Source organism: Physeter macrocephalus, unplaced genomic scaffold, assembly GCF_002837175.3.
Source record: "Physeter macrocephalus isolate SW-GA unplaced genomic scaffold, ASM283717v5 random_256, whole genome shotgun sequence".
Classification (NCBI taxonomy): Eukaryota; Metazoa; Chordata; class Mammalia; order Artiodactyla; family Physeteridae; genus Physeter; species Physeter macrocephalus.
Genome location: NW_021145542.1, coordinates 2,725 through 71,980, shown reverse-complemented (window position 1 = coordinate 71,980; position 69,256 = coordinate 2,725). Strand labels below are relative to the sequence as shown.

General features: G+C 53.2%; 2 protein-coding genes and 1 long non-coding RNA gene across 7 annotated transcripts in view; 2 read left to right on the top strand and 1 right to left on the bottom strand.

Annotated features, from left to right (window-relative positions):
- Positions 1-4,249, top strand: part of LOC114484985 (thyroid adenoma-associated protein-like) — a 5,909-nt gene extending 1,660 nt beyond the window's left edge. Inside the window, exons 2-3 of the mRNA XM_055082747.1 lie at positions 1,960-2,162; positions 3,239-4,249. Of these exons, the coding sequence (XP_054938722.1) occupies positions 1,960-2,162; positions 3,239-3,634 (599 nt within the window). The 3' untranslated portion in view covers positions 3,635-4,249. The remainder of the gene's footprint in view (positions 1-1,959; positions 2,163-3,238) is intronic.
- A 3,444-nt stretch (positions 4,250-7,693) lies between these two features.
- Positions 7,694-10,338, top strand: ZFP36L2 (ZFP36 ring finger protein like 2). The gene is made up of 2 exons (XM_024118683.3): positions 7,694-8,101; positions 8,635-10,338. Exons 1-2 carry the CDS (start codon positions 8,051-8,053, stop codon positions 10,063-10,065), a joined length of 1,482 nt encoding a protein of 493 aa, XP_023974451.1. The 5' UTR covers positions 7,694-8,050; the 3' UTR covers positions 10,066-10,338.
- A 15,179-nt stretch (positions 10,339-25,517) lies between these two features.
- On the bottom strand, positions 25,518-61,116 carry LOC114484984 (uncharacterized). 5 transcript variants are annotated; one of them, XR_008616639.1, is made up of 4 exons: positions 60,853-61,116; positions 58,389-58,487; positions 26,913-26,990; positions 25,518-25,782 (listed from the first exon to the last, which is right to left on the bottom strand). It is a non-coding gene; the product is annotated as an uncharacterized lncRNA (long non-coding RNA). The 5 variants fall into 5 exon arrangements; XR_008616640.1 differs by lacking the exon at positions 26,913-26,990; XR_003678411.2 differs by lacking the exons at positions 25,518-25,782; positions 26,913-26,990 and adding an exon at positions 29,644-30,010.
- Positions 61,117-69,256: the final 8,140 nt, after the last annotated feature.

The following is a 69,256-nucleotide window of genomic DNA, read 5'->3' as shown; positions in this document are numbered from 1 at the left end:
GTATCTGTGCCTGGATTCCTCCTCTGTGAAGTAGGGATGGTAATACCCAACCCAAAGGATGCTGAAGGACTGGAGAGAAAGGACTTGCTTAGGGACTGGCACCTAATAGGTCCGCTAAGCCTGGTTCAACGCCCTGGGGAACTCAGCTTTCCATTCCAGACTGAGGCTTCTCCCTGTGTGCTGAGCAAGTCTCTTTGGGGGCCAAATGGTCACGGACAGGTTTGTGGGCTGGAGTGGAGATGTGGATTTGAGAAAGATGAGGTCTCAGTAGAAGTGTGTCATTGAAAGACAAGCATTGGTGTGTGGATGCATCCATAGAGATTTATTGTCTGTGTGGTGGGATTTCAGTCCTACGTTTCAGGCCTCCTCCAGGTTGGGGGTGGGAGACACGGGGTTGTTAGCAGAAATGTCAACGCCCTGAGCCTCCCTTCAAACCCATATTTAGGACTGTCTAAGGGAAAATGGTGAAGTAAGCAATGGTTTCCCCAAGGCACCCACTTCCTCTTTCTGCACCCCATTCGACTCTTTTAGCACCCTTCCTCCAGCCAGCTAAGAAAATGAGTCTCTGAAAAATGATTTCACGCTAACACAGAGGGCAGCAGAATATGAGCTAATTCCAGCCCCCCACCTGTCATTGTATGGCCTGTGAACTACAAACGGTTTTTACATTTTTAAATGGTTGGAAAAGATCAAAAGAAGAATATTATTCTGTGAAATAAAAATTACATGAAAGTCAAATTTTATTGTAACATAAAGTTTTATTGGAACCTAGCCACAACCATTTGTTTACATACTGTCTATGGCTGCTTTCAGTCAGAGACCGTAAGACTCCCAGTCTAAAATATTTACCTTCTGGCCCTTTAAGAAAAAGTTTGCTGATGCCCTGCTCTAAGATGTTAGAGAGTTAATGTGTTATGTGCTCAGTGGGATTTGGTTCAGAGGAAGGGACAAAGCAAAGGAGTTCAGGCATTGTCGGCAGGCCTGCAGAGGAGACACTGGGTGGGAAGCTTTCGTGATATCCTTCCAGTTAGAAGGGCTGAGGGGAGATAGATGTCTAGTCTTCTAGGTGGGGCTGCTTCTGTCCACACTGGGATAGGGGGCATAGAAATGGTGGGATTCAGGCCTATGACTCATTCTAGCTGCACAGACAGCAGGATTCAGGAGTGGATTAATAACTCTTAGTGAGCGTATCCCAGTATCCCACCAGCTTCCCTGCCAGGCTAGTGGCAGTTTTTTTTTTTTTTTTTTTGGCTGCGTTGGGTCTTAGTTGCTGTGTGCGGGCTTTCTCTAGTTGCAGCGAGCGGTGGCTACTCTTTGTTGCGGTGTGCGGGCTTCTCATTGCGGTGGCTTCTCTTGTTGCGGAGCACGGGCTCTAGGTGGGCGGGCTTCAGTAGCGGCAGCATGCGGGCTTGGTAGTTGTGGCACGCAGGCCCTAGGGTGCACAGCCTTCAGTAGTTGTGGCGCATGGGCTCAGTAGTTGTGGCTCACAGGCTCTAGAGCACAGGCTCAGTAGTTGTGGTACACGGGCTTAGTTGCTCCATGGCATGTGGGACCTTCCCGGACCAGATATCAAGCCCGTGTCCCCTGCATTGGTAAGGCAGATTCTTTTTTTTTTTAATTAACTAATTTATTTATTTATTTATTTATTTATGGCTGTGGTGGCTTCTCTTTGTTGCTCAGCACGAGCTCTAGGCACGTGGGCTTCAGCAGTTGTAGCACGCGGGCTCAGTAATTGTGGCTCGCGGGCTCTAGAGCACCAGCTCAGTAGTCGTTGCACACGGACTTAGTTGCTCCGTGGCATGCGGGATCTTCCTGGATCAGGGCTCGAACCCGTGCCCGCTGCATTGGCAGGCGGATTCTTAACCACTGTGCCACCAGGGAAGTCCCTGGCAGTGATTTTACCTGAAGCCTTTAACGTTCCTGGAGTCCTGCACAGCCTCCCCAGTTGGCCCTGAGCAGCACATTCATGGCTCACCTCTCTCATTTCCACAGAATTTGCCTTCTGCCGGGTGGACGCCTCCATCGCACTGGATCTGGCCCTGGCTGTGCTGTGTGACCTGCTCCAGCAGTGGGACCAGCTGGCCCCTGGACTCCCAGTCCTGCTAGGATGGCTGTTGGGGGAGGGTGATGACCTCATGGCCTGTGTGGAGAGCGTGCATCAGGTAATCCTGGGGTGTCAGGGCAGTGGAGGTAGGTGGGAGTGATCCTACACCCACCGGATGCAGCACTTACGGGCTTACATGGGCTTGATGTGCCTGCTGAAAGTGTGCTTCTGGATGCTCAGATTACAGAGCAGTAAGCAATTAGGGAGTCTCCAAATGGCCCCAGCAGCCTGCGGGTGCTGCTAGGGCAGCTCTCGTGCTGGCTTGTGGAGTTCCAACAGTAAGCCTTCCAATCAGTTTGGGGAGGGGACTTTGAAAGAGGCCCCTTGGAAGTTGAGAGTTTAATTATGGAGAATGCTTATTTGTCAACATTGGAGTGACCAGGGGCTCCCCATGGTTAGGTCTGAAGGTGAAACACTTCCAGAGAATCAGGGTCCTTCCAGGCTCTCTGCTGCTTGAAGAAAACTATGAGCCCCTCCAGGTGGGGGTCAGTCAACAGATAGGGAAACTGAGGACCCAGATAAGCAGTAAAAGCATCTTGACAACTGAAATTCCTCTCTGCCAGTGTCTGACTCAGCTGGCCTTCTTGGCATCCCCAGCAGGCCACGAGTTCAAAAAGCAGCCTGTTTATGGGAAATTAGGAGACAAGATAAAGTGTCTGTGATAAAATGACCTTGAAAAATCCCCAGCATTATAGAAATTTGGTTTCATACTGAGAGACTAGCGTCTCATGTTTGTCAATTCTTCGCTCTCTGCTGCTCAGATCTCCCTTCGTCCCTCCTCTCTGATTTCTAGATGCACCTTCAGGTCTAGGGCCCCCTCCGGTGTTGAGGTCCCCTTTTCAGCACCAAGCCCCCAAAATATCTTGGCTGAGAACCACAAACACATCTTTATCAAAGGTCATGTTAAGTCTGGGGGAAAAAAATTTCTCTCCAGTGGAGAAATACGAGTGAAGATAGAAGGTGACCTTCAAGGCTGCAAGTGCTGTGTGTACAGGGGTGTTGACAGGCGAGAGTGAGCCCTCTGTCAGGTGGGGAGGGGACACACTGCTTCTGCATCTGCCAGGACTCTGCTCTGGACTGGGGCCAGTCAGCATCCCCTGTAAGGTTGACTTTCGGCTTTTTCATCGGACTTAGGTGGAAGAAGACTACCTGTTTGAAAAAACAGAAGTCAACTTTTGGGCTGAGACCCTGATCTTCATGAAATACCTCTACAAGCACCTCTTCCGCCTCCTCTCCAAGTCCAGCTGGCGTCCCCTCAGCCCCGAGAGGCTCTGTCATCTTCAGAGGACAGCGTCAGAGCAATGCCACCTCCTTTCCCAGCTCTTCAGAGAGCTGCCACCAACTGCTGAGTTTTTGAAGACGGTGGAGTTCACGAGACTGCGCATTCGGGAGGAAAGGGCTTTGGCTTGCCTGAGGCTACTGGCGTTTCTGGAAGGAAAGGAAGGGGAAGACACCCTAGTTCTCAGGGCTTTGGACTCTCCTGCAGCAGTGAATCAGTTAACTCTTCCAAGAACAGAAACGGCTTGTTGAAGAAAGAAGACTTGTGGGGTTGGGGGTAGGGTGGATTGTTCCCCCAGTCAGTCCGCAGGAAAATGTTGAACAGAAACTTAAGCGTCTTCTCCCCTTCACAACTCCCCCACTTCTGTGAGTCTAGTCTTCTGTCCTACAGAGGACTTTTTCTTCAGTTCAGTCATTCAAGGCAGCCTCGTTTATTGCAGCTACTGTAGGACGTGAGGCTACCACGTTGAATATTGACTCTGTTCCCAGGTGCAGGCCACCTGCAGGCCTGAATTAGCCTTTTTCATCCCCCAGGACCTCCAGTGTCCAACCAGAGCCGGCCTACATTTTTCTCCGAATTGACTACACAGAGTTGGATTTTAACACATTATTCCCCCCCCTCCTTTTCTGGCTAGTTGTAGGAGCTGGATTAGTTGGCAAACAGCCCACTTGGTCAGAATTCCAAATTTTATTCGATTTTAGCAAAGGCAGAAATATGTTCCAAATGTTGGATCCTGGGAGAATTAAGGATCGACTTCATACAAATAATTTTGTTTTTAATGTCTGCATGTTTAAGCTTTCAGTGACCTACACATGCCATCCTGATTATTAAAAGAGCTATTAAGAGCTCCTACCCCCTTCTCCCCACCATAAAAAGTATCTGTGCTATTGTTAGGAAAACAGATTCACCACCCAGTGAAATCATAGACTCTTGGCTGTTAGAAGGAACCCGGGGAAAGGAGAGTCAGAATAAATGACTTATTTGATGCCTACACTGTTTACTGTCATTTTCTTGGTGGCAGTAACAAGAAGATTCTTATTTAATATGCCAGAAAACTTTTATCCATTTCAGTGATTTAACCTGGAAACCTTAAGGGTTTTCTGCTTTTCTAAGTCCAGCCCTCCCCTCTTCCTCAGACACCCAGCAGGTGTCGCTCTTGCATACGTTTTGCTGCTAGTTTTGCTTTTCACTGGCTTACCAGTTTTAATTTATAATTTCAGAGTAAGTGTTACCCAGACAGTTATCTTGAAATTCATAGCTTGGATGGGTCATAGCCTCATCCACATTCATTTTTCATCCCAGTTATCTGAAAAAACCATTTCAGTAATCCTATGTACACTTGGCCCAGCTTTTTAGGGTGTGTAAATACTTCTCAGGTGAGCAATCAGAATTATTTTATTGATGTTTGAGGGTCTGGAGGGGCAGTTTAGAGGGGAGAGGGTTTGATATGATCATTTCCTACTACAGAAAGACTTATATTTCAAATGTAATTTGTTTCTCTTTGAAAGAAAACCACCTAACACTAAAATATAGAGCCTACTAGAAGAATAGAGAAAGGTCTGTGTAGGAAGAAGCGAGGAAAGAAGTTAACTTAGTGTCCAAAGTTTTGCCCTAAAGAGACAGGAAATTCCCTGGTGGTTTTGCACTACTCAGCTCAAAATGTGTTTTCTGTGATCCTGAATTAATAACCTGGTTAGGCATCTGTGTAGCCCACACTTGATGGAAAGTTGCCAACTGAACATTTCTTTTTGTTCTGAGAGGACGTGGCTGGTGAGAAGTCTGGGAATTGTTGGCACAATGTGGTGATAACCATGGTAGAATAATTATGAAACCGGCTCCAGCAAAGCCCGGCTCACTGGAAAAGGCCAGTACTCCTTTTTTCTCCATTTAAAATGAAATAAAAGCAGTTACATAATAATATTTTCTACCAGCAGGTACTCTGTACCAAAGCATGTACCATAGCATGTTTACATGTTAGCTCCAAAGTCCTTCTACCAAGCCTGCAAAGTGGGTGTTCTCATAGCTGTTGAGAATTACCCCAGATTTTGATCTTGGCTGGTTGTAGCCAGCCTGAGAGCACAGGAGATACAGATGTTTCCACAGGTTTTCGTATCTGAAATCTTGTCACTGACCTCCAATAGCAGTGGTGAGGGAAACTGCTGTTTCACGCTTTCCTGATGCATTCCCACGGGAAACTCAGAATACCCCACTGTCAGGGCCAGCCTCAGAGTCTTGTGCTGTGGTTCATTTCAACAAAGAACAAGACAGCATCAGGGTTCCTGGGTATTCTAGACTGTAAGTGTCAGCCATGGTTGCCCAGCTATGTCTAGGGGCCAGTGTAGGCCGGGTGGCAAGAGTGAAGCGGTCACTTCTGAGGTCACTGCCCTTGGCTCCAAGCTCGAGGGTCCAAGATTTGGTGACCCCCTCAGCTCTGCATTCACAATTCTGTAGACCGCCACCCATCTGGCCATACTCCAGAGGCCTTGCTTTCTCCATTTTTATGCTTTGTCAATTTGTTTTAATAAATAAGATGGAGTATACTTATCTTTTAAAAACCTTAACAGGTAACTCATTTGCACCTTGACAAAGGTGAGAGATGAGTAAAGCAGGAATTATCTTAGTTTTACAAAGAAACCCAGGTGCCAAAGTGATTTTGTGATTTGCCTGAAATCACATGGCTTATAAGGGACAGAGCCTGAACTCCAGCCCTATGTTTCTGATCCTGAAGTCCTTGCAGCCCTATGCTGATTCTAGCTCCCTGGGTGGGTCAGGAGTCCAGCAATGGGCTCTGCGTGCAAGCTGAACTCTAAAGAGCAGGTTTCCTGAGTGACAGGCCTGGCTCATTCCCTCCCAGGGTAACTGAGAGGGAATGAGCGCCGCCGAATGGAAGTAAGCACAAGGAAACAGCCAGAAACAAGATCAACTGGGCAAGGGGCCGTGGGTCTCGGGAGCTTCTTTCCCTGGCGGGTACTGGACCTTCCAACTTAGGCCCAATTACAGCCTAGGCTGCCAGGTGTGCGAAATCATGGGCCCCGCTCCAGCTTTTTTGGCAGCATATCCGTAGACGCGGAGTGAGAAGTGTCCTGGACCGGACTCCAGATCTGCCCCAGTGGGGCTGACAGTGGCCTTAGCTGCACTGGGCGCTAGGGGGGGGTGTCTGCCCCGTACCCGGAGGGCGCCGTTGGCAAAGAGCATTTCCCAACGCGGGCTTTTGGGGTGTGGGGCCGGCAAGAGAAGGAAACCGGGGCGAGCCCACCAGGCGCATCCTCGGTGCCTAGCCCAGCGTGGCTGCGGGTCGGCCTCAGCCGAAGCCCGCAGCCCACAACGAGTTAAGGCGGGGCGCGGCGCCCTCAACGGCCCGGGAGTTAAGGGGCTAGGAGGGCGCGCCAGGCCAAGGCTGGGGCGGGAGGCTCGGCTGGCAGCTGTACCACAACCCCCAGGAGGGCTGGGGAAAGCCGGACAGACCAGCAGACGGAAGAGGCGTTGGGAAGTGCCTCCATGCCTGCGCGGCTCTCCTGGCCTTTCCTCCCGTCCTCCCAGCCGGCTCCCCCGCCCGGGACGCCCCGCGCCACTCCGCGCCTTTGGCCCTGGCTCAAGGTCTTGTGATGTGATTAGCAAAGCCAGCGCCTTGTCCTCAGACACTCAGCCCTGCCCGGCAGGGCTCGGCGCTCAAGCCCTGTTTACTGCAGGCTGGGCGGGAAGAGGGGCGGAGGAACCGGCCCAGGCTCCTCCGGGCGAGACTGCCCTGGCAGCCGCCCGCGTGGCCGCTCCAGCCCCCACCCCCACCACGTCTCCACGTGCAGTCGGGATGGAGCCACTACCGGTCGGACTCGGGCCCAGAGTCCCCGCCCCCCGGCCGGAGCACCCTTAGCATAAACAGCCGGGCCGCGCGGACGGTTGCAATATTCTTGCATTTTGCAATTCCCGCGCCCAGTATAAAACCGAGGGTGGGAGATAAAAGCTCCGCAATTTCGCCTAGCAGGACCGGGCGGGGAAAGACACGTCCAAGGCTGTAGAAACCCGGCCACGTTAAACGTGCAGGGGATTTCCAACAGTACAGCCCCAGAGGAGGGGAGCCGTACCTTCCCGCCGCCACCCAGCAGCACCCATCTGGGCCGAGCTCTCCACGCCGCCCCGGGCGCCCCAGCGGCCAGCCCCGCCCCGAGGCCTCTCCGCCCCCTCCCCCAGAGGAAAAAAATTGGCGGCGGCCAATGGGAGGCCAGGAAGGCGCCTGACGTCCGCAAGCCGGCGGGCGGCGTTGCCTGGAGACCCCGGCGGGGTCAGCCTTCTGTCCCCTCCCCGCGGCAGGCCCGCCCAGCCGCTGCCGCGCTTCGGGGCTCTATATAGGGCGCGCGCTCTCGGGCGGCTGAGTTCCAGCAGTCCGCGAGCTGCCGTCGGCTCCGCGCGGGGGGGGCGGGCCGGGCACCCCGGGGCGCGGAGGAGCGCTCTAGCTTCACTCTCCTCTCCCCCCACTCTGCACTCCCGGGCACCCTCAAACCAGTTCAAGCTGCTGCCCCCGCTCCCTCTTTTCTCGCCCCCCAGCAAACTTTCGGTCCCTCCCCCGCCCCTCGCCCGTTATTCGTCGTGGCTCAAGCCCGGCCGCGCCGCCCCGAGGGCTCCTCCGGACCTCCCAGCTTGCAGCTCCGACCATTACAGGATCCAGAAACATGTCGACCACGCTTCTGTCCGCCTTCTACGATATCGACTTCTTGTGCAAGGTACGCGGAGGAGCAGGGAGGGAGGAGGACGGGCAAGCAGGAAGCCCTTCGAGTTTTCAGGCTTGGCCTTCTGTCCTCGGCTTTGGGGGTCCTCTTCCCGCCTTGACTTTTTGGGCTCTGAAAAAATGTCGGAGTTTGCAGTGTGTGCTCGAACCTTGTGGACAGGGAGAAGGAGTGGGGAGGAAGGCCAGGAGGGAGTCGCTGTAGCTGTTTAGTTTCTCCGCAGCCGACCACAGCCACGCTTGCCCGGGGCTTCCCGGACGGGGTTTGCGCCGCCCAGGCCGGCGGCCCACGGCTGAGGATCACATGTCGCAACCCAGCGCGGCCTGGGGTGGAGAGTCCGGCTCCTCCCAACGCGAACTTGATTCTTGTGCGCGTGTAAGGGTGGAGGTTGGGGGCCGAGTCGAGATCCGAAAAAAAAGAAAAAGAATTGGAGGGCTGGAAGTGGTTCTTTTGCAACTCACCCCAACGCATCCCTCCCCTCTTCCTTTTCCCACTTTTCATCCCTTCCCCGCTACCCTCCTTTTTGGCAGACGGAGAAGTCCCTTGCCAACCTCAATCTCAACAACATGCTAGACAAGAAGGCGGTGGGGACACCCGTGGCCGCCGCCCCCAGCTCGGGCTTCACGCCGGGCTTCCTCCGACGGCACTCAGCCAGCAACCTGCACGCGCTCGCCCACCCCGCGCCTAGCCCCGGCAGCTGCTCGCCCAAGTTCCCGGGCGCAGCTAACGGCAGCAGCTGCGGCAGCGCGGCGGCGGGCGGGCCGGCCTCCTACGGCACCCTCAAGGAGCCGTCGGGGGGCGGCGGCACGGCCCTGCTGAACAAGGAGAACAAATTCCGGGACCGCTCGTTCAGCGAGAACGGCGAGCGCAGCCAGCACCTCCTGCACCTGCAGCAGCAGCAGAAGGGGGGCGGCGGCTCCCAGATCAACTCAACGCGCTACAAAACTGAGCTGTGCCGGCCCTTCGAGGAGAGCGGCACGTGCAAGTACGGCGAGAAGTGCCAGTTCGCGCATGGCTTCCACGAGCTGCGCAGCCTGACGCGGCACCCCAAGTACAAGACTGAGCTGTGCCGCACCTTCCACACCATCGGCTTTTGTCCCTATGGGCCGCGCTGCCACTTCATCCACAACGCCGATGAGCGGCGGCCCGCGCCGTCGGGGGGCGCCTCCGGGGACCTGCGCACCTTCAGCGCCCGCGACGCGCTGCACCTGGGCTTCCCGCGAGAGCCGCGGCCCAAGCTGCACCACAGCCTCAGCTTCTCGGGCTTCCCCTCGGGCCACCACCAGCCCCCGGGGGGCCTGGAGTCGCCCCTGCTGCTCGACAGCCCCACGTCGCGCACGCCGCCGCCACCCTCCTGCTCCTCGGCTTCGTCTTGCTCCTCGTCCGCTTCGTCCTGCTCCTCGGCCTCGGCTGCCTCCACGCCCTCGGGCGCCCCGACGTGCTGTGCCTCTGCGGCGGCAGCGGCCGCGGCCGCGCTGCTGTACGGTACCGGGGGCGCCGAGGACCTGCTCGCGCCGGGCGCGCCGTGCGCCACCTGCTCGTCGGCCTCGTGCGCCAACAACGCCTTCGCCTTCGGCCCGGAGCTGAGCAGCCTCATCACACCTCTCGCCATCCAGACCCACAACTTCGCCGCCGTGGCCGCCGCCGCCTACTATCGCAGCCAGCAGCAGCAGCAGCAGGGCCTAGTGCCCCCCGCGCAGCCCCCGGCGCCGCCCAGCGCGCCCCTCCCTGCCAGCGCCGCCGCGCCGCCCTCGCCGCCCTTCAGCTTCCAGCTTCCACGCCGCCTGTCCGAGTCGCCCGTGTTCGACGCGCCCCCTAGTCCCCCGGACTCACTGTCTGACCGTGACAGCTACTTGAGCGGCTCCCTGAGCTCGGGCAGCCTCAGCGGCTCTGAGTCCCCCAGCCTCGACCCCGGCCGCCGCCTGCCCATCTTCAGCCGCCTCTCCATCTCCGACGACTGAGGCAAGAGGGCGCTAGTGAGGAGGAGGAAGGGAAGGCCGTTCTGGGGGTGTTGGAGGGTGCCCCTGCAGTCTTGCCCCTGCCAGGGGCAGGGAGGCTCGGGAGTGTGGGGGGCTGACCTCGGCCACAAGCAGACTGCAGGCCGCACCGAGCACTTGGACTCGAACTTGTGTGCCGGGAGGGGCCCCCACCCCTCCCCTTTCGGTTTCCTCTTATTTTGTTTTGTTTTTTATTATTATTTTTATTATTGTTACGAAGTTTCATTCTTGTTGAGCGAAAAAAAGCCAACGGACTTTTTGTATTGAACAAAATATTCACAACAGAGCAGTTGTGATGCGAATAGAACAAAAACCAAACACAAACTTTTTTAGGTCTCCGATGAGTTTGGGACTTTAGGAAAAATCAACCCGGCACCAGCAGCTACCAACCACCATTCCATATCTTCACTTGCAAAGCATTAGTTACAGTCCAGATGCGGGGACTCTTATCTTGAGAGAGATTCCTAATTGTCTCAGACCAGTGTAAACAAACAAGCCAACCAACACCTTGCTAAACCTATAAGCTTTTAAATCCAATATTCTGCCAAGAATATGCCTTGATAGTAGACCTCAGCTCCGTAGGTGTTTTGTGTTTTTTAACAAAGTTATATATGTCTGGGAAAAAAAAAAAAAACCCTTGCATTCCAAAGTTTCATACTGGTTCCTGGTTTCATTGCCACCACTTAGTGGATGTTTAAGTTAGAACCGTTTTGTCTGCTCTTTCTGGAAGCCTTGGGCAGAGCTTAGTTTGTAATTGTTGGGGAATAACTGCTGAATTTTTAGCTGTTTTGAGTTGATTCGCACCACTGCACCACAACTCAATATGAAAAAAACTATTTAACTTATTTATTATCTTGTGAAAAGTATACATTGAAAATTTTGTTCATACTGTATTTATCAAGTATGATGAAAAGCAATAGATATATATTCTTTTATTATGTTAAATTATGATTGCCATTATTAATCGGCAAAATGTGGAGTGTATGTTCTTTTCACAGTAATATATGCCTTTTGTAACTTCACTTGGTTATTTTATTGTAAATGAGTAAAAAAAATCTTAATTTAAGAGATTGTATGTAATATTTATTTCATTAATTTCTTTCCTTGTTTACGTAAATTTTGAAAGATTGCATGGTTTCTTTACGGAAATCTTATCTTGATGCTGTGGAAGTAGTTTGAGGAATATCTTATGAGTTTTTCTTAGAATGTATAATGGTTGTAGCCCATCCAACTTTAAAAGAAAAAAAGTGACCACATACTTTGCAATCAGGCTTACATGTGGCATGCTTTTCTCATTCCATCTTTATAAATCAGCAGAAAATGTTTTTTGTTTGCTTATTCCACCAGTTCTACTGTGACATACTCTGCATATAAAGACATGTAGCAATAATGGGGGGGGAGGGTAATCTCACAGTGCCTTTGGAAGGGCCAGAACTTGCCTTAAATCTTCCTCAACCAAATAAGTATTTTGTCTATTAGTGCTTGAGAGAATTTGAATGTAGGATGGGTTCAACTGCACAAAAGGAAAAGATTTTTACCACTTTTTTTTATATAGCTATAAAGTGAAGAGGCCACCTCTTAGTGCTAAAATGGTATGTAGTACATGAATATGCCTTGTTTAATTACAGAAAATTCCAAAACTTGTACTATTTTTTTTTTTCCGTGTGGAAAGGCAGGAATGCTTTCCTGGACAGCGGATGAATGAGCAGTAGATGTAGTTTGTTTGTACGTAGGTACAGTTGGAGCACTATGTATGTATGTATTCTGGACTACTTTGACAGAAGTAGGTATTTGAATGTAACAAGGTTAAGTCAACTTGAGTTGTAATATATTTGGGGAATCAGTTCACTACAAATTGTGACTGTAAACATTGTACTGTAAATGTTTTGTAGTTTTCCCCCAATAAAACTTTTGGGAAAAAAAGGTATTAATGTGTAAGATAGCTTCCTTTTTTTAAATGGGAGTATCTAGGTTTCTAGCTTCCCACCACTGTCAGGCATTACCCAGGTCTTAGAGGGATTGGGGGCTAGGGTTTAGAGAGCTGGCAGAGCCAGAGTTCAGAAGAGCCTGTCCCCCTATATATTTTATATACAAGTTATTTTAGCTGAAAGAAAGTAATTTGGACCGTCAAGGGCATTAGTTAGCTGTTCTCTTTGGTAATAAGATGCACCCCCATGTTGGCTGACTGGCTGGTGGCTGGGCCTGGCTGGGAGGCCTGAGGCGTGTGGCCTGCCTGTGAGTCACCAAGCGGATCACGTGTCTGCAGTGGCAGCTGAAGGTCTGATTTTTTTTTTTTTTTTTTTTTCCACTGGGACGCACAGGGAACCAAACTGCTTAGGTGAGGAGGGTCTTGGCCAGCCCTTGGCTGAACTGAGGATGGGGGCTTTAGGCCCAGCCTTTCCTGGGCGGGAGAACCAGGGTTTGGCCTGGACTTTGGAAAGCCTGGTCGTGTCCTTGTCCACAGAGGACAGAAAGAGAAGGAAGATGAAACAGGTTAAACTTATATCTGGGTAATGTTTATGTGGACGGCTTCCTCTAGGAGTGAGCACACACGTTATTTATGCAAAAGGATTAGTGTCTGTGCTTGAGACAACTGTAAGCGGCCAGAAAGCAAATCCAACCCAGGTCTGGAAAAAAGGAAGGGAAAAAAAAAAGCATCAGTCTGTCTGCGGATTCTCACACAATTGAACAAAACCTTAGTATGGTTCTTTCCTACAATCACTTTAGAAGTTAAAAATGTGGTTCATAAATCAATTCCTGTTTTTCCTTCTCTATCCCGCCCCCGCCAACATACACAGAGTTCAGACTTTTTTTTTTCCAAAGTAAGTAAGATTTAGCAAAAGTTTTGTTTCCTCATCTTGCCTGTGTTCGCCGGGGTCTCCCGGGTCTCACAGCTGAGCCTGGTGGGGAGGGCGCCGTCGGTGGAGCGCGCCAGGCCCCGGGCAGCTGTTTCAAGTTAACGATGATTGCGCTGGTGTTAACCGGAGCGTTTTGGTGCTGGGCGCGCGCTGCCAAAGGGGATGGGAAACAGTTTCAAAGTTCTCCCAGATGCCGGCCCCTGGCTGGGGAGGGGCGGGTGGGCGGCCTCAGCAGCGGGGGAGGGGAAGCCTGGGGCCAAGGAGGGCTCGACGGGTGAAGACCCTGCAGGCTCCTAGACCTCTTCACCGTAAAGAATGTGCAATGGCGAGGAAAAGTCTAAAATGTGGTGCTATATAGGCCAAACTGCATTTCAAAAGCCTTGTTTCCACTTCATTCCAAGACATTTTTCTAAACAAGTGCCTTTGATCAACTGGAATGTTAGACTTCTTTTTGGGGTAAGCCACATTCATTTTTAAAAATTGGTTTGTCTGAAAGCCCAACTGCTAAGAGCTGATGTTTTTGTATTTTAGACCCAGTGGAGCGTGGAAAGCTGGGGGGAATCATTCAGAAATTTTCTCTTGCTGCAGATCAATGGAGGGTATGTGGGTCATTGTCTTTCTGCAGCGGCTGGAATTAACAGCAAACAAAACGCTCTACAATTGCTTGATCACCCTTAGAAAAGTTTTCTTGCAAATTAAGGGAACTAGAAGTAAAAACTGCAAGTAAGAACAAGCCAGGATTCCTATCATGGGCTGGGGAGCGGAACTAAAACTGACTCCTGAATTATACTCAAGATAAAATTCTTTTGGAGTTAGTTGTGCAAATGAGCCCAGAATGTGATGGTGTTTAGAATGTCTTAATAGTGGCATTTCCACTAGCTATTTGAAAACTAAGGTATTTTTTAAGCAACCCAATTAGTGTGCACCACCTTCTAAATTATTTCAGAGAAGGGATGCATGCATGTAGATATTTCCCACCTCTCACTCTGTCTGAATCTACTGCTGAGTGTATGGGGTTGCGGAGGGGGTGTGGACACACAAAAACTATTGAGAAGGCCAAAGCTCTGCACCCGCCCTTGGGAATAGATGGAGGATTGCGAGCCCTGCAGTGGCTCAGGAACCCCGATGATAGGACCAGGACTGGAGGGCCCAATGTGGGAAAGACAAACAGGCATATAGCTCTTGGCTGCAGGTCTGGCCCAGCACTGGGATGCTCAGTAGTGAAGTCTGCCTGGGAGGGTCTCAGAAACCCCCAGGCTAGATGTATGCAGAGAGGAGGCCCACAAGAGAGCATCTGAACCTGGAAGGTAACCAACTCAAGGCATTTGCTCTCCTTCAGTTGTGCTCGTGGTGACAAGAGTGAGGGCAGATGTGACTCTGGCCACATCTTGAAAGCGGAAGTTGGGTCTCTGCACCTTCCCTAGCCTTTGAGTTAATGGGAGACAATGCGGCCCCTGGTAAGCAGCCAGGCTTACCTTCTCCCATCAGGGCCCATAATCACTCTCCATTGTTGTTACCTCATTTAACCGTGTTTGTTTTTTCTTGTTCACTCTCTGGGGGATGTGCAGACTTGCCGCCATCCAGGGCACTTCCAGTTTGTGCTGCTAGCAAGGCCAAGGAGGGAGGGAGGGAAGGAGGGAGGAGGGTCAGGGAGGAGCCAGGGCCTGGCGGCCGGACAGGCCTGCTGGGCGAGCCCTGTGGGAAGGGGGGGCCCCGGGGAACAGGAAGCCACAGCACCTCCAGGCCCACCCCTGCCTAGGCGGGTTCTCCCAACCTCTCCTGACAGTTTTTGCTAGACCTGCAAAGTGTATGAGTGTGGGTGTGTGTCTAAGGGTGTATATGTATGGGGGGAGGTCTGTGTGTGGGGGCGGTACCCGCATGGAGGGTGGATATCTGGGTCCTTGTCTATCTGTGTGGGTGTGCACACGTGCGCGGTATTGCTCCGTGGCAGGGGTCTGTGTCTGTGTGTGGGGTTGCTGTAGGGGAATACTGGTGTGTGTGGCTGCATCTGTGGGGTGTTGATATGTGAGGGGTGTACATGTCTGTAGGGTATGAGAGTCGGTGAGTGGGTATGGAAATCTGTGAGTGTGGGTTTGGGGGTGTGTGTGTATGAGTGTGGTTATGGGTTTCGGTGTGTCTGTTGCTGTGTATGTATGTGTGAGTGTGGGTTTGAAGGCATCTTTCAGTCTGTGTGTGTGTGTATAGGTATGTGAGGGTGTGTATCTGGGTGCGGGTGTGGGTTTGGGTGTGTCTGTTGCTCTGTGTGTGGTTATAGGTATGTGTGTATATGGATCTGTGTGTGTGTGTGAGTGTGTGAGTGTGGGTTTCGGTGTGTCTGTTGCTCTGTGTGTGTGTGTGTGTAGGTGTGGTTGTGGGTTTGGGTGTGTCTGTTGCTCTGTGTGTGGTTATAGGTATGTGTGTATATGGATCTGTGTATGTGTGTGTGTGTCAGTGTGGGTACGGGTTTGAGTGTGTCTGTTGCCCTGTGTGCGTGTGTGTCCGAGTGTGGGTGTGGGTGTGGGTGCGCCTGTTGCTGTGTGTGTGTGGGTAGGTGTGGGAGGAAAGGATCTGTGGGTGTGGCTGTATGTTTGGGTCTGGACGTGATGGGGGTGTGTCTCTGTCGGGGTGGAGTGTTAACAACGCCTTTGGAGGAAAAGCGGTCCTTTTTAGCACCTTTGGAGGAAAAGCGGTCCTTTTTAGCAGGCCTCTTTCAGGTTAAAAACTGTTTTCAAAACCCGGAAATGGAGGCCAGGCTGTCAGCCGCTTCCTGCAGGGCAGTGGGCAGAACAGGGCTGAGCGGGGGGTGGGGGGGGGTGGCAGACAGGCCTTCAGCCTGCAGGGACCCCAGACCCACTTTATTTGCTGGTCACACCTGCCAAGGACAGGCCTCCTGGGCCTGAGTGCAGAGACATATTTAGAAACAATTAATTCTCTGGTTGAAGGGGGAGGGGCCCTTTTATTTTCATCTGTTGCAGAAATAGCTCTTGTCAGATAGCAGTTCTTATGCCCTCTGGGGTGAGAGGCAGCTCTGAAATAGAAGGAAAGATATTAAGGATTTTAGACAGACAAGAAAACTCCTGAGCCCGCTGAAACCGAGTTTAAAATATTTCTCTAAAAATAAGCTTTGTTTTCCTTGTGGATTCCTCTGGCAATTGGGCCCTCGTGTCAGGGTGTTTAGCCGGCCTGGGAAGCCAGGCGGAATTTTTTAAAAAGCGAGTGTTTCCCAGCTGTGGCCTTGGAAAGTTCTCTATTTTCCATTTATTAAACTCCTAGTTTCCGGCTAATTAAAATTATTTTCAAATACAACTCCGTGGTCCCGCAATATTTGATGAGACACAGAATTCTCAGTGACCCCTCTGTAGGAGGCCGGGCCAGGCTGTGGGGTGGCCTATGACCCCTCTGCTGGGCCTGGTGCCGATTACACAGAGGGGAGACACTTTGAAATGCAGGCCCGAGGCCTTGTTTTACCAAGTTCCACCACCGCCGCCCCACCCTGGGAGTGGCTGGAATGAGAGGCCACTTGCAGGACAGTCTCTGAGCCCTGCACCACTGGAGAAGGGGCTGTGAGTCCTTGGCGACCTGCTGTTTGTTCCCCTGCATCACTGAGTGGAGAAGGGGTGCACTTCAGGGGACAGGAACTTGGCTGAGGTGCGTGGCAGGTGATCCTGGTTGTCTCTCCCTGGCCTGGCTACTGTTGAAGCTTCAGGGCCGGGCTCTCTCGAGCACCTACGGGAGGTCCAGACTCCCAAGGTGATGCGTTGTGAAGATGGAAATCCGAGGTGCCGCAGGGCAGGAGGCAAATACTGCTGAGGGCCAGGGCTGGTGTGATTCAGATGTGCTGGCAGGCTCCCTTCCACTGCCCTGTGATTCTGTCCAGACGTCCAAGGGGTGGGATGCTGGGATGCTGCCCGGCACCTTTCATTCATCCCACAGATAGTTCTTGATTGTCCAGTACATGCCAGCAGTGCAGGAACAAAGGTGAGTTGACGGATGTCATCCCTGCCTTCACGGAGTGTACATATTTTCAAGGTTCATTCATGTTGTAGCGTGAAGCAGCCTTCATTCTTTTGCATGACAGGATAGTATTCCATGGTATGGATGTACCACATTTTGTTTTCATTCATCAGTTGTTAGACGGTGGAGTTGTTTCCACCTTTTGGCTGTGGTTGAATCATGCAGCTGTGAACATCGATATACAAGTTTTTGTGTGAACATATGTTTTCAATTCTTTTGGTTTTATACCTGGAAGTAGAATTGCCAGATCATATGGTAACTCCCATTTAACTTTTTGAGGAACTGCTATACTATCTTCCAAAGTGATACGTTGGTTTTTGTAACTGTTTTATTAATGTCTGTTTCCCCTACATAATGACACATGCTCCACGGGATGGCCACATAAAAACACTTGTACACTTGTTCACAATAGCCAAGACCGGAACACTGTTACTATCCCCATTTCAAAGATGAGGAAACTAAGCTCAGAGAAGTTGTCAAAAGCCTGAGGCCAAGCAGCTAGGAAAAGGCTCAAGCAAAATTCAAAGGAAGCTAAGCAGTGGCTCCTTTGAATCACCCTAGGCTGCCTCTCAGACTCCTGCTTTACTCCCCACTGTCTAGAAAGGGAGGTTTCCAAGAAGTCTTCCAGTATTTCTTTCCAGGGTAGACCCTGTCTTACCACCCCTGTGCTTTTTAAAAATTATTATTATTTTTTTATTTAATTTATTTTATTTTTGGCTGACGTTGGGTCTTCGTTGCTGCACGCGGGCTTTCTCTAGTTGCAGCGAGCGGGGGCTACTCTTCATTGAGGTGCGCGGGCTTCTCATTGCAGTGGCTTCTCTTGTTGAGGAGCTTGGGCTATAGGTGCACAGGATTCAGTAGTTGTGGCACACGGGCTCAGTAGTTGTGGCTCGTGGGCTCTAGAGCGCAGGCTCAGTAGTGTGGCACACGGGCTTAGTTGTTCCACAGCACGTGGGATCTTCCTGGACCAGGGCTCGAACCCGTGTCCCCTGCATTGGCAGGCGGATTCTTAACCACTGCGCCACCAGGGAAGCCCCTCTCACCTGTGCTTTTAAAACACAATGTGTTCAAGTCACCCTTCAGCTCAAAATCCTCACTCAGAATAAAATCTAAAATCTTGGGCTTCCCTGGTGGCACAGTGGTTGAGAGTCCGCCTGCCGATGCAGGGTACGCGGGTTCGTGCCCCAGTCCGGGAAGATCCCACATGCCGCGGAGCGGCTGGGCCCGTGAGCCGTGGCCGCTGAGCCTGCGCGTCCGGAGCCTGTGCTCCGCAACAGGAGAGGCCACAACAGTGAGAGGCCCGCGTACCGCACAACAACAACAAAAATCTAAAATCTTAACCAAGGTGTACAAGGTCCTACATTGTCTGTCCCTCCCCACCCACCCACTATCCCTTTCCCCTCTGACCTTGACTCTCCCTTCCCTCATCCTGCTCCTATACAACTCAGGCCTCCTTGTTGGTTCGTAATCATGCTGGACCTACTCTCTGTCTCAGGACCTTTGCACTTGCTATTCCATCTGTCATGCTCTTCCACATTTCCTTCAATTTCCTTTTCAGGGGGCCATCCAGACCACCCTGTCAAGACAGCAGCCCCATCTGGCATCTCTCGTCTTGCTTTATTTTTTTCGTATTTGTCATCCTCTGACATATTTTAAATGCCTTTGTTTATGTATATATCATCCTCCCTTCTTAGATGCTTAGCTTCATGAGGGCAGGCATAGTCTCCAGAGCAGTCGGGGAGCCACTGAAGGATTTTAAGCTGAGGAGTAAGACAGACACGTTCACGTGTTAAAGTGATTTTGGCTGTGTGGAGAGTAGACTGGAAAAAAAATGATTCCTTATAAAACCAATTTTAATGCTAAAAAACGTTTAAAAAACCATGACCTAGTGTTGCCCTTTCATTCCACAGATGAGAAGACTAAAGGCTCAGAGAGTGTGGGAGGAGCCCTCTGGAGACTTCCCCCAGTTTCTGGGTTTCTACATGAGCCCTAGGAAGAGGCCACCCAGGACACTGTCCTCCCTAGGTGTGAGCTGTCCAGGTAGGGCTGTTGGTAAAAATGCTGAATATTGACTTTCACTGAAGCAGACCTAAATCCCTGTGGGCTGTGAGGCTCAGAGCAGCAGGTCTCTGGATGTTCTCTGTTCACCTGGCTTCTCAGGGAGGCCCTGGAGGGTCTGTAGGGTGGACATACCAGGAGCTTACAAAGCACAGCCCTGGGAGCCAAGAGCTGCTGCAGGGCCTGGGACGTGAGAGGGCTCCGGGCAGGTGTCACCACCACTCTGTGAGGGGCCCAGTCTGCAGGGGTTACAGGCCAGGGCTCCCACAGACCTGGGTTCAAATCTCACTTCACAGCCACTCCCTACCTGTGTAATCCTGAGCAAATCTCTGAGCCTCACTTTCCTCATCTCTGAAATGTGGATGATCATGCAGTTGCTGCTACGCAAAGCCCCCAGGAGGGTCAAAATACGATGTCATGGGTGAAGTGTCTAGGAGAGGGCCCAGCTCAGGGTCCCACAGAGGACACCGTGTGCAGGCTAGCAGAGTGGGTAGCAGCCTAAGCTGTCAGGTTCAAAGCCTAGCCTTGCTACCGCCAGCTGTGAGACCATGAGCCAGTGGCTTGCCGTCTCCATCTATAAATGTCGGACCTGTCTCCGAAGGCTACCGTGAAGTTCAAGTGAATCAGTCAACCCATGTCATAAGGATAGAGCCCAGCGTATAGGAAGTATGCTGTAACAGTTTGTTACTGCTCTCTTGGTGTTTTTTTTCCACACCCAATCAATAGACACCCAGTCCGAAGGGGTTCAGGGAGTCTCCTTCATCTGCCCCCACCAAACCCACCCATCCACTTGGGCCTTAAGATGAGAATAACAACTGCTTTCCTTTAGAAATTCTAGATAGATCTGCGCTGTCCATTATGGTATACACTAGCCACACGTGCCATGTACATTTAACTTAAACTTTAAAACTTACTTCCACATGGCAGGTACTCAGCTGTAGCTGGGGGCTATTGCACTGAATGTTTCCATCATTGCAGAAAGTTCTGTTGGACAACACTGCTATTCTGGAGTGTTCTAGCAAAATGCAAACAACTGTAAGGAAGGAAGTTTCTATCATGCCAACCCTTGAAGGGTTGTCCTTTTCCAAAGCAAGTCCTGGGACACACCCATGGTGCCCTTGATGGCTTCGCCCTCCCTCCACAAGCCAAGACAGTCCAAAATATTCCTAAACTGCCCTTTTGTCCCATAGACTGTAAATGCCAGTGGAGGAGAGATGAAGGGACTGCCCACCCCTGGTGGCACCTCACAGCCCTGCCCAGCGGCCTGGGACCGCCTCCACTTGGACAGCCCAGAGACATGGACCCTCACTCCCACCCCTCCCGGTGTCCCTGTCTCCACAGCTGTGACACCACATCCATCCAGTCCCCCACGCCAGAACCTGGGGTCCTCCTGGAGTCTTTCTCTCGCCTCCTTCTACCCCTTCCCTCAGGCTGCCTGAACCGAAGGACTCTGCTTTCTAACCAGGCCTGGACACTCCCTCCTGCTTCTCTGTCTTTCAGCCTCAGCAGCCCAGGCTCCTCCTCACCTGGACAGCGGGGGATCCAGCCCCCAGCTCCTCCTGCTCTCAGCCACCATCCCCAGAGCCTGCCTCTAAACCACGTAGGCCATCATGCCCCTCCTGCCCTGTGACCCTACCGGTGCCGTCACCCCCAGCTCAAATCCAAGCTTCCAAATGTGCCCTTTGGAACCCTCACTACTCCTCACCTGCCCTGGAGCACCTGTGGCCGATGATACTACCACTCTTCGCAGCCCTGGGCCTCTGCTCCACCGGTGCCCCTGCCTGGGACACCCCAGCCCCCTGCCACGTCCCCCTGCTTCCTCTGCCTCAGCTGAAACTCAACCTCAGATCTAGCCCCTCCACTTACCCCGCCCCCAGCCCGCCAGGGCCCCGTGCCGGCCTTTGTAGGAGCACAGAGCACGTTGTCCTACACCAGCTGCTTACGTCTCTGTCTCCCTCACTGGCCTGGAAGTTCCTTCAGAGCAAGAATGGCATGTTCCTCCTTGAACGCCCCAGCCTGGCCCCTCAAAGGGCCTCAATAACTGTTTGTACAACCAAATCAGCTCCCCCCACCCCGCCCCCTCACAATGAGCGCGGTACTGTCCGCTCCCATTTGACACATGCAGAAGATGCAGCTCAGAGAAATGAAGACACTTGCCCAAGGTCTCCCAGCTCAGGAATGGCGGGGTCATTGTGCCCTCCCCACCTGCGAGGCCGTTCAGAACAGGAGAGAAATGCACTCCTCCTTGGTAGACGGGACCTCCCCCTGAGTTTTGCCTCTTATTCCAAACTCATGCGTGCTTGTTCTGAACACCCAACCAGCAGGCAGTGTGTTCCAACGTGTCCAGGTGGAAGCGCTCCTCCTGAGCCCCACTCTGCAGAGCTGACCACACAGTAACCACGCTGGATGAGGAGTTCCAGGGATTTGTACCTGTAAAAATTCACACACGCTTTCATTTCACAGAGAGTGAGCCCTGTCCTGTCCGTGGGTCCTCCCTCCTCGCTTAGCGTGCCAGCACCTTCTTTCATGGCAGCGTGCTACCCACGGCAGGAGGGAGGGCCTGGTGGTGGCCACGCAGGCTCTGCACCGTTTCACTTTTACGAGCGATGCAGCGCGAACGTGCTTATTCACAGGCCCCTGGGTGAGTATTTGCCTCAGATGAATCCGTGGAGGAAGCATCGCTGAGTTGCGAGGCAGCCCGCGTGTTTCTGTAGAGGGTAATGTGCACTGAAAATCTTGAAACCGGCCATCGTAGAAAACCCCCCAAAATGTTACACTGAATACCTCCCACCTCCACCCCCATCCCACCTCTGGGCCTCCGAGGCCATTTCCACCCCGTTCTCTCCCTGTGTGCCTGTGCTGAGTTTCTGGGGTCCCGGTAACAGGGGGACCCCTGCCCCCTGGGGTCTGGTCTTTCTGTCTCCCTTTCCTGTTCTCAGTTCCTCCCGTGCTGAGCCCCAACTCCCCACACCCCCAGGCTCTTGGAGGGCAGCTCACTGCTGTCCACCCCCCTGCCGCCCGCCACTCCCCCCCTCCAGATGGAGCCAAAGACTGAGGCTGTCACGTGACAGCCCTGGGCAGGCCTGGGTCAGTCCCACTGGCTCAGAGCACCTGGGGCTTGAGGGCAAGGAGGGGGGAAGACTCCTCCCCTGAAACCAGGAGGGAGGCCCCCATCCGTGTGACTGTGGGCCAGGACAGCAGAAACCCTCCCGAGACAGTAGTGTTGCCCGTTGAAGATGTGAGACCGTGTAGGTGCATCTCAGCGAGAGCACATGGGTGAGTGCGTACGTGTGCACACGGGTATGAGTCTGAGCGTGTGCGTGTGCCAGTGAGTGTGTGTGTCTCAGGAGCCGTTGTGTCAGGGGTTATGTAAGGAAGGCACTCCCCGGGGCCAGCAAACCGCAGTGGTGTAACCGCCGGCTGGCAGGGCCACCAGAAGGAAAGGAGGGAAAATGTAAACACCGCGCTGGGCCCGTCTCTCACCCGCCACAGGCAGGCCCTGGACAGCGAGGCCCTTCCGGTCCTCCATTCCCGCTGCCTCAGGCCCTAGGGGCTGGCCTGGGAGGGGGTGATAGTGGAGGCCAAGGAGGCCAAGGCCAGGGGGTCACAAGAACTCTACAGGGAGTGGACATCCCCAGCTCTCCATCTGGGCCCAAAGGACGGGACGGAGAGGAGAACCCAGCAGGGTGTACCTGGGCTCCTCCTGGGCCCACCACAGGCCATGCATTCCCCCCCCACAAACAAGGTATGCCACCTTCCTCACCCCCAGAGCTGCTCTCTCTTTAAAGCCTTTAGGGACAGGCGTCCCTGTGTCCCAGAGGCTTCTGCCTGGCATGGAGCCCATCGCCCTGCACTGAGCCAGTATGGACTCACCACTCACCTGCTTACATCCTTGGGGGTGGCCTCAGGGCCAGCTGTCTCTGCCCCTTTCTCACGTACAAAGGTGCACCTCCTCCCTGCCCCCCACACCTCATCCCCGGCCCGGACACCTGCCTTCCAGTCAGCTCCCAGCCGCTCAGCCCTTCAGCACCGCACCTGAGGCCCTCTCTTCCAGGAAGCCTCCCCGACTGCTGCGGGCTAGAGTCCTTTCTCCCCGCTCTGAGCTCCTGAGGTGCCTCTGGACACGCAACCTGACATCTGGCCATGCACAGCCGTCCCTTCTTGCCCGGCTGTTCACTTTAATAATAATGGCCACCATCTACGCAGCATATTCTCCACCAAACCCAGTCCCTTGAAGCTGTTATCGCCTGTCAGCCTGGCACTAGCCCTAGAAGGTGGCTTTCTTACTGCCATTATGTGGCAGGGGAGCACACGATTGAAGCCGGAGGTGTCACAGAACGTGGTGGGGCTGCTGAGCTCCAGGAAAGCTAGGCTCTGACCCAGAGACCCTGCAGCCGAGGCTCGGCCTGGGAGCTTCCAGTGGGCTGGGAGGGTCAGGGTCCCCTTAACCTTGAGGTCCTTCCCTGAGAGTCCTTTGGAGTTGCCACTTAGCTGGCTGTGTGTTCTTGTGAGTGTACAGGAGGGAGGGAGAGAGAATTCTCACCAAGGTGGCAACTCAAACTCGGGAGACAAGTGAGTAAAACCCAGAAAGCTAGAAAGCAAAGATGACTCAGAAGACATCTGTCAGCCTGGCCAAAGTCAGAGACAGGGCAGGGCAGCAGGAAGGAAAGGGGAGCCCAGGGAAAGGGAGAAGTGGCCTAGGGCTGGCTCTCTGGCTCCCCATCCCCCTCCAGAGGAGGCATCCTGCTGGCTCACCCTGCCCTGTGAGGTCCTGAGGGCCCGGGAGCACATCAACTTCTTCCCTCCGTTCCCCTGCCACACTGGGCCCGTGGCAGTCACCCACCCTCAGGGAGCAGGGGCTGGTCCATGAACTGGAATGGCTAGCCTCCTCCAGCAGCAAAACTGTCTGCTGTGCCAGGGTTAAATGACATAAAATGCACCACACCTGGCACACAAATGACACTAGATAGTGTTAAGGCCCCATTCTCTTCCCCACTCGGCACCATCGCTGCCAACCTTCCTCTGGGTCGCTTGTAGTAAAGTTGGAAGTCCACAGAGGGCCGCCCTGGCCCTGGGCTCCAGGGAGGAGGAGGGATGCAGAGGTGCTGGGAACCCTCCTCGCCCTCCCCTGGGTGAGCGGTGGGTGAGCTCGCACACCTCGTCCAGTTTAGAAGGTACCTCTGCCCTCCCTTAGCCCCTATTCACCTCCTGCCCCTTCTCCACCCGGCTTCCTCCAACCCTGGACACTCCAGCACGCCATGCCTTCCCGCAGCCATCGCCGTCCATCTGGTTTTCCAGAATACGGACTCTGGAGCCAGCCTGACTGGTTCCATCCCAGTTTTCCCACTTATCAGCTGTGTGACCTTGGGCAAGTTCCTCAATCTCTCTGTGCCTCTGTTTCCTCATCTATGATTCCCCTGTTCCCTGGAGGCCCAAGGGGAAGTTTTATTTCATCAAATGGCCTTCAAGTTCCAGAAGGGTAAAGGAAGCCCATTAATTAGACCACACTGTCTTTTAAAAATCTCTACCTCCTCTTTCAGAGACGATGACCCCATTTTACTGAAGCAGAGACTGAGGTTCAGAGAAAGTTCATGCCTTGCCCAAGGCCACCAGGCTAACCTGCCCCCAGGAGCTCTCTCTGCCTGCATTGAGTTAATTGCAACTCTGATTCCTGGGCTCTGAGATGGGCCCAAGAGATTCTGGCCCAAGGGTGACCGGTGCAGGGCGGGTGGTGATTAGCAAAGAGGTGAACGAGCATTTAAAATGCTCTAACAAGAGACTGGACATCACGTAGAGGCCTGTTTGCGGGGGCCCAGCCCCGCAACAGCATGTCTGTGAGATGGTAGATTCCACATGGCCCAAGAATGGGCTGGGTCTGTGTTTGCTGATCAGAGGGATGTCTAAGCTATGAAGTTACAAGAGCAAGGGAAGATCTGTGTGTTACAATACAACTTCTTTTCCTGTACATTCTGTTTAACAGATACACATGCACGCATTATATGCTAGTGTTGGCCTAACATTTTTTTCGGGCAGGCTACCCAAGAAACTGTTACCTGGTTACCCTCAGACAGAGATTGGGAAAGATTGAAGGCAAGGCAGGGGAGAGTTTTATTTTAAACCTTTCTCTTTTGACTTTCCTACCATGTACATATATTATTACAGGCATACCTCAGAGACATTGTGGATTCGGTTCCAGACCACTGCAATAAAGTAACTATCTCAATAAAGCGAGTTACACACTTTTTTTTTTTTTGGTTTCCCAACACATATAAAAGTTATTTTTACACTATGCTGTGTTCAGTGTGTAGTAGCATATGTCTAAAACAGCAATGTACATACCTTAATTTAAAAATACTTTATTTGCCAAAAAAAATGCTGTCATCTGACAATGCAGGGTTGACACAAACCCTCAAATCTGTAAAAAAAAAACAGGCAATATCGGTGAAGCACAATAAAGCAAAACACAATAAAACAAGGTATGCCTTCATTTTTTATTTTATTTTATTTTTTAATATTTTTAATATTTATTTATTTTATTAATTGTTTATTTTTGGCTGTGTCGGGTCTTAGTTGTGACATGCGGGATCTTCATTGCAGCATGCAGGATCTTTCGTTGCAGTGCGTGGGCTTCTCTCTAGTTGTGGCGCGAGGGCTCCAGAGTGCATGGGCTCGGTAGTTGTGGCACGTGGGTTTAGTTGCCCCGTGGCATGTGGGATCTTAGTTCCCCGACCAGGGATCGAACCTGTGTCCCCTGCATTGGAAGGCAGTTTCTTTACCCCGGACGACCAGGGAAGTCCCTGCCTTCATTTTTTAAATGCTAACAGATGTTATCTGAGCACTTGGGATTAAAAGCCATTCTGCTCTTTTTCTGAAGTGTCAAAAAAAAAAGATGAAATGACAGTTTGTGGGAGGTGGGTATGGTTTTGTTGGGTCTTGCTGCTGAGAGCAGGGCCTGGCTGGGAACAAGAGGCTAAAGGGCCCATGGACCTCAGAAAGGGCATGGAGGAGGGGGGTCCTGCCTGCTGATTCTTCCTCCCCTGCAACTGGCTCAGGAGGACTTTGAGGGGCCCAGGCCAGCCCTCAAGGCTTTGGGGGCCCTCTCTCCCACTTGAGCTAAACCTTCCAGAGCACAGGCTCCTTTGAATGAAGACAAGAACCAGGAGGACTTCTGTCTGTCTGCCTGCGGTTTGCCTGCAATTCGCATGACCCACCACTGGCTGTCCTGCTTTCAGAGCCTCTGGCCCCAGGCTTCCCTGGGGGAGCTGGGGGATCACCCTCCGAGGCCAGGTGCTCTCTGCCAAGTCCTGCCCTCCTGTCCTCTCTCAGGAGCCTCCTACATCACTGGGGCAGATTCGTGGACAGGTGCCACGCCTTGCTGGCCAGTCCTGGAGGGCCTGGGGATCTGCTGGGGGGTTCAGTTTCAGGGAGGTGACCCCCTGACTCTCTCCTCAGTCCTGGCCTGTGGGGCTCGCAAGTTTGCAGTCACTGCTGGCCCAGCACCACGTGAGGCAGCCTGTGATCCCTGGCTTCACTCACCGCTGACCACCGTGCCGAGCCATGACCACATCCTAGTGAACAGAGGCACCCCTCCCCTCAAAGGGGAAGAGTGCTGTGAGCTCCATTTTATAGGCTGAGAAACTGAGGTCCAGGTTGGTAAGTGACTTGGCAAGGCCAGTGGTGAGCCAGTGACAGAACAATGCCTGAGATTCAGGCAGGTCTCCATCCTGGGTACTCGACCCTCAAGGGTGGCCTGATAAGAAATGAAGTTAATATGGTCTCAGGATTATCTGAAGAAAAACCTGCCTCAAAATTGACCCAGCTCAACAGCATATGCCATTATGGAATTATGAATTAAAACAACAACAAAATGCCACTACGTACCTGTTAGAATAGCCAAAATCTGGAACACTGACACCAAATGCTGGCGAAGATGTGGAACATCAAGAACTATCATTATTGCTGGTGAGAATGCAAAACGGTACAGCACTTGGAAAGGCAGTTTGGCAATTTTTTTTACCGAACTAAAAATGCTATTTATGATCTAGCAATCACGCTCCTTGATACTTACCCAAATGAGCTGAAAACTTACGTCCACACAAAAATCCACACACAGATACATATAGCAGCTTTGTTCATAATTGCCACAACTTGGAAGTAACCAAGGCTCCCTTCAGTAGGTGAATGGATAAATAAACTCTGGTACACGCAGACAATGGAATCTTATTCAGTACTAAAGGAAATGAATAATAAGCCATAAAAGACGTGGAGGAAACTTAAATGCATATTTCTAAGGGAAAGAAGCCAATCTGAAAAGGCTACGTACTGTATGATTCCAACTAGATGACATTCTGGAAGAGGCAAAACTACGGAGACAGTAAAAAGATCAGCGGTTGCCGGGGGTTAAAGAGGAGAGAAGGATGACTAAGCAGAGCACAGAGGGTTTTAGGGGGTGGTAAAACTACTCTGTAGGATACTAGAGTAGTGGATACATGGCATTTTACATTTGGCCAAACCCAAAGAATATACGACATCGAGAGTGAACCCTAATGTAAACTGTGGGCCTTGAGTGATAATGAGGTGTCATGCAGGTTCATCAGCTGTCACAAACATGCCACTCTGGCGGAGGATGTTGCTAATGGGGGAGTCTGTGCACCGGTTGGGGCAGGGGGGCGGGTATGGGAACTCTCTGCACTTTCTGTGCAATTTTGCTGTGAATCTAAAACTGTCCTAAAATATAAAATCTATGAAAAGATGAAGAAAAGTCACCCAGGAGCTAGGGTTCTGAAAGACTCTCTCCCGTAAGAGGACACTGTTTCCCCAGCGCCGTCCTGAGCCCCTGCCCGCAGGGAGGTGGGTTGGAGGTGTTCGGTGCCTGTGGTGGGCTCCCAGCGTGGGAGCTGCGGGGTGAGCAGGCCCGACTTTGCCCCTGACATCTCCCCACGTGTTTCCTGGAGGAGCCTCAGAGATCCCCAGCCGTTGGCCCCCTTCTCCCCAGCTTCCTGTTTGGGTTCCAGAGAGACGTTGAGCCGTTTCTGCAGCTGAACCGGGAGCCAGTTGGGCTGGTGGGAGGGAGGGAGGACGCTTGCCTTGCTGGGGACCGGGTCAGGGGGCTGCGAATCGGTTGGAGCCTCAGCTTGTGGTCACCTGGAAGCTCAAATCCTGACCTGGAGGCCCTTGAGGAGTCATCACGTTCAGCCCCTGCCTCAGGACAGGACATATCTGGGCCAGGCAGCTGAGGTCTTGGACATCACGTAGCCCAGGCAGGCAGACCTTCTTCCTGGCCAGGGTGACTTGAGCAGGTCACTTTATCACTTTATCCAGATGAGCCCCAGCTTCATCCTCTGTGACCACCTACTCTGTAGGAACATAGGTTCATACGTAGCAGTTCTTATTCTTACGGCAGATGGGACCCACACTTCCCACGTGTCTGAAGGAAGAAACCGCGACTTGTCCCCCCTCCCACCTGCCCCAGCCACACCCGAGAGCTTCATCCCAGCTGCAGGCCTGCCAGAGGTCATGGAGAGCAGATGCCCCGGTTGATCAGGACAGAGGCATACACAGACGAGAACTTTCTGAGGAAGCAGCATGGGAAAGGCCAGGGAGACACTAAAGCGACCCTGAGGTTCAGGGAAGGCTTCCTGGGGAGAGAGAGTCTCAAGGCATATGTTCAGTGGTGAGTGGAGTTAGCCTGGCAGAGACAGGGTCCATTAGCAGCAGAGGCCCAGAGGCAGGCAGCAGGTACCTGATGCGGCAACGCTGCGGTGAAAGAAGGTGCTGGGAGGGGAAGCCAGAGGGAGTTGGGGCGGCCCAGCCAGCTCATTCCACTTCCCCTCCCCCAGTCCCAGGGTGGGGTCTAGGACTGGCCCATCACTGGGGGCCCTGGGCTCTCAGCAGGATCGCAGCCCCTGTAGCCCCACCCCTGCATACAGGACAATCAGGCTCCACCAGGTGAACAGAAGCTCATGCCACACTGCCCTGCACCCTCTGTGGCTCCAGAATGGGTGAGGGGCCCTGGGGAGGCCAGACCACATACCCTTAGGGCCAGGGAGTGAGGAGAAGGGAGGATGACTGATCCAGGCTTCCGAAGGAAAGGGAGCCGCAGGGGCTACAGTCAGAGGGACCTGGCCACTGCCCTCAGTGAGGCTATTTGCTAGCAGGAAAGGCATTGCCTCAGGGGCCTCGGTGTGTTGGTAGACAGGCTTCTATTTGGAGATGCTCCAAGAGATGCCTTTGGAGTGAGAGCTCTGCAGGGTGAGGATCAGGGGTAGGTGGCGTCCCCAGCTTCTGCTTCCCCGGCCCCAGAAGCAGCCCGCATCTCCTCTCACTGTTCCCAGCAAGGGTCGCAGGGAGGAGGAAAGTGGTATTCACTTTCAACCAGCCCCACTGTGCCCTCATGAGATGAGGACCTTCCTGGGTCAGGTGCTTGGCCTCCCCATCAGACTAGAGGCTTCTGGAACAGAAGTCAGCTTTCCTTCTAAGACAGAGTCAGGGTTTCTGCCTCTTTCTGTTCTCCACGTCCCCTGGCAGTTCCTGAGCCCTTCTCCCCAGGTGACGTAGGGCCTGGGCCTCTATGATGTGCAGAGGGTCTCTGCTTCTGCCCGGCGGGTGGGTAGTTCTGGTCATCCCAGTCCAGATATTCTCCTGGGTCGGTGAGGTCTCCACAGGGAGGTGGGGCTGAGGAGGGCCTGATGGGAGGAGAGGAAGGCAGGACTGGGGTATAATTTGGGGAGCCCAGGACAAAATGAAAATTGGGGGCCCCTTGTTCAAACTTTTTAAATTCCGGGATGGCATCAACAGAGTATTAAACCAAGCATGGCGTCCTTCTAAGTGCAGGGACTTGTATAGCTGCACGGATCACACATCCATAAAGCCAGGCCTGCGGGAGGGAGCAGGTGTTCCAGAAATGGGGGCTTTTCGTGGAGAGACGAAAGGAGGCTCGAGCAAGGACCAAGGGGCAGGGAGGAGCTGGGTCTCCTGGACTGTTGAAAACAGGGAAAGATGAGGCTGATTAGGTTGGATGGTACTAGATCCAGAAGAATCCTGAACACTCAAATTTGAACTTGATCTGGAGGTAAACACTAAAGTTTCCTGAGCCCCCAGGGAACCAGGAGAGGCTTGGCCAGGGTGGAACAGGAGTGGGCCCATGGAAATCAATTGCTCCCTAGATGATTTACCGTAGAGGAAACTAAGGCCCAGAGAGGGACAGAGACTTGCCCAAGGTCATCCAGCCAGGGGTACAGAGCCAGGCCAGAGCTCTAGCTGCCTGGAATCTTGTCTCAGGTTCTGTGGGGGAATAAATTGAGAACTGATGTGCAGCGTGGGAGGGCAGGTAGTGTTGGGCCTCTGATGTTTGGTCCACCTAATGGGCAGGACCCACCTCCCCCAGAACCTTCAGTCTCGGGGCATCCTCTCCTGGGTGTCCTTTTCTTCTAGCCCTGCCTCTGTGTCTCTTGTGTTCCCCCTTTGCCCATCCTCATGCTTCTCCACTACCTTCCCTACTTGGCCCCCCAGAGCTGTGCCTTGCCACGGACCTGAACTTTTGCAAACTCAACCCCCTACCCCTACCCCTACCCACCCCCAGGCCGGCAATGGCCTGCAAGTGAACAGGTGCCCAGAGCAGAAGTCTGCCACAGGAAGGCAGCCAAGGTCCCTGAGGTTCCTCCAGGCCCCGCCCAGAATCTGCTGCTTCCCCCTCCCCCCTACCTTGCCCCTCCCTCCATTCGACTTGGTGCTCTGCCGCGTCTCTACTCCCTCCTGCACTCCAAAACCCGGATCCTGAGACCCACTCAAGGCGTTTGGAAACCTCACTGACGCGTCAGTGCCCCCTGGGGCCTCCACATCCGTTACTTCCCTGTGTTCTTTGGGAAAATAGAGAGCTTGCAAAGCTACCATGCAAATATATGCAAAAGAGATGCAAATAAAAAATTGAGCGTCGTCCCTTTAAAACCAGTCTCGGCCTTGGGTGGCGGCTTCCCTCCTTCCTGCTCTGCTGGATTCACATAAATTTGTGAGTGCTTGTCAGTGACAATGTAAGTGAGAAAGTCAGAAGCAGAAATGCAGAGACCAAGGACAAGGTGGTGATCAGGCCTCCGAGCCAGAGTGAAGGGGCGGGGCCTGAGCGGCACTTCCCTCCCCACCGGGAGGCCCGCGTCAGAGGCTGTATGAGGGGGGCGGGGGGAGATGAGAACACTGTATACGGCTAAGAAGTTTCCTGGGCTTCCTCAGGGTCACTGTCAAGGGTGGGGGAAGGCAGAGGCTGGGGGGCAGTGGCCTAGTGAGGGGGGCTGGGGCAGAGGGGAGAGGAGGAGGCTGCCAGGGTGAGCTGGGGGGAGGGGCTCTGCTCTGAGTCTCAGACAGGGGCTGTAACCTCTAAGGGAAAACTTCCCAGGCTTGGAAGCCCCCACTGGTGCCAAGCTGAGGCCATCCCACACTCCGTGCCACTGCTGCCCTGAGGAACTCATGTGGGAGCCCCCCAGCCAGTGAGGTACTTGACCTCTGGGGGCCTTGGTTTCCTCATTTGCAAACACAGGCGATGGTGTGAGGAAACCACTGTGCAATGCTGAGTCTAAGCAGTCTGCGTCTGGTAAGATGATTTACAACCTGCAGAAAGAAGGGAGGTGGTAGGTCCTTCTAGAAGTCTCTTGCGAGAACCTTAGCAAAACGTCTTCAAGTGATGAGCCCTATTTTAGGAGGGACTTGGAAATCCCCGTTCAGAGTTCCTGAGTCTCCCTGTGGAGTCTCCTTGGGTTACATCCTCAGATCATAGGAAACAAGGAGCACGTTTGCTGGGAAGAGTCCCACTTAGGGGAGGCCCTACGGGATTAAGAGTACAAGTATCAATATAGGTGAGAGAAAGTTAAAAGGAAGGAGGAATGACACGGTAACTGGCTTGAAGAGCTGAATTTGAGGTTTGGTACTAGGTTCTTTTAAATTTTGTATGGCTTTTGGGTCAGGCAGGCCAGCCTCTGCCACTTTCTAGCTGTTTAACCTCACCCAGCCTCAGTTTTCCCATTGGTAAAATGGGGATGATAATGGCTGTCCCCAGGCTTGCAGTGGGAATGCAGTTCTGCAGGATATATATCGGGAGGGTAGTACAAGGCCATGTGGGTGTTCAGCAGGCAAACTCGGGGCTTCCCCCTGAGCAGAAACAGAGCTTTTCAGTACAGTTATTACTTGAGTAGAGAAATCAGTTTTTCTAGAAAAGGACTGAGTGAGCCCTGTGTCATACTGTCTGTGGTTCCTGCAGTGGGGAGGCTGACCACGGGCTTGGGTGTGATAGAGCTGTCCCTCTCCCGCCTCCACCTTTGGAGGACCACATGGGCTGCACGATGGAACTTAAAAGGATGGTTCTAACAGAAGCAGGCAGTTTCCTGCAGCTATGCAACAGCCCACGCCAGCTTGAATCACCCACGGCTGAGGGAAGTGGGGGAGCAAGGTCCAGAAGTGCCTAGGGCTAGGTTAGTCTCAGAGACTTCCCGGAGGCAGCCAGGCCCCCAGATCCTCACTGGAAAAGAAGAGCTTGACTGGGGAGGGTGCTGCTCTTTTGTGATTTCTTTAGTGAAATAAATCCTTGTAGCGCTGGGTGTTGGGGCCTGGTATGTGTATATTCAGAGAGGTCTCTAGGTGGAGGAAGGACTTGGGCAAGGAGATAAGAACACTGATAAACGAGATCACACATAGGAATGCAACCTACTGACCCTCCAGTCTCCAGGAACACACAGCAGTTAGCTCCAGGCAAATCCTCCTCCTTCAGAAAGCCCACCAGGAGTGCGTCCAGCAGTGTGGCTTGCAGCTGCCAAGCTACAGGGAAACTTTTTGGATCTGTGCTGTGGATATGGGAGAAGCTGATGGGGTGGGTATGGGGAGAAGAAGGTGGGTTAGGGACAAGGTCAGGGCCAGGGTGGCTGCATGGGGAGGTGATGTCCAGAGCAAGGGGCTTATAGGCCCTGTGTGAGGCTGGCCCACAGCAGGTGGGAGGTATTTTTAGGTAGGCTCAGGTGCAGACAGAGACATTACGCCATGACCCGACAGGTGGTTAATATTTAATCCCTTCCTTAATCATTAACTCCCTGGCTGGCTGGAGAGGAAAGGGATTGTTGTCAAATCAGTAACCACAGGCTAGGAACAATGTCCACCAAGCTCGTTGCCCCTCCTGCAGCTGGGAGTGCTGGCTGGGTGGGGTTGTCCGCGGCCCTGGGGGCCCTGGTTCATCTCCTTCCCATAGTGACCTCAGGACATGGAGAAGGTACAGGAGGTCAGGTAGAACCCCCTCCAAGCCGGGGATTGCCCTCTAACCCCAGGCACTTACTGGTGGGGAGGGACTGTGGGGGGCAGTGTGCATTCAGGCTTGAGGATTCCAGGCCCTGCTTCCAGGCCGAGTGACCTTGGGCGAGTCACCACGTGGCCTCCCTGAGCCTCAGTTTCCTCATCTGCTCAATGAGGATAAGTATTCTTATCTTAAAGGATGGTCATGAGATTTGAGTCAGATATGGGTGTACAAGGAAGTACTCTGTAAGCTGAAGATTGAGACAGCAAATAAGTCAGAGAAAGGACAGGCAGAAAGATACAGAGAGTAAGAGTTCAAAGCTGAGAGAGGAAAGCTACCGTGCTCTGGTTTCTAGTCACTTAAATGCAGTTCCATTCAATGCAGTTGGCTTTAATTCAGATCATGAGTATGTACTGGGCAAGGCTGTGTCCCCAGTCCTAAGCTGGGCTTTGGGGTAATTTGAAAGGAGTCAGCCTCACCCTCAAGGGAGCAAGGGTGACCAAACTCCGAGCCTGAACCAGAACAAGATGAACAGTGTTTGTGATGTAGGCCAGCAGGTCAGGGCTGCAGGGTCAACAGGGAGGAGCAGGGGGAGAACAGTGTGAGCTGGAGGGTCAGAACAGGCTCCAGGGGTGAGGCAGGGTGGGAGAGCACCCTGAGGGATGAGTAGGAGTTGGGTGTGTAGGGGAGGGAGGACTCCCGAGTATATGCTCGCACATACCCGGGGCATTCAAGTACATAAGCAGACTGTGCAAGGGTGTACACGAATCACACTCACAAACTGATTCACATAGTCACCCGTGAGTGTGTGTATGAGCACGCGCGCACGCGCGCGCACACACACACACACACACACACACACACAGCGCCACACCCTCTTGGGCACGCATGCGCCTCCTCTCCCAGTCCCAGGCCTGAGACCCTCTGCGTAATTCAGCACATCTGAGCCTGGCTGACACCCGCCAGAGGACTGAAGCCTTCAGGGTACATATAAAAGCCGTTGAGTAAACTACCCCAAAGCAGAGTTACTTTTCCTCTGTTCCCTCCTTCAGCTGAATTTTTAAGGCTGAAGTTCATCATTTATCTCAAAAGAAAATATGTAAAATAACTGGTCTTGTTAAGATCACAATATTATTTTTATATAAACATAAAAATTAAATTGGGATAATTTATTCAGCATGAAACTTAATATGTATATGCATATTGCAGCAAATATTTCTGTAAATTATCACAAGCTCTGTTATCTTTGTAGCCACTGCCACTTCAAATTGGGAATCAATTTCATTAAAAAAAATTTTTTTTTCTTTCTTTGGCTGCATCGAGCGGCTTGTGGGATCTAAGTTCCCCAACCAGGGATCAAACCCAGGCCCTCTGCAGTGGAAGCCTGGAGTCCTAACCACTGGCCCTCCAGGAAATTCCCATAAAGTTTTTTTTAAAAAGGAGGTGCAGCTAGAGCCTCATGTGGGTGTGAGGGAGCTGCAAGCAGAAAGCTTAGAGTCGGCATGGGCATCCGGACACACCTTCCAGCAGGGACAGGAGACAGGCAGGAAGGGGATTAAGGGACTAGACAGAGGCAGGTCTGGGGGCAGCAGGCGCAGCTTCTTAGAGGAGGAGTAAGGTATGCAGTGACCTTTAAGAAAGAGGGATTGGAGGGGCACAGAGAGAGGTCCCTGGGGGACTACTGGGGCCCCCAGGAGCCATGCTCTTAGCCCGCCTCTGGCTGCGCCATCCATATCCCATTCTCAGACTGGGACCAGACCCCCATAGCCAAAAAGAAGCCAGGCAGAGACTCCTCAGAAACTGGCCTGAAGGGTAATAGAAATAGAATTCTGTCTTTCCCTCTAGGGCTGTATAGGAGCCTGGGGTAAAGGTCCTTCTCTGAGCTCTCTAAGCAAATACTAAGACTCCTGTAGGAAACCAGTCCTGCCCCGTGTTCCCTGCCCTGAGGAGCTTCTGTAGTGCCGTGTAGCCAGGGAAGGGCCCCTAACAGAGGTACACACGCTGCTAGGGTCAGGCCATTGGTGGCTTGGAGCTCAGGCTCTGGATCCAGATCGCCAGAGCCTAAATCCTGCCTCCATCCATTTCCAGCTGTGTGACCTTGGGCCTGTTACCTGACCTTTCTGTGTCTCAGTTTCTTGTCTATAACATGCAGATAACAGTAAAGTACTTGATGCTTGTGGTTGTCGTGAGGGTTAAATGAGACACAGGGTCCAGCCTAGTGCCTGGCACATGGTAAGTGCTAAAGCCATTTAAAAAAGGAGAATGAGTTTCTGACTCGCATATTCAGGGAAGCTTCCTGGAGGAGGAGACATGTGAGCAGGCCCTTGAGGGACCAGCGGGGTTGCCACAGATCCAGGTGAAGGAAAGATGTCCCTTCCCTGAGGAGGGGCCAGTGTAAGCAGAAGCAAGAAAGGACATGGCATGTTTGGGGACCACGAGGAATTTCGTGTGGCCACACCCACTGCCTGGAGGATAGAAGTGGGGCCCGGTTGGGGTCTGCAGAGGTCGGGGAGGGTTTGGAATGACCAGCTATCCTGGAGCAATGGGAACTCAGGGAGGCTTGTGAGTGGGACCCTGACAACACTGAGGCTGAGTTCTGGCAGCAAGGATCAGCTTTTGCTGCTGGGAGAAACCCAGGCCGAAGGTCCTCTAGGGGCCAGGAGCCTTGCAGGAGGCGGGTCTCAAGGCTCTGGGCTTCGGTGATTTGGGAGGCTGGCCTGAGACCAGTGGGGAGGTAGAGGTGCTGACTCTTCGTCTGTGGGTCTTTCACCCTGGTTAGACTCAAAATATACCCTCCGTGACGCTCCATCACAGGAGCCTTTGGGCATGCTCTCTGAGGTCCTTCCAGCCCTTGCATTCTATGGGTCTGGCCCGGCCACCTTGGGCAGGTCACATCATTTGTCCTGCTTCCATTTTCCCATCTGTCAAGTGAATACAGGAATTCCTGTCTACTCTGGGATGTGGAAGCCCTAAGCAGATGCTCTGCTGCTTTTCTGTCCAAGGTCAGGCCAAGGGTCAGGTAGGGAGGTTCACGGCAGCGAAGCACCCAGGCCACAGCTTCACCTCTGTCTTGCTGGGGTGGCCCCTCAGCTTATCTGAGTCAGGGCAGGGCTGGGATGGACGAGGAGGCGTCCAGATAGTGTGAGGGGGTGATAAAGGGCACAGGCCCAGAAACCGACTTAGAGAGGGTGGGACGGCGAGGCTGTCACTTCCCTGACCCCTTGGCCGACCCCCATGCACCCTCCCAGCCAGCTGGGTACAGCCCCAGCCTTCCATCCTCCCACCCTCCCACCATGGGACAGGAGGAGAGAAAAGAGGTCACAGGAACTGGCCTTTGAAGGTTGTTGGTGGGCTTTGGACACTGTCTCAGGGGGCTGATGGGGGCAGAGGCCAGACTATGAGGGAAAGGGAGGGTGACCAACTCATCCTTCCCAGTTTTTGTTTGTTTGTTTGTTTTAATTTATTTATTTGGCTGCACTGGGTCTTAGTTATGACGTGCGGGATCTTTTAGTTGCGGTCTGCGGAAGCTTTAGTTGCAGCATGTGGGATCTAGTTTCCTGCCCAGGGATCGAACCCGGGCCCCTGCATTGGGAGCACGAAGTCTTAACCACTGGGCCACCAGGGAAGTCCCTCCTTGCCAGTTTTAACACTGAAAGCCTGTCCTCAGAAACCCCTCAGTCCTGAGCAAATCAAGATGGTTTGTCTGGGACTGTCCAGGTTTTAAAACTGAAAGTCCCTTATCCCAGAAACCCCCTCAGTCCCAGGGAAACCAAGACAGTTGGTCATCCTAGGAGTAAAAGAGTAGGTCTGGGGGGGTGGGGTGACTAGGATGGGGGAGCAGACAGCTCTTTTCTGAGTTTCCATAGCCCTGATTCTTTTTTTTTAATTTATTTTTTATCGAGGTAACGTTGGTTTATAACATTATATTTCATATACTTCTGGATATGTTACAGTGTGCTCACCACCAGAAATTTAGTTTTCATCTGTCACCATAGAGTTCATCCCCTTTACCCATTTTGCCCTCCCCCCTCCCCCACTCCTTCCCCTCTGGTAACCACTACTCTGTTCTCTGTGTGTTTATTTCTCTTTGGTTTGTTCATTTATTTTATTTTGTTTGTTGTTTTTTATCTTCCGCATATGATTGGAATCATATGGTATTTGTCTTTCTCTGTATGACTTGTTTCACTTAGCATGATACCCTCAAGCTCCATCCATGTTGTCACAAATAGCAAGATTTCATCCTTTTTATAGCTGAGTAGTATTTCTTTCCATACATATACCACATCTTCTTTATCCATTCATCTGTCAGTAGGCACTTAGGTTGTTTCTATATCTTGGCTATTGTAAATAATGCTGCAATGAACACAAGGGCGCATATATCTTTTTGAATGAGTGTTTTCGTATTCTTTGGTCATATACCCAGAAGTGGGATAGCTGGATCATATGATAGTTCTATTCTTAATTTTCTGAGGAATCTCGCTAATGTTTTCTTTTTCTTTTTTTTTAAAATTTATTTATTTTTGGCTGTGTTGGGTCTTCGTGGCTGCACGCAGGCGTTCTCTAGTTGTGGCGAGCAGGGGCTACTCTTCGTTGCGGTGCATGGGCTTCTCATTGCAGTGGCCTCTCTTGCTGCGGAGCATGGGCTCTAGAGCGCAGGCTCAGTAGTTGTGGCGCACGGGCCTAGCTGCTCCGTGGCATGTGGGATATTCCTGGACCAGGGATGGAACCCATGTCCCCTGCATTGGCAGGCAGGTTCTCATCCACTGCACCACCAGGGAAGCCCCCTAATGTTTTCCATAGTGGCTGCACCAATTTACATTCCCGCCAACAGTGTGTGAGTGTATTTACATACTCCCTATCCTCACCAACACTTGTTATTTTTTTCCATAGGCTCAATTCTTAACCATGCCTACTTGTCCTCAGCGCATGCCCTGTGTGAGGGAACGGCTCAGGTTTTGTCTCTAGTGGGCAAATCTGGAAGTCTGGAGCTGCTTCACTAGAGGGCTTCTTTGCCAGGCTGAGCCTGGGAGGGGTGGACAGTTCATGTGAGAATTTTTGATGTCGGCTACTCTGTCCTCCAGGAGCCTTCAGAGATAGAGAGGGGACTTGGGATGGGCTGTGTGCCTCATAGCTTGCTGCTCTGGTTAGTGAGATGCTACAGTACCACAGATGTAACCAGCAGCCAGATCTCTGGGATCAGAAATTGCTGAAAATCGAAGTTAGGGTGCCTGCCTGGCTTTGGGGGTCCAGTCACAATGCTCTGCTCAGAGCCCCTGCTCCCACCCCCTTCTCGGGCCCTGCTCATTTGGCCCTGTCCCATGTGGGCTTCTGGGACCGGAGCAGGTTCTGGGGACAGGGCAGGAAAGCTGTCAGGTGTGTGGGAGGGTAGGCAGGGGCTCCTCCCTAGAGAGGACTCAGATGAGTGGGGGGAGTCAGAAAGGAGGCTTTCTGCCACCTGCGGTTCAGGCCTAGGCCTCCCTGCCTCCCAGCCTCGGGGCTTGGTTTTATCCCATATCCACCCTGGAAAAAGGGTAGACTTTCCTTACCTGGGACATGGAACTCCCAGAGACCCTTGGCCCCAGCACCTCCGTCCTCAGAGCAGCACTGGCCAGTCAACGTGAGGCCAAAGCCTGATGGGGTTGATGGGAGCAGGGCCCGGGAGACAGAACAGAGCACGCTGAAGAGAAAGGCCTTGGACCGTCTATTGTGGGACGGGCCTAAAGGGGTGGGAGAGGAAAATGGTGCCCAGAGATACCCCTAAGACAGCTCCCTGTAGGTTGGCTCAGCCAAAGAAGATTCTGAGAGACTTCATAGCCTCTGGGGAAGTGTCTGAACCAGATACCCACAGAACAACTATTTGTAGACTTAATGGAAAATCTACACCACGTCCCCTTCCGAGGATTCCCGAGTTGGTTGGGTGGGTAAAGTCTGTTAGTGAAGCCAGCTGTGGTGTTGCTTTTGACATCAGGGTTGGCAAATGGGCCAAACTGAGCCAACCGTGTTCTAACTCTAGGCTCCCTTGCTTCCAGAAAGTCATTTTCCGTGCCCCTCTGCTCCCCCAGCCTCACCAGAGGTAGGGGCCTGCTTATAGGTCGCCTCATTTTACCTTATCACGCCCTATTGCTTTGGCCTATTCACTTATCCAGCACCTCCCCGAGTCGTGGTCTCTGTCTGGTCACCTCTGAGCCCCCGCGCTTCCCAGGTAGTGTCTCTGCAGATGCCTGGAAGATTACTGTGTGGTAGGCCGTGGGACCCCCCAACGGTGACCATGAAGTTCCAGACAGGCGAGGGCCGGGGGAGAGGGGCTCGAGGAGGGGCGCAGAGGCCAGGCTAGGTGTCTTGGGGGAGAGACAGAGAGAGTGTTCTGGGTGGGTCAGTTCCGGGGCCCTTTGTGTCTCAAACTCAGCCTTCCCCGCCCTCCCACGCTGACTCAGCCACGAGACCAAACTGTGTGAACAAATGGTACCGACGGTCCAGGGGCTGGGACGGAATCCCCCCAGACAGGCTGGCCAAAGGGTTCCCGACGATGAGTCGATGACTTCCTCGGTATGTAGGGAGCCACAGGGAAAGGGGCCGAGGGGGCAGAGGGGAGAGGCTGGGGGCAGGGCTACCCTGGGGGGCGGGGCCGAGGGGAGAGGTGCTGAGGGCAGAGGAGCCAGGCCTGGCTGGCCTTTGAAGGGCAGGCCTTCCTGGGGTGGACACTTTAATCGCCCCCAATTAAACCATTGCCGGAAGCTTTTAACAGCCCCATACGGCCTTTCAAGGACTGCCCTTTTGTCAGACGGCCAACCTGTTATGCAAAAAGAGAGCGGGCTGGGGGCCTCTGACCACTCATCCCAGGCCCCAAGGCCAGCCAGCCCCCAAACTCAGGCCAGCCTCCAAAGAGTCTGCTTCTTTGCGAATCAAAGGCTGGGGAACCTGCTTTGATCTGGGGGAAACCCAGCCCTTCCCTGTCTCCCCAGCTTCAGTCCCCTCACTGAGGGTGTGGAGCCTTCAAGGAGGCCTTCACGCCCCCCAGTTTCCAGGTCTGGGTCTGGCCAGGCTGATCCCTGTGGTCTTAGGAGCCTGCCCCTTACCTCAAGAAGCAGGTCCACTGGGATGGTGAAAACTTTCACTGCTCCCACGCCCACGCCCACCTCAGACAAGGAAACCCTGGCTCCACCTCCTCCGGCTGCTGTAGGCTCTTCTAGCCCTTGTGACAGATGGTAGTGCTCAGATGGGTGTCATCTGGGACCCTGCTGGAAATGCAGACTCTCAGGCCCCACTCCAGACCTACTAGATCAGAATCTGCTTTTTTAACAACCCCCCAGGTGAGGTTTGAGAAATACTGCTCTAGTATTTCTAGTATTTCTTCCCCTCTCTGCACTTCCTCTCCCACCCACACGCCACCCCAGCAAAAAAAAAAAAACAAGCAAGATTAAGTGTGGAAATGATATTAACCATGATAAATTATGGACCATATAGTCCTCTGCTTTCCAAACTCTCGACAACATATAATTTCTAAAATGTCAACGACAAAGCCCTTTCTGTAAATAGCAGCTTCTGGAGGACCCCAAACGGCAGGCTTCCATTTGGTCATTTGGTTAACATCAAAACCCTCCACCCTGATTTCCACACCTGCTCCTTCACTTCATTCTCAGAACTGCCCGAGGGAGAGATGACAAGCATCCCCATTATACAGAAGAGGGAACTGAAGCCCCGGAAGGTTTGTGGACTGGCCTGAGGTAGTGGCTGAGTTGCAGAGGGGGACTCAGGAAACCCCACTCAGGGTCTCCCTGCTCGCAGGTCCGGTAGGGCTGCCGTCGACAGCTGTGAGCTGTGTGCACTGCACAAATGTGCCTGACCCTGAAGGTGGGAGTTGAGGCTGAAGTCCAGCTCCCACTCCACTCCCCAAGAGTGTCCTGGTGTGGGCAGGGCCCCCTGTGCGGGAGAAAGGGGAGACTTTTTCTGTCACACAAAAGCCCCATACAGGCAAGCAAAAGCCTGGAGCTTCCAGAACTCCCCTTTCCCTCCTCCTCCTCCTCCTCCTCAGAATAGCTGTGGGTCATCAAGCATCTGTGACATGCCAGTCTTCAGGCTTAGTGCTTTCTTTCACGATCCCACTTAGTCACCAGGACAACTCTCTGCCTCATTCTCCTGGCTAGGAATCAGTTCTTCTGCTTCTTTCCTTGAAGCTGGTTCCTTGAAAGCCAGACAAGCCCAGAGCGCACTCCAGATGAGTCAGATCCTGTCGGGACAAAGGTCTCCCACCACCCACCCTGGATGAACCACCTGGCTCAGCCTGGGGGACACCACGAGGGTTTACAAGAATTTTTTCGACATTCTCAGATGTTGAAACTTCAGTCCCATCTGGGGCAAGTCTTGAGTACCTGGGGGTACAAAGAGGGCTAAAATCCACCTTGCTTTCCCTCCAAGATTCTACAGCAGGCTCAGCACTCAGAGAAAGACAGCAATCTGTAGAGGCAGGCGGTGTGTTTAGAGCTCCATGTGGCTGGGGGTCATCAACAGGAGGTAGGCTAGTGGTGCCTTTTATTTTTTTATAAATTTATTTTTATTTATTTATTTTTGGCTGCGTTGGGTCTCCGTTGCTGTGCGCGGTCTTCTCTAGCTGCGGCGAGCCGGGGCTACTCTTCGTTGCAGTATGCAGGCTTCTCGTTGTGGTGGCTTCTCTTGTTGCGGAGCACGGGCTCTATGCACGCGGGCTTCAGTAGTTGTGGCATGCGGGCTCAGTAGTTGTGGCTCGTGGGCTCTAGAGCGCAGATTCAGTAGTTGTGGCATGCGGGCTCAGTAGTTGTGGCTCGTGGGCTCTAGAGCGCAGACTCAGTAGTTGTGGCACATGGGCTTAGTTGCTCCACAGCATGTGGGATCTTCCCGGACCAGGGCTCGAACCCGTGTCCCCTGCATTGGCTGGTGGAGTCTTAACCACTGCGCCACCAGGAAAGTCCCTAGTGGTGCCTTTTAGAGCAGGCGTAGGCAGACTTCTAATGCGAAGGGCCAAATAATAAAAATTTTAGGTTGCTCTCTGTCACAACTACTCAGCTCTGCCATTGAAATGTGAAAATAGCCATTGACAATATCTAAACAAATGGGTGTTCCTGTGTTCCAATAAAACTTTATTAATGGACACTGAAATGTTAATTTCATGTGATTTTTCACATGTGCCAAGATGTTATGCTTCTTTTGATTTTTTTTCCCAATCATGTAAAAACCACTCAGCTCTCAGGCTGCACAAAAGCAGACAGTGGGCAGAATTTGGCCTTCAGGGCCAATAGTTTGCTGGCTCCTGGTTTAAAGCAAAGGTTTTGAGCTCAGTTGTCAGTCTTGGATTCAAGTCCTGTTATTTCACTAACCAATGGTGTAATTTGGGAAAAGTTACTGAACCTCGCTGAGCCTGCTTCCTCTCTGTCAAACGGGGATGGTGGTCGGTGTCTGTCTTTCAGGGAGTAGGCAAAATGAAGCATGTGAGGGCGTCCACTAGCCTCAGTGACGGACACGCGGCAGGCACACCCTCCATGTGAGCAGTGAACTCTGCAGCAGGCCGGTTGGAGGTCAGTGGGAGGGGGCTATGAGGCTGGAGAGGTCAGGGACAGAGGAGGTCTGGGTAAGCTGGGCCTTGAATGACTTGAGAGGTGCAGTGACAGAGGAGCGGAAAGGTTGAGAGGTCAGGCCAAAGAAATTGGCCTCAACATCATTAAAAATTCTACAAATAGCAAACGCCGGAGAGGGTGTGGAGAAAAGGGAACCCTCCTACACTGTTGGTAGAATGTAAATTGGTACAGCCACTATGGAAAACAGTATGGAGATTCCTTAAAAAACTCAACTCATAGAGTTGCCATATGATCCAGCAATCCCACTCCTGGGCATATATCCAAAGAAAAGTATAATTTGAGAAGATACATGCACCCCAATGTTCATAGCAGCACTATTCATAATAGCCAAGACAGGGAAACAACCTAAAGTCCATCAACAGATGAATGGATAAAGCAGCTGTGGTACCTATATACCATGGAATACTATGCAGCCATAAAAAAGAATGAAATAATGCCATTTGCAGCAACATAGATGGACCTAGAGATTATGATACTAAGTGAAGTAAATCAGAAAGAGAAAGGCAAATACCGTGTGATATCACTTATATGTGGAATCCAAAATATGACACAAACTTATTTATAAAACAGAAACAGACTCACAGACATAGAAAACAAACTTATGGTTACCAAAGGGGAAAGAGAGTGGGGGAGGGATAAATTAGCAGTTAGGGATTAGCAGATACAAACTACTATATATACAATAAACAACAAGGTCCTTATATATAGCACAGGGAACTATATTCAATATCCTGTAGTAAACCATAATGGAAAAGAATATGTAAAAAAGAAAAAAAAGGAACTGTCATCAATCCTAGGGTCTGGGAAGGTCATTGAAGGCTCTGTAAAGGGAATCCTTCAAAATGGGGTCAAGGGGAGGCCCATCTGCCATGGGGTTGGGCTGGGGAGGGGAAGGAAGAAGCCTGTGGAGGAAACGCCAGGAGCATGTGATGAGGTTATTGCTGGGTCCAGGTGATTGGGAGCTGGGAGCAGGGGAGTAGGGGGTTATCTAGGGAGTGTCAGGGTCAATAGATGGTAACATAGCCCGGAGTTGTGTTTCGTTTTTAATCACCTACAGGTACTAACTAGCCCCTTTTCTTGACTGCAAGCACATTTCCAGGTTAATAACTGGAGCGGGCCGCCTATTGTTTTTGCTGACCTAGCAGCCCTCCTTCCCCTCCCCCCACCCCAATAGGGCAATGCCATGTTATTGTAGATGCCAGTCCCTTTGTTCCCACACACGGAGTGGGGTGGGGTGGGGGGTTCCCAAACAAAGTGGAACCATGGAGAGTCCTTCCCTGAGATTTTGCTAACTTGGGATCAGAGAGGATATGAGTAAGTCCCTCTCTGACAGAGGGAACATCAAGACATGAAATGCAGACCCGGCCAGCAGCTGCGCACCCCGTCACAGAGCAGAAGTCAGAGAATCAGGGAAAGAAGCTGATCCCAACAGGAGCAGAGCGGAGAGGCGAGTCCCTCCGAGGACCTCTGTCCTGCCCTTTGTGCTGTGGCTTAGTGATTCAGTTCTTCCCCTGATTGTAGGAGATATCCTGAATCCTTTGAAAAAACTCTTTTCCTAGAACTAGTTTGAGTTTCTATCACTTGCAAATGAAGAGAATTACCAACCAAATGCATCCTGGCAGCTTTCCTACCCGTCGTTTGTTGTGCTTTGGCTGTGTGCTAGGCGCCATTACATCCGTTACTTCATATAATCCTCAGTAAGCTATGGGTACTATTATCTCCACTTTAGAGATGACAAAACTGGAGCTCCATTTCACTTAAATGGGGTGCCTCTCAGGCCTTGGGCCTGGCCCTCTTTGACTAGCATAGATTATGCTCTCCCAGGCAATCTTGTTCATTCCTGTGTTAATTCCATTTCTACAATTTCCAATTCTCAATCTAGACCTCTCTTTTAAACTCAAGTCTGGTATATCCAGCTGCCTACTTGATACAGGTATTTCAAACATAGATCTCTAAAACTAAACATCTGCTATCCCCTCTCCCATCAACTCTTCCCCTCCCCTGGGGCTTCCTCGCTCAGTAACTAGCCCTACCCTTCACCCAGTTTCCCAGGTCAGAACCTGAGAGTTATATTTGACACCATCTCCTTTGACCTCCATACCTACCCTATTACCAGTTCCTATTGTACCCACTCCCAAGCATGTCATGGCTCTGCCCACTTCTTTGCAGCTCTGCTCTCCCTAGTCCAACCACAATCCCTTCTCCCTCAAAAGACAGCCTGCTCCTTGGTCTCCCTGCATCCATTCCAAGCCATTATCCATTGAGCTGCTGGACACGTTTTTGAAAGTGCTCTAACCATATCCCTCACTTCTTAAAACTACTCAATGGTTCTAGGCCAAAGTCTTTCCCAAGGTCTATGTGGTCCCACCAGATCTAGCCTTTTCGATTCTTCAACCTCATCTTGAGTCTCTATTTTGTTCACTCACTATAGGCTCTCTTCAGTATGAGTACCAAACTCTTCTGACCTCAGGGCCTTTGCACATGTTATTTTCACTGTCTGTACAGTATTCTTTCCCTCTTCCTCTCCCCAGCTCTTACTATTCATTCTTCGATATACTTCAGGTCCTGGCTTAAGCCTCAGAAATACCATCTCTTGAGCCCTCCATGAAATATCATCCTACAGCACCCTTCACTCTCTATAGCACTCAATAATTATGTTACTGGATATACATTTAATGTTTGTCTCCCTTGCTAGACTATGACTGAGGGCGGGGATTGGATCTGTCTTCTTCATTGTACCTGCAGCACCCCTTACAGTGTCAGGCACAGAGCAGGTGCTCAGAAATATTTGCTGAATGAATGACTGAATGACAGAGGCTTGTGACCCAGGACTCACTGCTGGTGTTGGAGGAGACTGGACCTCAACCCCAATCTCCTGGGCTCTGAAGTGCACTCTGTTAACTTCTGTGCAATATTGGCACCACTGGGGAAACCAGGAGGGAAGAGGCTGAGAAGCTGGCCTCAGGCCCTTGGACTCATCAGAAAGGATGCAGGAAGCAGGCGGGGAGGGGTACCAGTCTACTGCCAAATGGAGTCAGGCCAGAGGTAAGGAGATTCCCAGGTCTCGTGTGAGGACAGGGGTTGGGGGTGGGGGCTAGAGGACACCCATTGATGGAGCTCTGGTCCTGCCCCCGGCGGCCCTACAGTAAGAGCTTTGTCTGTATCACCTCATTTAATCCCCTGCCAGCCCTGCAAGGCGAGGGATTATTACCTCTTGTTACAGACAAGGAAATGGAGCTTTAGAGAGAGAGTTAGTAACTTGCCCAGAGTCTCCCAGCTCGTAAGGTCGGAACCAAGATTTGAATCTGGTACTTGAGCCTAAGAAATCAGCTATTTGGGAAAATCGTCCAGAAAAGAAAATGGCAGGACAGGACTGTCCTGTTGGACTTCAGGGAGAGCTTGACACGTCTTCCTCCATCACTTCACCCCTGCGGGCTGTCCATTCCCGGGGATATTTTTTGAAATTCCAAAAGCTCTTGCAGGAAACCTAGGAGCCTCTCCATGCAGCCCCTCAGGTGGCCGGACCCTCCCAGGCTGGCGCCTACCTCCCTCGAGGATTTCCCCTGCACAACTTCCATTTGAAAAGGAGCTTGGGGCCCCGGTGCCTACCTGCTGGGACCCATCAATGCCCTCAGCTCAGGGATGCAAAGTGAAGAAAGCCTGGCCCACTGAGGGGAGTGAGGGCTGGTGGGGGATGGGGGACTGGGAAATCCCCTCAGAGCCTGGATTTGGATGTTGGGTTTATTTTTTAACATTATTATAAACCTTTCCCACACGGCCATTTAACACCACTTATATAGAGAGAGCTCTTTAAAAAAATTTGCATCAGATACAGCCCATTATAAATATGAATTCATCAATGCTCAGAACAATTCTGAGGTAGGTACTGTTATCCCGACATTTTGTAGACTGCGGGGGTCGAAGCAGACAGGGTCGGTGACTTGCCCATGGCCACCCGCCGTAAGTGGAGGAGCTGGGATTTGAAGCCAGGCACCAGTCTCTGGACACTATGCTCTGAAATCCCTCCTCTCTGCAGGGGAACCTGTTGGGGGAGAGGGATCTCTCTGGTCTCAGGAGATAACGGGTCCCTTTTTTTCTTACGCGCCCAGAGTTTGTTTACCTCGGTGAGCAAGTGGCCGCCCCAAACAAAGGGGATGCAGGCGGAGATAACCCAATCATTCCAGGCCTGCCTGGGCTGTTGGGAGGGCAGGGATTGAACCCAGCCTGCTTTGGGGCTGGACTTCGAGAAACTGCCAGGGCCTGGCCGCCTGCTGTTTGTTGCAAAACAATGAGTCAGCCAGGCTGGGAAGGGAGTGGGAAGGTGGGGGGATGGGGGTAGAGGGGCCCCCAGCCCTGCCTCTGGCCTTTTCCAGGGTGGGTTCTGCCCACTCCCACCCTCCCAGCTCTTAGAAGTTTCACCAATTTCCTTATTTCTTGTTTGGCTGAGTTAGGAAAAGTATTGAAAAATAGAAAGTGCCCTAGACAGGAAAACACTCTGAAAGCTGAAACCCGCCTGCTCAGGCCAACACGCCAGTGGGAGGTGGTCAGCTAGCCAGGAGTCCATCCCTGGCCTCCTTCCCGGGCACCGGCCCACCGTGGCACCTTAAGCCCTGGGCAGGAGAGAAGAGAACTTGGAAGTCCAGGGATGAGGGGTGACCATTTCAAGGTCACAGCTGTGCTGATGTCCAGGAGGGTGGGGCAGATCCTGTGGGAAGGACTTGGAGGCCAGGTCACTGGAGGGGAAGAGCCCAGAAACAGACCTCCTTTTTTTCAGTTGGCCTTGCCAAGGGACGCTGCCCTTCCATCCTCATGTGGGGAGAGCCAATCACCAGGGGCATATCAGGGGGCAATTCTCTACTCTGGCCCTCACTGGATGAGCCAACGGGGTTGCCCCTGAGGGATCCCATTTGGCCACAAGCCACTCCATTCCTCTCCAGGCCCTGCCCCCTCCGCCTCTGGACCCCTCCCTCCCACTTATCCAAGAAAGACAGTGCTTTCCCCGTGTTAGAATGGGACAGAGGGAATTGGCTCAAGGTCACAGAACAAATTCATTAATTTATTCATCAAAACCTTGGGCTGCGGCTGAGCCAGACTTGGCAGAGGAGTGAGGCAGGGCACAGTCTCTTGGGAACCAGCTGCCTGAACCGAGAACTGCTCTGTAATAGTGCATTGATCAAGACTTATCTGCCATGCTTGCAGCAGGGACATGGAGGTGGCTGACCCAACCTGAGAACCAGGGAAGACTTCCTGGAGGAGGCATAGAGCACGGTCTTAAAGACTGAGTAGGAGTGTGCCAGGGCCAGGAATGGCAGAGGAGGGTGTTCTGGGCCAGGGAGAAATCAAATCCACCAGTTCCAGGCCCACTTTCTAAGCTCTACTCCCTGGTCTACAAGCATTACTGAGTTCCCACAATGGCACAACACAGCTGGGACCTGGGAGAGGAGGATACAGGGCAACTATCACATGGTGCTTGCCTTCAAGAAGCTTCCTGGGCCAGTGGGAAGACACACAGTCCTCCTGGTAATGCTGAGGAATGCCAACAAGTGTTGAGGGCTCCACTGTGTATCTCTATGTGGGATACATCTCATTTAACCCTCGCCAAACTTCTACAAGTGGATAGTCTTTTTTTTTTTTTAATTAATTAATTTATTATATATCTTTGGCTGCATTGGGTCTTTGCTGCTGCGCGCGGCTTTCTCTAGTTGCATCGAGCGGGAGCTATTCTTCATTGTGGTGCATGGGCTTCTCGTTGCAGTGGCTTCTCTTGTTGAGGAGCTCGGGCTCTAGGCACGCAGGCTTCAGTAGTTGTGGCTCGTGGGCTCCAGAGCGCAGGCTCAGTAGTCGTGGCGCACGGGCTTAGTTGCTCCGCGGCATGTGGGATCTTCCTGGACCAGGGCTCGAACCCGTGTCCCCTGCATTGGCAGGTGGATTCTTTTTTTTTTTTTTTAAACATCTTTATTAGAGTATAATTGCTTTACAATGGTGTGTTAGTTTCTGCTTTACAACAAAGTGAATCAGTTATACATATACATATGTTCCCATACCTCTTCCCTCTTGCATCTCCCTCCCTCCCACCCTCCCTATCCCACCCCGGCAGGTGGATTCTTAATCACTGCACCACCAGGAAAGCCCAACAAGTGGATAGTCTTAGCATCCCCATTTTACAGAGAGGAAACAGAAGCTTGGGAAGTATCAGTAACTTGTCCTGGGTTGACAGCTGGTAAGGGGTGGAGCCAGAATCTAAACTCAGGGGCCTGACTGTGGAGCCTGAGCCCCCAACCACTGTGTTCACTCCAGTTGGAGGGAGAGAGGCAGCTGTCATAGACTTTATTTGGTGGGCAATGGGGAGCTGGCAAAGGCTTTGGAGGCGGGAAGGGCATGACATAATCTGACCTGTGTTTTGGCACAATAGCTCCAGAGGCCACTTGGATGATGTATTTAAGGCACAAATCAAAGGAGGATATTGCCTTAATGTTCAAGTGAGAAAGGATGAAGGCTGAGGGGTACTGGGGGCACTGAGGAAAAGGGATCGCTTACAGAGGTGGAAGGTGTGGCCTAAGCCCTGCCCTGGCCTCATCCTCAGGAGAGTAGTCTTTGCTTGACCTCCTCGGACCCTCTGCTGCCAGTGAAGCCCAGACAGTGGCTGTTTGTCCAACAGACACAAACTGAAGGCCTGCTAAATGCAGGCCTTGTCAGCCCTGGGAAACAAGAGGGAGCCCAGAATCCTGTGGTGCAGTGATCCTCAGTTAGCAGCGTCACCTGTGCTCTTTTGCCCTCTAACCTCCCACATCTCCAAGAGAAGCTGACTTTCCATTTAGACACTTCTCTAATTGTTTAAGCACAATCCTTCCCCTGCCACCATCTCTCCCAGTTCCCCAGGAGATTCTGCAACTCTTACATTTGTCTTCTTACATTTCCCACAGGACCAAGTACAGTACTGAGTACAAAACTAAGTACTCATTTAGTACCTGCTGAGACTAATTAGTCTCAATGAGGAAAAACTATTCTCCAGCTAGAGTCTGACCTTAAACTCAGATCACAAATTCCTTAATCTATCCAAGCAGTTTTCAAAAGGTGCTTTTGGCCTCCGAGTCTCTGTCAAAGAGTGAAGCTGACCGACGGGCCAGTTCTGTGAGACCAAGTCCCTTGGTGAGGATGACACTGCTGAGCCTTTAAGGCCGCCACCCTGTATGCAGGGGGCAGATCTCTGAAGCTGTCAGTCATCCCAAATGAGCTTATCAGCACAAGACATCTGGAACTGCAAGCTGAACTAGGGAATGAATGGGAGGGCTCTGGCCAGGGTAAGGATGGGTGGGTGTCCTGCAGTACCATGAACCGAAGCCTACTCCAGACTTTGACTGTTGTGGCCGCTAAGGTATAGGCAAGCCTGACTCTAGGAAGAAAGGAACCCTGTGAGGTATCACTTCCCTCTAGAGACTTCAGTGCAGGTAGCTCAGAAGAGAGAAATGGGGCAGGGCCTGGGAGCCCTGAGTGGGAACTGACCATGGGAGGTGTCCAGTGTTGGTTTGCGTTTTGTGGGGTGTGTGTGTGTGTTTATTTCCTTTTTGCCCTTCCTTAGGATTTACTAAAGCCCTCTGGGAAGTTTCAGCTGCCTAAGCTGTGTGTGTGTGTGTGTGTGTGTGTGTGTGTGTGTGTGTGTGTGTGTGTGTGTGTGTGTTTGTGTGTGTGGTAAGGTGACAGGTGGGGGAAGGGTTGGATCAGGACCACGAGGCGGGGGATGCTGAAGCTTGGGTTTTCAAGAGGGGTGCTCTCTCTTCCCCTCCCACACCCTGTCCCGGTAGCCGGCCTAGGGCTGGACTGGAACTATTTCTTCCTTTTATTTCTGGCAAAAGCTACAGGAGGGAGTTCCCCTTCTCTGTTTGTTTTGATTCTGTTGTTTTCTTAAAGAGAGGAAGGAAAACCATCATCACTTTTTCGGTTTTGTGAACAAAGGCAGGCAGAGAGGATGTTCGCTGGGGCAGGGGATGTGGGCCTCACTTTCCCCCTCCCCCTCCTCCCTTCAGCAGCTCCAGCCCCCATCCCCACCCTGCAGAACATAGATCAGGCCGCATGGTGTGGGATCAAGTGCTGGTGCTGGCTCTGCCTTTTAAAAGCTTCTCACCTCTCTGAGGTACATCTGTAAAAGTGGGAGTTGTCAGGTCTGCTTTACAGGATGGTTGAGGTTAAAAACAAAACCTAACCTGTAAAAACACGGTGACTGCTCCAGAAATGTCTTTCCTTTGCTTCCTTCCTTTGGGGAAGAGAGGGTGGTCTATCCCCTTGGCCCAGTTGTGTGGAGTAGGGGGAACCTCCCCACTGAAAGCCCCCTCCCATCTTCCTGCTAGTCCGTACGAAGCTGGCTTCGGCCACAGCAGGACCTGCAATGCCAGCCTTAGGAAGAGGCTCCGAGAAGAAACGACAGGTAAGGCTGGGGCTCTTTCTTGCTGCCTGGAATTGTCCCCACTCTGTGGGAGAGAGGTGAAGCCCCTGAATTTCTCCCAGCCCCTTCATCCCTCAAGCTCCATGCCCCATTGGATTGTATGCCCCAGGGTCCACCCCTGCAGCCCTGGGCAGGCTCCCTTCTTTTATGAGATGTTTGGGGCTGCCCTGACCAGACAGAAAGGGAACCCCACCCTGCTTCTAGTACCCTTCCTGGGCCCCAGCTTGCTCTGAAACTTGGCCAGGGCATGCTACCTCTCAGGGCATCGGTGTCTCAGTCTGTAAAGTGGTTTCTGAACTTTTTTTAAATACAAACACTTATAGAATCGAAACATTTTGCACACCAGCTCCCTGCTTCACGTGATGGCAGTCATGCTTTAAAAATCCTATGGCTGAGAAAAAAATACAAATGACCATAAGCAAATATGCATTCAGTAACACTTTTATTTTTTTTTATTTTTTTTTTTTTTTTTCAGTAACACTTTTAAATGATTGTGGGTTTTATTCAACAGCTTCTACATAAATTTGGAAATGTGTCCCCTTATGGGGAGATGTCAGCTTCTAGATGGTGCTGATACCTAAGGGAGTCTGAGGCTCCCACGGTGCCCTAGTCTCTGAGGGCACAGGTAGCCCGGGGATTGAACAGTTCTTCCTTGGCCCTCCTGGGGCTGACCCAGGGACTCAGGGACACCTTAACGGTCAGTCTCAGGCTCAGATACAGATACAGAAGCCCAACAGCGACAAGAATGCAAATAGGGTGGTGGCTTTTCTTCAACACGTGGATGCTGCCTGGGCTTGAATCCTTGCTCTGCCACTGACCAGCTCTGTGACCTGGGCACATGGTACTTAACCTCTCTGGGCCCCAATTTTGTCATCTGTAAAAACGGGAGTGATGGTACTGGTGAGTGTCATGAGTATTAAATGAGATCATGAATTCATGGACTTCCTTGACACAAGGCAGACACAGTCGGTGTTAATAAACGTTCCATTTTAAAACACAAATAAAAACAAACCCACAAGTACCCCCTGCTTGCCTTCTTGCAGTTGCTTATTGCCACCACGTGGGCTGGTGCTGACCCCTTCGGGAATGGTGGCCTGGACCTCCCCTCACCTGTCCTCCTCCGGGACAGAACTCGGAGCGCGCCCCTCCTGCGCTGTTCCCTGGCCGGCCCTTATCTCCCTGTCGCCGGATTCCAGTCTCCCCTCCCCGTAGCTTGGCCAGGCCAGGCCCCCATGCCTCCTCCACCCCCGGCCCGGCCTCTGCTCTGGGGACCAGCGCGTTGGTTCCCAACCACATGAAGGGAAGGCACGCGGGAAAGCCATAAACTCAAAGGCTGAGTGAGAGGGATGTTTGTCAAAGCAGGACAGATCTGCGGCCAGGGACGCGGAGGGAGTGTGCCGGGACTTGAGCGGAAGCGGGCATTTCGGGGGAGAGGGGATGAGCACCGGGGAGCTGGCATGGGCAGGGCAGGAAGGAGGCCCATTAACACTTGGGCCCGACCGCGCTTCCTCCGGCACCTCGGCCAGGGCGCACACAGGCGCGTTTGTCCCGCTTTCACTGTGGCGCTGTGTTCACAGCAGCCCCTGCCCCCCAGCCCCAGGTGGGCGGTGTTGCCCGGGCACAAATGCCCTTTATGGATGGGCAGTGCCGGAGGAAGGCAGCACCTCCGCGGACAGTCACCGCCCCCCAGCATTCAGAACTGGCCCTGGAGCCTTCTCCCTCCTGGCAGTTGCGAGCACCCAGGGAGCCTGGTCACGTGGGGTGGAGGGGCGTGGCTTTACCCCCACCGGCGTGGGGGGCCCGTTCATGGGGGTAAATCCCAGGAGAAGCAGCCAGATTTGGAAAACCAGAGTCCCCCAGGTGACCCTTCCTTCCAGGGCCTGTGCTGGGGGATGGTCCCCTCACCCTGACTGCTGCCTTCTCCTGGGGCTGAGGTGGGGGACTTTCCTCTCCTTGAGGGGTTCTAGGGGGAGGGCATTGCCCTGGTTAGACCTGAGGAGGAGAGGGAAAGCAGGCAGAGCCCAATTATCCCGCATCACCCTCTCTCCCACATCCTATGAAGAGTGGGTCTTCATCAAGCCTCCAGGGACAACCTGACCATCCCCTCCATGGAGCCCAGTCCTTGTGAGCCTGGGACTGAATTCTGAGGGGCCCCCGGTGCCCTTGCGACGGCCAGTGGGCGACAGAAGTCACACATCTCACAGACAAGCCCTCCCGTCAGGCCCCACTGAACTTCCGTCCCCCGTTCACACAGATCCTCAAGCCCCTCTCCCCCTCCCCCAGGCCTTTGGCCCATTTAATCCATTGACAGGTGCAGGCCCGGTGCTGCCTGCCTGTCGGTGCCCCCTAGAGTTGGCCCAAGGACCTGCACCCCCGCCCCCAAAGGGAGGGTCCGATTGAACCGGTTCTCTGGAGGCCGGGGAGGAGGGGAGGAGGGGAGCATGACTGCTGAGCTCTGTTCCCTGTTCCCATGACTCCAGGCTCAGCCAGGGTGCAGGTAACCCCCTTCTGTGGAAATCGTCGTTCTCCTTTTATATACGGAGAGACTGAGGAGAAGAGGCCCAGCCTTCTGGGGTTTGCAGTCTAGCTGGGAGCAGGGTCAGGTGGGGGGCTCATAGTGGGGGACAGACCCATGTGCTGGTGGAGGGGCGACCTCCCTGCGGTGCCTGAACTGAGCCCTGCCTGGTCATGGTGCCCTGTGTTCCTGGCACCCCTTCTCTCTGCTGGGCTCTGCATGGTGGGTGGCCCCGGGGGAGGGAGGAAGGGAGGGAGCAAGGCCCTGTCTTCACTCCTTTCCCTACCCACTGAAGACCCCCTGTGAATGTGACACCTCTCAGACCACGGCCACCACCGCTGACTCGGGTTTGCCTCCTACCCTCTGTCCAGGCTGAGGGAAATGTAGATGGAGGGAACATCACGGGCCTTAGTCACAAACCCAGGTTATTTCACATCCTACAGAGGCAGGGTGCCCAGGTACAGACACCCCCAACGCCCGCACAGACACAGACAGAAACACTTCCTCCACCCACGACTCGGATATCCTTGCTGACACTCCTCGGGCACCCACGCCCTGCCCCTCTGGTACAGACACACAACACAAACGCCCGTGCCTGTCCCCGCAGCGATGAACGCACAGAGCCTCCGCCCACGACCTCAGAGACCCGTATATGCCACAGCTCCCTTCACAGACACCCCCTCCTGATCTCAGCCACACAGATGAGCTCACAAATTCAGAGGCTCAGCTCCTCAGAGACTCTAGAACGCCCGGGTGCACTTGCATAGAGACCCACACTCCCAGATGCACACATGCCCCAGAACCCTGAGCCACGCCCCTCCCCTCCCTGCCAGCGGCTGGATGGAGGTCCCTTACTTCTAGTTCATGGATTCTGAAAGGTGCGTGCGTGTGTGTGTGTGCGTGTGTGTGAGAAACAGAGAGAGAATCCGCAAGGTGTTGGGCAAGCAGAGTGGAGAGGAAGAGAAGGAAGGAAAAGCTCTGTGAGTCACTTCCAGCTGAACAATGCCACATCTCAGCCCCCGTGGCCAGGGGAAGGGCACGTTTGTCAACACAGCCAGAGCCTGGCTGCGGGATGGTCAAAAGGCGGTGGGGATCCCATCCAGAGAGACTTGCCCTTCCCCTGTCTGCAGCTGGGGGCTGTGAACCCAGCATCCCACATTCCCCAACACCTGCGTTGTCTGCGAGGCACCTATCTCTAGGTGCTTTGGCTGTACTCCTCATCCCTGACCAAACAAAACGCCAGAGCCCTGTGTTTACCCTCACCATAACTCCTGAGGTCGGACAGCCCCACCACTCACAGCCCAGCCTACTGCTCCTGTCTCTGGGGTCCCTCATTTGCCACCTGACTGCTCCCCGTGAACCCCTCCAGGCCTTTCTTCCGGCTGTGCCAGCTGCCCACGCGTCCCTCGATCCTTCAGGCTCCAGCTCCTTCCCTGAGCTCTTCCTGACCCAGACCATGGTTTCTATTCCTTGTTTTCTGGATAGTCAGAAAACTCTCCAGGGGGATAGTGGCTACTCCCTCCCCACTCCCAGTTAGACTCTTGGCTCTAAAGGGCAGGCTCTAGAATTTCTTCTTCTGCCTCCAGACCCCTCTTCCCCCTTCCTCCCAGCAAGGCCCTGGAAACCAGCTAGCGGCCAGCAGCGTTTTGAGAGATGAACAGTAGGGGATGAGAAGGACAGAAAAGGCAAGGGGAGCTCTTCTTGGGCCTCTGCTCACTAGGTAACTGGTTTCCCTCTGGACTTTATTCTCCCCGTCCTGCAGCTCACACAGGTTGGGGCAGCGAGGGAGGGAGGATTTCTCACCAGGCCCCGCCCACACTGCTCCTGAGAGCAAGGCAGGGCCTAGTCTACTGTGCACCACCTGGGACCCAGGCCTGTGCTGGCTTCACGCCTGAGCTCACTTACCCGACAATAGCCTTATGACGGGGGTTGCTCACTGGCCTCGGTTTACAGTTGAGGAAGCTGAGGCTTCGAGAGGCTGGATAGTTGCCCAGGTCACCCAGCTGGTAAGTGGCACAGCCCCAGAGCCTGTGTGCCCCCCGTGGTACCATCCTGCCCCTCAGCAGCATTGCCTCTTGTCCCCCGTTTGCCCGCTGACTCTCACTGGTCTCCGACTTTGAACTTTTGCTCTGCTTGTCTGCCTGAAACTCTGCTTGTTTCTGCCCCTAGCCTCACCCCTTTGCCTGACTGTGGCCCGTGGAGCAGAGGAAGTCCGCCTGTGGTTGAGGGCAATTCTAGTTGCTACTTCTCATAGGGAGCCAGGCTTAGCACACACATTTGGATGTGGAAGCCTTTTTAAAAATCTGGGTCAGGGGCTTCCCTGGTGGCGCAGTGGTTGAGAGTCCGCCTGCCGAGGCAGGGGACGCAGGTTCGTGCCCCAGTCCGGGAAGATCCCACATGCCGCGGAGCAGCTGGGCCCGTGAGCCATGGCCTCTGAGCCTGCACGTCCGGAGCCTGTGCTCCGCAACGGGAGAGGCCACAACAGTGAGAGGCCCGCGTACCGCAAAAAAAAAAAAAAAAAAAAAAATTCTGGGTCAGAAGCTAGATGGAGACCTGTCCTTCCTTCTCCTCAGCACCAACAGGGCTGTGCTCACTAGATGTTCCTCATCAGCCAGCAGCCTTCTTTCTGGCTTGCTGTTTCACACACTTACACAAATACACACACATGTGCCATAGCAGACTTGCCTTCAGAGCCTGCACAAGCCCCGTTGCAAAAGATGATGGAAAAAACAGGTAATGGGCTCTGGGAAATGCATAGGGCAGACTTTCCTTGTGGTACAAACTCAAGTGTGTGATCCCAGCCCGCAGAGAGCATGTAATTATTTGGTCATAAATCACACTCCAACCCCAATGGTTGGAATCGCATTCCTTGCCGTGCTCCCTGCCGGACCCACGGTGTCTCGGTGTCGGATATGAAATATGGTTGTGATTTTCATGTCTAACCAAAGTCAAGGCTGATTCCTCAACGAGTGCAGTTTCACTGGAAGATAAAGACTGACCCAGATTCTTGTGTGTTGATGCTGTGGAGGAGAAAGAGTTTCCAGGAGAGGATGGAGATGGGCACCCTTTGGATGGGGGAGAGGTGGATTCTTTGCCAAGGGGGCTTTGGGTGGCCCAGCTGGGAGTGGCTGTTAGCACAGCTGGGGATGGACCTCACCCACCTTGTGTGGCCTTCATGACATAGAGTTAGGAACACAAGCCTGGCAGGATGGCACTTCACACTACCACCTTGAAGTGAGTGTGGCCAAGTGACCTGCTTTGGCCAATGAAATGTGATTGATATGTGCCGCTTCCGGGTAGCAACAATGAGAGCTAAGGTGTCAACCCTCAAATCCCCTTCTGGCTGCCATGGTGATTGTGAACAATGATGTTGATAGAAGCTTCCTTCAGCCTGGGTTCCTGGGTGAGGACAGTGTAGCTCAGAACCCTCCAGGTGATCTGCAATGTTCATGTGGCATGAAAGAGAGATGCATCTTTACTGTTTTAAACCACTGAAATATTGGGATGTTTGTTACTGCAGCATAAACTAGCTCATCTGCCTGATACACCTATCTTACAGGGTGGATGAGAGGATTCATAATATGATGCACATGAAGAACTTAGCTAAGTGCCCCTAAATATGCTGCTTCCTCTTCCTCCTTCTCTTCCTCCTCTTCTTCTGATGTTATTTCCCTTTTTATGCAACTTTGAGCCAAGTCACAAAAATTGACCCAGGTCCACTAAATGTCTGGGATAGGAACACAAAGTTGGTGGGCAGGGCAGATAGATATGCGAGCAACTGTCACATGATACACTGATGCTACATTACCAGTATGAGTCCAGAGCTAGGTGAGCCCAGGGGAGGGAGTGTTAAGTCTATCGGGGTCCTCAAAAGTGAAATCTGAACTAGATTTTTGAGAGGCTGGTTTGATTTCTTCAGACGGAACAAAGGGAATGGTGTGGTCTAATTGTGAGGGCAGCTGCCATTCACTATCTGCTACATGCCAGACACTGAATCAGGCACTCCAGCCAATTCTCCCCAGTTGTCAGAGCAATGACGATACCCATGCTGTGTGCTATCGTTATGCCCATTTTATAGATGAGAAAACTGAGGCCAGCGAGGGCAGCTGGTAAATGGCAGGCAGCGTGTGTGCACAGATACAGAGGTGTGGCAACTCCTGAGCAGCCTTCAGTCTTGAGCCTTCCAGAGGGCCACGTTACAACTCCAGGGAGATGGATCTAAGAATGTGATCCACACTCCACTCTGTGGCCTGGGAGACGTTTCCAAAACACGGCTCTGGGAAAGTCACACCGCTGCTTACCAACTCACTGCGGCGCCCCACTGCGTTCTCCATGAGGTCTGGCGGTCTGGCGGGCTCCTTTGAGCCCCACCCGAAACTTTCCAGCATTGTCTGTGGCTACAGCCATTCACGTTCCCAGGCTTCTCGTCTGTGCCTGAACATTTCCTGCCATTTTCTGCCTCCTGGGTTTTGCTCAAGCATTTGTTTGGAATGCCCTTTCCCTATATGTTCACCTGCCTGAGGCCTACCTTTCCGGCAGACTTCAGTCCAGTCTCTGCCTTCTCTCTCTGGTCCAGCCGTCCCTGCTGGAATTGAGCCTCGGGGAGTGTCGGTGGGGTTGATTTGATCTGGTTTGAATGATAGGACGAGAAAAGGTGGTTCCATTGGGGTGTACATATTTGCTAATATTTAATATGCAGATTTTCAGTAATGCATGTGTCGGATTTATGGATATATATATAAATATATTAAAGGTGTGTGCTGAGAGTTGTTTTTTACTGATAGCAGCACTTAAGCAAGTCTGGAGACCACTGCCATATAGATTACCACCTGCGGTAGAGGTCTGCCGTTTACTGGCTGTGTGACGTAGGAAAGTTACTCGACCTCTCTGAACCCAAGTTTTCCTGTCTGTAAAAATGGGGAATATCGTGGTTCCTACCTTATGGGTTAGTGCGGGCTCCATGAAATAAAACTGTAAAGGAAATAAGGCCTCCAAGGTGGGTCCTGGTGGGCGACATGGAGGAAGGAGGGGCAGAGGTGGCCCCTGTTGATGGGGACTCTGTGGCTTGGGCAGGCTGGGCTGAGACAATCCCAGTGGTGTTTGATAAAAGGCAGGGGCTCTTCTCTGTCAAGTAAATATTATAAGAAAAGCCTGTCTCCAGGGAACGGCTCCCTCCCGTTCCCCCCTTGAGGGCCAAAGTCCCCAGGGGCCAGTCTGGAGTCTCCTTTTATGTGACTGTAAAGTAATCCAGGGCCTGGCAGTGTCCAGGCTGGGCGGGCACTGACTCGCAGGGCGCCATTGATGGGGTCAATGATTACCTTTTATGCCTAGCCATAAAGGCAACGGCCCAGCCCTCTGGACAATGCCCCCTCCAAACAATGCCCCAGGAGGGTGGGTGCGTGAGTGCGTGTACATACACACACACAAACACACACACACACACACCCCTCCCTGCTGGGCAGGGACCTGTCCCTGCCTAAGATCTCTGAGGACATCCTCAAAAGGCATCTCTGTCTCCCCTGAGTGGTCCCTGGAGACTTGGCCCAGGAGCTAAGGGAGTTTGGGTGGCGGTAAGTGAGACCTAGTGAGGTTCAAGACACAAAAGAACTACATCCAGGGCCCCGGATCCTGCTCCAGGTGGTTCTATGCAGGGGGGCAGTGTTTTCACCCAGACTCAGGTACCACGTCTCAATGGGAAGGCGGGTATTCTAGGACCAATCAAAGTCTATTCCCATTTTACAAGTGATGCAGTTGAGATCTGGGTGCACAGCGACTTGCCCAGGGGCCCGAGGAAGAAGACAGTGGCTGAGCTGGGCGTAGGACCCTGGTCCTCTCTGACATCACCGGACCGAGGGGGTCCAGGTGGGAATGTCAGGTGTCAGGAAAGGTTTGGCTCACTTCTCAGAGAAGACGTCTCGCCTGGGGCTCAGAGGGGAGCTGGGAAGGACCTGAGGGCCTGGCCTTGAGGCTAATGTTGGGAAGAGACGAAGAATGACCCCGTCGAGTGCCTGTGGGCCACATGCAGGGCCGGCTGTGCTCACATAGACCCCTTCCACGGCCTTCTCACCCGGTCCTGATGGGTACGCACCCCTCCCACCTGCAGTGGGGAGGCCGGCTATAAGGGAGCAGGGCTGGGGCATAGATGGCCAGATTAATATTCCACCTCTTTGGCTGATAAGGTCCAGAACCTTTGTCCTGGCAAGAGAGGCTGGAGGGGCAGGGGCAGCAGCCCCTGGTAGGGGGTTCTGGCAGTTCAGGTGCCTGGGGCATCACTGCAGCTTGCCTGAGACTGCAGGTCAGAAGGCCTGGCATCGCTTTCCTCCCCTGGCTGAGGGGAGAGCGCTGCCTTATTGTATTGGTGGGCATGGTGGGAATGAAAAACTAAAGACTCCATAGGGCATCTCTCGGACAAGTCACACAAGTCCAGCTGCTATCTTGAGGAAAGAGGGCTGTTATTCACAGCAGTTATAAAATGCTTCGTGGAATCAGAGTGAAGTTGCTTTGAGCCTCAGCCAGAGTGCTCCAATCAACCTTTGCCTCTGATAAAGATAAGCGGACCCAAGGTGATAACACACAAACCAGAAACTGTCAACAGGTGCTAATTAGGGCACTGGGTGCTGAGCCACACCCACCACGCCTGACCTGGGGAGAAATCTCAGGTGGGGAGCCAGGGCTTGATCTGGGTGGGGGAAGATATGGGCTCCTTGCTGTATCCAGCCTCATTGCCTCCTTGTCACCTCCTCCTTCCAAGGACTTCTCCAACCCCATCCCAACACCCACCCCTGCCTACCTGGCATTACATAACTTAAGACGAAAGAACAAAATATATTCGAACATCGTGGAGTAAACCACGATGACCGTGATGTAACACAGTGGAAAGGGTCCCGAAATGGGAGCCGAGAGACCCAGCTCTCTGTCTTGCTCTGCGTAACCTTGAGCCAGTCATTTCTCTTGGAACTCCAGTTCCCTCCGCCACCCCTGCCGCTACCCACCTGCCCGCACAACGGGGGGTGAAAATGGGGTCCCGGCCAGGTCTAAAGTTCACGCTCTTCTGCCGCAAAACACTGCAATCTGTGAAGCGCACAAAACATGTCGCTGGTGCCACCCAGCAACGCTGGGGTGTGCGTGACACTTGACAGAGTCACAAATCCATCTGCAGGAGAGGGAGCCCTGTGGAGGGCTCCGAGGCGTGGACAGTTCTCAGGGCTCCTGGAATCCCTCTCTCTATCTGAGCCAGAGGTCAGCGTGCCTGCTGCCCGCTCACGGGGCACTTGGGGGCTATTTTTAACTGGTGCCCCTTAAATAAACATGGCATTGGGCTGATGGTTCATCTCCCTCCCTCCCCTGCACTCCCCAACCCCTCCCCCCATCGCGCAAGCGCGCACGCACGCGCACTCGCGCACGCACGCACACGCGCACACACGCACACACACACTCTGAAGTGGCCGCCCAGAGGTGACTCAGGGTGCTGAGCCAGGGCTCCCAGGCTTCAGGTCCACGCTGAGCTTGCTTGAGCTGGGGGACTTGCTTGGGGGACCAGCACCACCCCTGTCCCAGGTGCAGCCCAGCCCAGATTCTACTTCTCAGCAGCAAGGCCCAACCTGAGAGCAGGGCAGGGGCTTGCCACTTTCCCCGGGGAGCTGGCATGAAAGGTGTGGTCAGGGTTTGGGCAGGGATAGATATGGAGAGGACGAGAGGAGGAGGGCCCTGGCCATCCTTCCTCTGGTCAACTTCTCCAGGCAGCAAAGAGTTACCTGCACTGCCAGCTTGCCAGGCTCAGCGCTGGGCAGGGGGGCAGGGCGGTGACTCAGACCAAGGCCTGCCCACAGCTCTCACAGGGCACAGGAGAAAGGCAAACATCAATGCCTCGGGACTGAAGCAACAGCCTCCACAGAAATCACTCCAGGGGGCAGTGGCTCTAGGCTGGGGGCAGTTTCTCCTGCCAGGGGCGGTGGGAGGAGAAGTGAGAGTCCCAGGAAGGTGGTGCCCAAAGTGAATCTTGAAAGATGGGTAGAAATGCATCACTCCTTAACCTCTCCCAGCTGCAGTTTCCTCATCTGAACAATGGGTATAATTAATGGTACTTTCTTCCTAGGCTTCTTGTGAGTATCAAATGAATGAAAATAGTAAAACTCTTAGTACGGGTCCCAGCTAATAGTCAGTGCTCAAGTGCTGACAGCTGACTTTACGTCAGGAAGGTAAGTAGGCAGGGCGTTTCAGGCAGAGCCAATGGCATGTACATGGAGGTGAAAACAAAAGAAAATGGAATGCCCCAACCCAACCCAAAGCAGTCCGGCAGGTCCTGGGAAGCAGTGTGGAGCTATAGCCCTTGGCTCTGTGTGCTGGGGCGGGAGCTGGCTCCGTGAAGGTGTCGGGCTGGCCATGCAGCCATCGCCAAGTCCAGTCCAGGGAAGGGGGCGCCCAGCAAGGCAGAGCCGGGGCGGGGAAATCCCCCAAGGCTGGATCACTGTGGCCTGATCTCAACTTCCAAGGCTTGAGTTAGGGGCCAAGGTTTTGTGGGACTTGGATACTCTTTCCAAGAGTCTATAGTAGTGGGGAGGAGACCTTGAGGAGTTGCAGAGGAATCTAGGGGTGTGTGTGTGTATGTGTGAGAGAGAGAGAGAGGGAGAGAGAGAGGAAAGAGAGAAAAGACTGTAGGGTTGGGGCGTTTGCAAAGGAGCAGCCCCCCTAGGCAGCCAGGATTTGCGCCTATTCTAGGGAGGGAACCAGAGGCACAGGCCCCTTTCCCAGGCCCCCGGCTCTCCAGTACCAGGAGGTGCCGGGGCCTCCGCAGGAGAGGCCAGGAGGCCGCACCCCACACAGGCTGTTCTGGCTCAGCCCAGCACCTGCCCTGTTTCATCTCTGGTCAGAGCGTGGCTGGGTGTGAATGGGTGTGTGTGTACACATGTGTGGAATTTCTAGATCAAAGAATGCTCAGAAGGTCTTGCTAAAGGTCAGGCCAGTGAGGAGTGAGGGCCTGGCCCATCTCCTCAGGCCCTGCCACTGGGACAGCGCCTTCCCACCTAAATCTGTTGGGCCTTGGGGCCAGCGGGAGCTGACGGGCCTCTGAGTCAGGCTGAGTGAGCCAGGAGGAGGGGCTGGAAGTGCCAGGCCAAGGAGGAGCTGGTTAGTCATCAGCTGAGTGGCAGGCAGCACACTGAGCTTCGGCGGGGGCCGGGGCGGGGGGGCAGTGTCACCGGGACTTTCCTGCCACTGAAACAACAGCCAGGGCCGGGGCCAGGGGTCAGGGGTCAGGAGTCAGGATCGGATGTGCTCTCCTGAGCAGCTGGAAGAGGTCCTGGAGGTGAATCCAAGGCTGGTGCCTGAGCACAGGGCCAGGAAGGTCTTTGGGGATTTGCTGCAGGCCCGTGTCGCTGACAGCTCATGGGAGGGCTGCACGTCCATCCATGCGACACGATGAGCTATCAGGGGCAGGTTCACAGCCCCCGGCACACGGCTGGGCACACGGGAACACACTCACTGGTCATGGGGTGGGACTGAGCAAAGCTGGTGAAAAAATAGTGCTGGAGGCCTGAACTCCGTTGAGAGGCCAGAGGCAGCCCCAGTAGACACACCAGGATGGGGAGGAGCATTCTGTGGGTCTCACATCTGCCAAGGCCTCTGCCACGGAGAAGGGGAACAGCCCTGAGACCCCAGGGCCACGCCAAGCTTTCTGGCCCCAAGATGCAGCTTCCTTGGGACTTCTCAACTTATCCCAATTCTGGCTGCAAGAGGCCCGTGGAAAAATCTCCCCTGAAAGAAGCTGCCTTTGAGCTTTGCAGGAATGCTGGCCTGGGGCAGAACCAGGGTGGCAGTGGAGGGGAGAGGCATAGGGTGTTATGTTCCAGAGTAGACTTGAACCCAAACCTGAGAGCACTGTATTCCCATGGGCCTGATGCCCGGCTGTGGAGGAACCAGGAGGTCACAGATGTGCCTGGCAGCACCAGCATGAGGCACTCTGTGTGTGCGTGTGTGTGTGTGTTTGCGTGTGTGAGACACAGGGCTAGGAATGACCTGGAATGTCATGTGTCCATGCCCCTAGTGCCAAAGGCAGCCTGGACCAAGTAATCTCAATTTTACTTAAAAAAAAAAAAAGTTTAAAAAGAGACATAGTGGGATTCCCTGGTGGCACAGTGGTTAAGAATCCACCTGCCAACTCAGGGCGCACGGGTTTGAGCCCTGGTCCGGGAAGATCCCACGTGCCACGAAGCAACTCAGTCTGTGCGCTACAACTGCTGAGCCCGTGCTCTGCAACAAGAGAAGCCACCGCAATGAGAAGCCCGCGCACTGCAACGAAGAGCAGCCCGACTCGCCGCAACTAGAGAAAGCCTGTGTGCAGCAACGAAGACCCAACGCAGCCAAAAATAAAAAGAAATAATATAAATAAATAATAATAATTTTAAAAAAGAGACATAGTATAGTATAGTGGTTAAAAGTTTGGGCTCTGGAGCCAGACAGTCTGGGTTTGCATCTGGACTCCTCTACACACTCCCAGCTGCTATGACTTCAGCTAAGTTGGGTCATGCATCTCTATGTCTCAGGTTCCACAACTGTAAAGTGAGTATCAGAATAGTATCTACCTTATAGAGTCACTGCAAGGATGATAAATAAAGTGCTTCGAAATGGGCCTGACTCAGAGTGAACACTATTACAGGTGTGATTTGTCCTTGCTGAAGGAATGAAACTCCATGTCAATCAATCAATCAATCAATCAATGCCAGGCCCAGGCCCAGGTCAGCCTGAGCTCTGGCCAACGGAGCCCAAATGGAGCACGGAAGGGCTACCAGCATCAGCACATCCAAAGTCCCTCGACCTGCTGAGTTGGCAGAGGGCCTGCCTTGGAATTCTCCAGCCCTGAATAAGACCCTAGAGAAGTGCCTGGGCTTCCCAAGGTGTCAGTAGGTGGAGGGAACAGGGGATTGGGAGACACTGGCCTTAGCTTGAAGTCTCCTTCTTTGGCCCGCTAACCTCCTCTGCTCTTATTATAGAGCTCCTGGTGGACTGGTCAGTTGTGCATCTTTTCTATGGCAAGTGGAAGGTCAAGGGTGTAGGGCTCACTCCATGGGGACCGTAGTGACAAGTGTGTGCTTCTGGAGGTTCAAAGTCCCCAGCCTATGGATGCTCCCCTACTCTGACTAGAATTGCGTAGCAGCTAGACCATACCAGCCTATTCGGCACTAATTCTTAGCTGACTTATATTTCTAATGATTTCATCCAGCTGGTCAGTTTGTCAGTCAATCAACAAACACTTATTGAGGCCCTATTGTGTGTCACACTATTAAACTTTAGGTATACAGAGATCTATGACTTGAGTGATAGGACAAGTATGTGGGGTCCAGGAGTGAGATGGGAAAGGGGTTCCTGGTTGCAGAAATAATGTGGATCAAAGCATATGGGAAGGAGAGAACCCACCCAAGGTGTGAGATGTTGCTGCAGGGAGGGCAAATGTGAGGAGGTGAGGCAGGAGGCAGGGTTGGAGGGTGAATCAAGAAGGGCCCTGTGCTCAGTGGTTAAGAATCCGCCTGCCAGTGCAGGGGACACGGGTTTGAGCCCTGGTCCAGGAAGATCCCACGTGCCTCAGAGCAACTAAGCCCATGCACCACGACTACTGAGCCTGAGAGCCACAACTACTGAAGCCTGCACGCCTAGAGCCCGTGCTCTGCAACAAGAGGCCACCGCAATGAGAAGCCCGCGCACCACAACGAAGAATAGCCCCCGCTCGCCACAAGTAGAGAAAGCCCGCATGCAGCAACAAATACCCAACACAGCCAAAAATAAATAAATTTTTTAAGAAAAGGGCCCTGTGGGTCCAGCTTCTTCTGGAAGGAGCCACTGAAGGCAGGCAAGACTTCAAATACCCGGAGGGTGAGGAGGTGCTCTGGACATCCCACAAGTTTGGGTCTAGAAGCTGTTCAATGAACTTTTGCAGGTTAATGACAGTGTAGTGTTGGGGTGTATCTGAGGGTCCAGGTGGCCCCATACATTGTAGACCACACGATTGGCTCATTTTGTTGCTATGCAGTTTGGCGGCTGTGGCATTTGGGGGCCTGGTGTTCCGGTGTCAGTGAATGGGTCCCCACCTGTGCGTGTCAGCCAGCGTCTTTGGGGCTGATTCAGCCAGTGGCTCTGCGTGTGTGTGTGTGTGCGTGTGCGTGTGCGTGTGTGTGTGTGTGTGTGTGTGCATGCCATGATTGGGGTACTCCCTAGCTGCTCGGGAGCTATTTTTAGAGGTATTAGCCCACAGATATGGCCCCTACCCCATCCTATGCACACCTGCTCAGGTGAGAACACCTGGAGGTGAATCCACATCTGGGCTTGTACTTGGCTGGAAATGCATCTCTGGGCATCAGGCCAAGCAGGTGCTGGCCTCCCTGGGAGCCTGGGCTGGGGAGGAGACAGGGAATGGGGCTTGGGAGGGGGTCTGGGGTGGGAGTTGCTGGCTCTTCAGCCCTGTGGGGCTCCAGAGAGTGGTTAAGGAGATGTCCAGTGGCCATCCGCCCATTTCTGTCTTTCCATTTGTCCGTCCATCCTCCTGTGTCTTCCAGTCTATCTTCTAGTCTATTCATCTGTCCATCCATTGGCCACCTGTTTGTCCTTAGTCTTCCTCTCCATCAGCTTGCCCCTGCTCAGGCACCTTTTTCTCTAGTCCTCTGATGCAGGCTGTAAATACAAGCCTCACCTTAACCCTCAGTAGCTCCTGGGGTTACAGCATACCCTCCTCATCCCTGATGCTCAGTCTAACCAATCGGCCTCCACTTTGCCCTATGGGTATCATGAGGTCCCAGCACGGACATAGCGCTGCCTCGTCACTCCTGGAGTCAAAGATGCTCAAATGCCCCTTCCAGCCATCTTCCCAGAAGGCCCTCCTGTCTCTCACTGTACAAGGCTCCTCTCCTCCAGGGAGTACTCCCTGACCACCCTGCTCTGCCTCCATGTCCCCGGGCCTTACTCTGTCGCAGCTGTGTGCAGACTGAGGGAAGCCCGGCCCAAGCCCTGTGGGAGCAGAGTCGAGGGCTCCTAGATGGGGAGGTGTCACCTAAAACGGGGAGCTCCCTTAGATGAGGGGACTGGGGAGGGCCATGGAGCGGGTCACACGCTCCCCCTTCCTCAGGGGATTTCCTGAGATGTGGCCCAGCCGGACCTCCCCAACCCAGAACTCCGGCATAGTGCTGTGGCTTCCCCAGGGAGGTTTTTCCTGTAGAAAACAGGGATTCTCGCATACTCCCAAACAGGGGCTCGAAGCCGCTGCTTCCCTGGGTTGCCCTCCCCAAGCCCCACCCAAGCCCTCATCCTGGCTTAGACTCTGGGTGTGGGGATTGGCCAGGCCAGTGAAGGACAAGCCTCCTGGTGTTGCCCTCTCCAGGGCCTAGCAGAACCAGAACCCAGGGTGGGATGGGGGTAATTAGTTACAGAGCGTGTGTGTATGTGAGTGTATGTGTGCACGCGTTCATTTATAGAGCGAATGTTTCCTGAGCACCTGGTGTGTGCCGGGCACTGTAACAGGCATTGAAGAAACAACACTGGACAGGTCCAACAGGGATGCTGCCCTCGGGAGCCTGGTGTTCTAGCAGGGGAGGCCCTGGAGCTGCCAGGTCTGTGTCAGCGTGTGTTGGGGAGTATGCGTGTGGTGAGGGTGTGTGTGGACGAGGGGCCTAGCGTATAAACAGGATCAGGTCTAAGCAAGGATATGTGCGTGCAAACTTGAGTGTGTGTCTTTGGGGGTATCCGTGGGTTCCTGGGGTCTGTGCTCAGCCGTTGATGTTATGTCTGCGCAGACCCAGAACTGGCAGGCACGTGCATATCAGCCAGTTTGGGAGGCTGTGTGGCAGGCACACCTGGCTGACTCCCAGGCTGCGGGGCTCTATTTTTAGAAGTGACAGCCTGTAGATCCCCCCGCACCTGCTCAGGTGCCCAGCCACTGGGGAGGGCCCAGCTGGCCTGCAGGTAGCAGGAGTGAACCTGTCTCAGCCAGCGCCACTGGCTCTCTGCCACGCAGACCCACACTTCAAACGGAGCAGCCTCTGGCCTCTGTTAAGCCAGGTGGGCCTTGCCTGGGGATGGATGATCGATGGGGAATCCCAGCTCCCATGCCCCACACACTTGCAGCTCTACCTCTTATCACCTGGCAACGCCTTGCCTCACCTCCCTTTGCAGGAGGCCCAGCTCTGGAATCCTCCAGGATGCTGCTGGCCCACCACCCTGAGAGGTGGACCAGGCTGGTCTGGAAGTGGGAGGAGAGGAGGAATGACCTCTCCTCTTACCAAATAGCCGGCCCTTCCGTCACCCACTCCTTCCAAAGGGCTTCCTTCCTGGCTGCACGTGGATCGCCCAGAGAGGCAGAAGCAGCACTCTTCCCTGCATCTGATCCCTCCTCATTCTCTCCCCTTTGGGTCCCGTCTCTCCCCTTCCCTGTCCCTTCCTTGTCATCTTTCTGAGTTAATGACACCGTGCACTGGACTCCAGCTGTACAACAGGCATGGTGCCGAGTGATTTACACATAGTATCTCATTTAACCATCACAAGGACCCCGTGAGGTCGCTGCTGTCACCCCACTTTACAGGCAGAAGGCTGAGGCTTAGAGGGACCCAAATCACTTGATGAGGAGGGCTCAGAGTAGGGGTTCAAGCCCGGGCTCAGGCACGTCCTTAGTTATGCTTTGTCCTTGGGCTCACTCTTTTTTTAAAAGAAAAAAAAATTTATTTGTTTTTGGCCGCGTTGGGTCTTCTTTGCTGTGCGTGGGCTTCCTCTAGCTGTGGTGAGTGGGGGCTACTCTTCGTTGTGGTGCGGTGGCTTCTCTTGTTGTGGAGCACGGGCTCTAGGCACACGGGCTTCAGTAGTTGTGGCTCACGGGCCCTAGAGCGCAGGCTCAGTAGTTGTGGCGCATGGGCTTAGTTGCTCCGCGGCATGTGGGATCTTCCCGGACCAGGGCTCGAACCCGTGTCCCCTGCACTGGCAGGAGGATTCTTAACCACTGCACCACCAGGGAGGATTGGGCTCACTCTTGTTGTTTTCCTCCCAGACACGGTCTCGGCAGGGAGCTGAGCTGTGGCCCAGGAGCCCCTCCCTGGGCTGTGGGAGGGAGTGCACAGAAGGAAGAGAGAGTGACAGATGCATTTGGGGTCCAGGACGTGGCTGTGGATCCCAGACACCTCCCAGGTTCTGGCCCCTCCCTTGCTGCAGAACTTTCCATGGCTCCCTATAGGCATTTATGGGGCAAGGTCAAAGTCCTCTCCTTTCCTGCTCTACTACCATGTCTTGCTCCCTGACAACACACTCTCAACCAGGCAAACGCTTGCTTTCCCTCCCGTGCAGCTAAAGGGTAAGAATTAAGAAAGCCCCACCGGAGCTAAATGCCTCGCTGATTTCATTTCATTTCATCTGCATAATGTCCCTACA

What these genes read in the sequence shown, in the direction of transcription:
- ZFP36L2 (XM_024118683.3), top strand. Translation starts at nt 8,051, where the DNA reads ATGTCGACCACGCTTCTGTCCGCCTTCTACGATATCGACTTCTTGTGC. An exon ending in ATATCGACTTCTTGTGCAAG is followed by an intron (nt 8,102 to 8,634) that starts GTACGCGGAGGA and finishes CCTTTTTGGCAG; the next exon opens with ACGGAGAAGTCCCTTGCCAA.